General features: G+C 40.3%; 1 protein-coding gene across 1 annotated transcript; it reads left to right on the top strand.

Annotated features, from left to right (window-relative positions):
* The first annotated feature begins 15,472 nt into the window (after positions 1-15,472).
* TBC1D15 (TBC1 domain family member 15) lies at positions 15,473-54,787 on the top strand. Its single transcript, XM_059816156.1, has 17 exons — positions 15,473-15,515; positions 24,071-24,169; positions 24,420-24,494; positions 25,232-25,370; positions 26,973-27,183; positions 37,596-37,698; positions 38,685-38,882; positions 40,442-40,570; positions 42,420-42,523; positions 42,821-42,915; positions 44,333-44,449; positions 47,235-47,335; positions 48,056-48,155; positions 48,516-48,613; positions 53,010-53,126; positions 53,694-53,780; positions 54,429-54,787. The coding sequence occupies exons 1-17, from the start codon at positions 15,492-15,494 to the stop codon at positions 54,630-54,632; spliced, it is 2,001 nt and encodes a 666-aa protein (XP_059672139.1). The 5' UTR covers positions 15,473-15,491; the 3' UTR covers positions 54,633-54,787.
* The last annotated feature ends 5,968 nt before the right edge of the window (positions 54,788-60,755 follow it).

Consider the following 60,755-nt stretch of genomic DNA (forward strand, 5'->3'; position numbering starts at 1 on the left):
TGTGTGACTTCTGTCAATTACAGAACTAACAAAGCTGTATTGATATTAACTTTAAGTCTCCTACAAACTATTACTACTACTACTAAAACTGTTACTACTGAAAACTTAAGTAGGGGTAAGGAAGCTTACAATTTTATATTATTAAAAAGGTTCTGGTTGCTATTAGCAAAATATTTTTTAAATAAATTCTCAGAAGTTACTTTTTTCACACTGTAGCTTAACAATACTCTGGAAACCTTCTTGTCTAAGCTGCAGTTTGGTTGGACTTTTGTTTATGGAACTTAAAATCTATGCTTAGCAGGGTATTATATTACCTTACAAAAGAAGTATAGCTTCATGAAGTCAGGGAAGTTGCTTTGCAAGACACAAGTAAAAACATCATGGATTGTCTAGACTGATTAACTAAGACTTCAGCTATTCGTTGTTAGCAGACAAAATACAACAGTTCCAGGAAAAAGCATCTTCAATAAAGGTATCTAGAGTGTTCTTTGCATTAAGTGTATAGGAAAGCCCAGATAGCTTAGCTTTCTATATTTGAGCAGGTTCTTAATCAAGTAACCTGGTATTACTACTGTGTGGCTTGGTTTTCAAGAGTCTTGCATTTGCTGGAGTCTATCTAGATTGCCTGGTTTGTATGTCTTAAGGAAAACTGGTTTTTGTTGCTAACTTCTGTTGCTGAAAACAAGTAAGCTATTTTTTCCTCTTCTGAGAAGAGTGCAAGAGAACAACTATGCCTTCAGAAAGTACTTCTATTGTGGGATAGATAGAACCAGCTAGACACCTGCTATGGTGCATAAGTCAACATTGAGCACACTTCCTCAGATAAAGATTCCTTATATACTATAATAAAAAAGGTCTAACTTAAAGTTGTTTTAGAAAGGTATTTGTAGCACTTCCTCACAGTCGCTGCTGCTATGAATACTTGAGCTACCTATGAAAATTTATCACTTGCTGAAATCAAATCTAATAAACCAAAGTCCAAATACTTCAATGCAGCAGTATGTATCTCTGTTAGGAGTTATGTATGGACACTATCTTACTGCACTTAGACTATAGTTCAGAAGTTATAAAAGACAAGATAGATTGATTCAGACAGGGACACTCTAAAAATTCAGATTTGTAGTACTTGGAGATGAGTGGAACTAGCTGTAAAGATTAGGGGTGATGATTTCATCTGGTTTGCAGTGAGCTCACGTATGATTCCAAGATGGGGACATCCAATGTCCAGATGAACTGCATTGGCTGGTCTCTTGAGGCTGTTAAGTAACTGAGGTTGACTTGATTACATACTTTTCTTCAATGTTCGTACATTGTGGACAGGCATTCCTGCTTAGTACCACATTAAAAAGTACCCCTTAGCCCTTTTTATCCTGCCACTGTTGCTGTCCCAGGTGTTTTACTTGTATCTCTGCCTACAGCTCTTGAAGAAACCTAGTAATTCAACTTCTACTTCAGATTCCAAGCCAGATTCAAAAAGGTTTGAGGTCATGGAAGGTGGCTGGAACTCAAATGAAGTTCTCTAAAAATGTTTGCTGCTGTCAGAAAAACAGTTTAAAGAAGGTGAGAGGAATGGGAGTCCTGCTTGAGGACAAATGGAGGTCAGGAATCTCAACAAGCTGTAAGCAGTTAAGTGGTTGTGAATGATAGAGTATGGGAATAAGAGAGTTGGAGCCAGCCACCTCTCTGTTATTTCCCTGCTTTTTATGGAAGGAAAAGGAGAAGTAGAAAGAAAAACGCAAGTAGGAAAAACTGAAGGTGCTGGTAGTGGACTGGTGAGTGAGGTGCTGAGTTAACCATTTCTTGGTGGAGTTGCTAGCATGTCTTCTCAGCAATGGTAGTTACCTAATTCAAGACTTTTCTAAGTTTACTTACAAAGTTTTTCCTTCTGTGAGTGAAATACTGGTTTTTTGCTTCACTAAAAAAAATACAACTAACTTTGAACAGGTTTTCAGACACGCTACTACCCTACTTAAAACTTGAGTAGAATATGCTAATTTATAAGCTATTTACACTTAACTGACTTTGTTAATCATAGAATCATTAAGGTTGGAAAAGACCTGTAAGATCATCAAGTCCAACCATCAACCCAACACCACCATGCCCATTAAACAATGTCCTGCAATGCCATGTCCACATGTTCCTTGAACACCTCCAGTGATGGTGACTCCACCACTTCCCTGGGCAGCTTATTCTAGTATCTCACCATTCTCTCAGTAAAGAAATTTTTCCTAATATTCAGCCTGAACCTCCCCTGGCGCAACTTGAGGCCATTTCCTCTTGTCCTGCCACTAGTCACTTGGGGGAAGAGGCCAACACCCACCTCTCTGCAACCCCCTTTCAGGTAATTGTAGAGAGCGATGAGGTCTCCCCTCAGCCTCCTCTTCTCCAGACTGAACAACCCCAGTTCCCTCAGCCGCTCCTCATAAGACTTGTGTTCCAGACCCCTCACCAGCTTCGTCGCCCTTCTCTGGATGCGCTCCAGCACCTCAATGTCCTTCTTGTAGTGAGGGGCCCAAAACTGAACACAGTATTCGAGGTGCAGCCTCACCAGCGCCGAGTACAGGGGCATGATCACCTCCCTACTCCTGCTGGCCACACCATTTCTGATACAGGCCAGGATGCCGTTGGCCTTCTTGGCCACCTGGGGACACTGCTGGCTCATATTCAGCCGGCTGTCAATCAACACCCCCAGGTCCTTTTCTGCCGGGCAGCTTCTTTCCAGCCACTTGTCCCCAAGCCTGTAGCGCTGCATGGGGTTGTTGTGACCGAAGTGCAGGACTTGGCATTTGCCTTGTTGAACCTCATACAATTGGCCTCGGCCCATCCATCCAGCCTGTCCAGATCCCTCTGCAGAGCCTTCCTACCCTCGAGCAGATCAACACTCCCGCCCAACTTGGTGTCATCTGCCAACTTGCTGAGGGAGCACTCAATCCCCTCATCCAGATCACCGATACAGATACTAAACAAGACCGGCCCCAAAACTGAGCCAGCCAGGTTTTTACGCAGCGAGGAGTGCACCTGTCTGACGCACGAGTCGCCAGTTTCTCCAGGAGAATACTGTGGGGAACAGTGTCAAAGGCTTTGCTGAAGTCCAGGTAGACAACATCGACAGCCTTTCCCTCACCCACTAGGCGGGTCACCTGGTCATAGAAGGAGATCAGGTTGGTCAAGCAGGACCTGCCCTTCATGAACCCGTGCTGGCTGGGCCTGATCCCTTGGTTGTCCTGCATGTGCCCTGTGACCGCCCTCAAGATGAACCTCTCCATAATCTCCCCAGCACCGAGGTCAGGCTGACAGGCCTGTAGTTCCCCGGATCCTCCTTCCGTCCCTTCTTGTAGATGGGTGTCACGTTGGCAAGCCAAATCTTAGTTTGAATCAAAGCTTAGGCTTTTTTTTCCTGACAAATCAGGAAATACATCTTGCAGTGATGCCAACTTTTACTACAGTTGTGTTAAGGGGTTGCAGATGAAGACTGAGATCCTTGGCACTAGTTGCTGCACAAGCTCAACAAAGACAGCCCCAAAACTAGCTCTCGCTTACCTGTGCTGGACACTGTTGCTCATGCTACTCTTTGTGGGATTCTGCTAAACACCAGGGTTTTTCCTCTATTTAGGACAAACCTGTGCATCTCAGTGATGTAGCTGTCTAGTGAATTTAGGCTTTTTCTATCAATAACAATATATACTCTTTCCTCTTGCATTTTTGGAGCTGTCATTGGCCGCTGTATTGAGCAGAATGAGACGGAGAAACAGTTTTGAGAGTTGTGGAGAATCTGGAATGTTTCTTGCCTGAAGATGGCTTGAAAAGTGATAATCTATGAAACTGTCACCATTATGACAAAGGTATTATTCTGTCCAAGATAACTGAAAATATTTTGGCTTGGAGAAAGTATTACTGTAATCTGATTAAAATGATAAATTGCTCTACTGCCAAAATGAAAATTTATTTCAAGCTGATCTCTTCTGGTTCTTAATTTTTTTCCAAGACTTAAGTTTACCAAACTTGGCTAAAACTTTCAATTGACTGGGATGTTCTACAGCCCTGAAGTAATGGGAGGGACTGTGTAGGGAGGAGCTGTGTACTCATTCATATTCCACTGGACAGTTTGGAGCTTTGATTGTATTTATTCAGTACTGGGATGTTGAAAGATAGATTGCAAAAGTAATTGTTTCCATCTATTTCCACTGCTTTGCACACTCAGGCAAGCAGCATGACCTGATGCAGCTGCAGAGTGAAGGTGAAAAGAAGGCTTCTGTGCCTCTCCTGCTTGTTGTCTGCACTGATCCTTCTTGATGAATTACTACTACAGGAAACTTTCTGTGCTGGAGATCCCCCTGTACAAGAAAGGAAACATACATGTTCTCTGCTTGCTTCTCTATCTCTATTCTAGATGGTGATAGGTACTACAGCAGTAATACCCAGTTCTTGACAAGTCATTTTTTTCAGTGTATCTAGCCTCACTGGTCTCTTGAAAGGGGTTTTAATACGTCCTTGTAGGTCACCCAGAAGCAATGCAATTTGAAAGTATGACAACAAAGGATAATGAGTAGCAGTATTGCAACAATCTTCCCCAGCAATTGGTCATATCCTGCCTCCAAACCAGTGAAGAGAGAGTATTGGAAGTTTAATGGCGAGTCCTTGCTACCTCTGATACCTGACTCCTGATTCTTGGATATTGGAAGTGACTTAGAAGAAATCCAAGTAGAGAAGATCAGAGAGAGCAAGGACTACTTTCTCATCTGTTGCCAGGTAGTTAATATCCTATGACAGATCCAAACTCATTTAACAGATTTCTTTTGAGCTGTTGAAACTGTTAAATTGCAGACCCTTCTTTAAGTTAACCATCACTCCATTCTGAAAAGTCAACAAATTTGGGACTCGCAGTGGAAGAGAACAAGTAGTTTCTGTTTTTCAGGACAGGAAACTTACACTGCCTAATCAGGCTTTTCTTAGTGGAAAGGGAAGAGGAAAGCGCTTGATGCCTGAAGATTTAAGTGCTCTCAGTGCTATTTGATTATACAGGCATTATAATGATTGTCTTACTGGATTTTTCTCATCAGATAAGCTCAATGAGCTTATCAGGCTCAGTCAAATAGAATACTTTTCTTTGAACCCAGAGAAAATCTTAGAAGGCCAAAAGCCAACACTGAAAAGGATACAGCATTTTTAATATCAGGTAACTTGACATTGTCAAATGTTGTAGGAATATTCTATTTGGCATTTGTGGGTAACAGAAACTGAAAAAAAAATATGAAAACATAGTATCTAGCAGAGACTTCACAAACTTATAACTTTCCCAGTGCCTTGCTGCAGCTGGAGTTCTTAAGTATGTCTTAGAGTATTTTATATACCAGTGTATTTACATGGAGGTAGTTCTGTGATAAATTAATTCCAAATGATCAATCAACTAAGGAAACAAGAACTTCTTTAGCACGGCTGCTATTCTATCAATGCCTAATATTAAAAGTGAAAATGCATGTAAGTGGAAATGGATCAATAGAAATGGGAAAAAATGTGTACTGAAAATCAATACAGGTAAACAGAGCTGGAAATTCTTGTTACTGTCATGTCTGAAAATTGTTCTCTCTTAACATTTTAGTAAGTCACAGAATTTGAAACTTGATGAACAGTCTGTAATAAAATGGCCCTGAAAATTACTGGAGGTTGGGGGCATTGGCCTGGCTTACAAAGAGATTTGGTAAAAACTCAGATCCCAAGTTTTTTATGTTACAAATACAATAACAAATTTCTGAACCCATCTGAGTACAATGTGATGAAAGATGGCTTTAAGATGCCAAACCAGGCTCAGTGAGGTTGCTCTACATCATGCCAGTATATACCCCAGAGACTGTAGTGTGAGCAGGGACCCATCAAAATGCAGCTTTGATTCTCAAAACTGGTCTTTGGCAGCCCAGAACAGGTCATGAGGAAGAAGCAGTTGCTGTTGAACCTCATTTGCCAGTTTAATGATAGCCCCAGGCACACTGCCTGCATGCTAAGGGAGCAGCAAAACCAAGTCAAATATGGAACCAAGGCTCAAGACTGGGAATCTTCCACCAATTATGTGTTTGTACCTTACTGATGTCCTACCTCCACAATGAATGTTTGTGCACATTCCCTAGTGAAAATTGCTGTTCAGCTGATGATGTGGATTTGAACTGGATGGACATTGTGAGTGAAAACAGCAAGCAGTGGGAAAAGCAGGGCAAGATAGGAGGAGTTTGCACAGTTCCTGCTTTTGCTATTCTTAGCCCTTTCACTTGCACTTTAAAAAAGTCAGTAGCTATATCCTACTATTTTTGTGTCAGAAAGTGTATTTTCTATTTGGTGAGAATTTTTTGGTGAAGAAACTGAGTCTTAAGAGCTTTTTTAGAGTAAATGTAGCTCCTTCACAGATTTAGTCTTTCTAAAGTCTGTCAGCATCTCGTTAAAGGGGCTATATTAAATGGTGAAGAGCAAGTGTGCTGCCTGTAGTTACACCCTGCAATTGGAGTCCTATGGTGAATGTTTCAAATAGCAAGAGGCAGCAGAGTATCCAACGCACCTCCGATTACCAGTCTACTCTCCCATTGTTTTGTGACATAAAGTAATTGCAAAACAATCCTCAACTGCAAGATGTGCCCATACTGGTTAGAGAAGTTGGTTTGAGGCTTAAAATGATACTAAATTGTATTTTGATTGGAGCCTTCAAGGAATCTTGACCATCCTTTCAGTATGTGAATACTGCAGTGCTTGGCACCATGGGACACCGATTCTATTTCAGGGACTTAGGGATTTCAGCTTGTGTGGGAAACGGAGTGATCTCTGAAGTGGATTATGATGGTAAGTGAAGAGAAGGAAGGAAGTACTGTGTTAGTAACACAGACTCATCCTTAGCATTGCTTTTTCAATGGCTGGGATGAAATACAGCATTGGCTACCCCCACCCGAAAACAATTGTTCCGTTAGTTTCCTGCTCTTCCCAAGAAATGTTGCCTGTTGGTGGTGTCGTAATGCATATGTAGAAGTGATGGGGTTACTACTATTTGTCTTCGCTTTCTGCATTCCTAGCTCTGGCAATACTAGTCTGTGCCAATGAGCAAACAACAGATCAGTTTCTGTTTAGTCATCACTCTTGGATAGCTTCCAACTAGCCTCTGTGGAGGCTGATGCAATCATGAATCTCTCCTTGCATGACAAACGCAGATCATTTCATGTTGGTATCTGCTCTGCTTCTTCTATATTTAAAAAAAAAGTTTCTTGTCCCACTGAGAGAATAAAGCTATTGTAAACTTGTGATCAGTTGTACCAACCGTAATGTTTTCTTACAACAAATCTTGTATGTTTTGGTTTGTTTCATATTCTGGAATTCTATTAATACTTGATATGCAAAGACAAAATATCAGGTTCACAAATAGGAACTCAGAGCTGTGGTTACGGATATACAAAATGTGACATAGTGCAAATACTTGAAGAAAGCTCATCCAGTGTACTGCCTTCATGTCTTGTTACATCTCCATGCCTTCATGCTCTAAATACAAATAAATGCTGCTGGGGAATGGGATTTCCTTCCTTTTGATTTCAGTCTGTGTGTACTTAATTTCTTTGTCCCTGTCCATGTCTAACCTTGCGGCAGAAGGCAGCCAAGCGTGGAACACTACTATACCTGCATGCTTTACTTGCACAGATTAGGTTTTTTATGTTTTCTTAGAGGAATAGGTTAGGCTATCATATCTTCATTTCTCAGTTTCTACATTGAGGAAGAGACAATTAGTGAGTAAAGAAGATCCTAATTGGTTCCCAGAGGCTATATTTTTACTGCCAAATAAATTAGGCTAGGGTGCATAAGGAGCTCTGGCCTTGAGAGCAAATGGCACAGTACAGCTTTCATCCAGCTGGCTAAGTTCTCTTCTTCCCTTTAGATCATATTTACGTGCTGCCGGCTTAGACTGGCTGTGCTGTTCCCTGTGCTGTGTCTAGGTATTAGTCTGAGAAACCTTAAATGCTGTGGGCCATAGTTATATGAAAGAGCATGCCAATGATTAAACAGCAAGACCGACTGTAAGTCAGTACCCCAGGCTTACTTGGTTGACTTGAATGGATGTAGCCAGAGCCTGATCTCCCTCCTGCTTTCCTACTTGTGGAGTAGGACAGGTGGATTCTCTTTTTACCTTTTGCTCTTGAATGTGGAAAACAAAGGCATGTGACAGCTAAATCCTGGGATGTCTCCTTTATTGTCTATAATATAATTCACGCTGAGGACTGGTACCTCTCAGAATATGAGGAACTCAAGAGAAGCCTGGTCTGCAGCTTCCTCCTGGGTGTCCTGCTGCACCCAGAGTCCAGGACAGCACACCATTTACTGTCTGCTCGTGATGTGTGACAAACTGGAGTAGCCTGGAAAAATTGTGGGTTGCATCTTGTAGGCTTGGAATCAAGGCTTGGAATATATCCATTTCCTGTGAGCAGAAAAAAGGTTGAAGGGAAAGATATTTTTGGCACTGTTTATCTTTGTTTCTCTGCTGTGGGGTTTTTGTTTGTACAAATTAAGCCTGTGATGGAAGGACTTGACAGAATCCGCACTTGTCTTGTGTGGGCCAGGCTTTCATGTGGTTGAGCGTGCGGGCAGCTGACACTTCTGAATACAGGAATGGATCTTGGACCTCTGCTGAAATAGCTACGTGAACAACAACAACAGCAGCTGCTGCAGCTCTTGGCATAGCAATAATAGCTACACTTGCAGCTGTGACAGCAACAGAAACCACAAGAAAGCCAGTAACACTTTCTGGCTGCGCACTCGGTGCTGGCTGGGGTGCTGTGAGTACTTTTATGCGGCAGAAGATTCCTTATTAGAGCAGATGGCTACTTAAAATCCAATGAAGAGTGAGCCACCAAGCTGGAGATACCCTCCTTCTTAGATTCCCATCTGTGTAGTGTGCAAAGGGTTGGACTTTAGCATAGAGCTACAGACTGGCGCATTGTTTTCTTAACGGGCTTATGGAGAAGGGAGAGGAACCTGCTAGCACTATGTCAGTCTATGGAACTTGGGGTTATGTATCATTCAGGTTTGTAAACTGAAATAATGTAATGCACCGTTACAGGCTGGGGACTGACTGGCTGGAAAGCAGCTTTGCATGGAAGGATCTAAGTGTCATGATGTGCAACAAGTTGGTGATAAGCCAGCAAAGAAGGCCAACGGCATCCTAAGCTGCATCAGGAAGAGCATTGCCAGCAGGCTGACGGAGGTGATCCTTCCCCTCAGCCCTCATGAGAGACTTCTAGAGTGCTGGATCTAGTGCTGAGCTCCCCAGTACAACAGAGACATTGACATGCTGGAGCAAGGCCTGTGAACCTGTGAAGGGCTATCAAGGACAATTAGGAGACTGGACCATCTGTCATATGAAGAGAGGCTGACAGAGCTGGGACTGTTCAGTCTCGAGAAGGCTCAGAGGATCTTGTCAACATTTAAAAATACATTATGAGAGGGACTAAAGAAGGTGGAGCTGGTCTCTTCAGTGGTGTCCAGTGAAAGGACAAGACGAAACGCACACAAACAAATACAAGAAATTCCATTTAAGCATAAGAAAAATCTCGTTCACTCTAAAGGTCGCCAAACACTGCAGCAGCTTGACTGAGGAGGTTGTGGTGTCTCTATCCTTGGAGATACTCAAAACTCAAACTGGACAAGGCCCTGAGCAACCTGATCTGCTCTACAATCTAATCTGCTCTGGGCTGGAGGGTCAAACTAGATGATCTCTAAAGGTTTCTGCCAACCTCAACCTTTCTGTGATCCTGTGATATTGCAGCCTGGTAGCAAAGAGACATTTTGCTCTCCATCTTGAATAACGATATACTCATTGTTATGCAATGATAGTTTGCAAAAAAACAAGGGAGAAGAGCCCAAGAGGGATGTGTAGCAGATTGGGCAACTAGCTAGAAGGTGATCATGTATCTCATGGAGTAAATTGGTCCCTGTGACTGAGAGCTCTCTGAAACACCCCTGCCTTCTTGACAGGGAGGCAAGTGACGGCTGGCACGCTGAGAGCAGCATGGTTGGACGGGAGACCCAGGAAGTCCTGTGGGACCTGTTGATCATTCACCAAAGAAACTTAAGAGCAGAAACTCCTTTCCTATGTCTGGCAGAAGGAGAATGGAGCTGCACTGAGCCCATCTTCCTCAAAGGAGAGTAAAGTCTCAATGCAAAGCCTGAGAAGTCTAAAGCTTGACATTAAGGCACCTCTGAGAGAAGACTTACCTGGGACACAAAAAGAAGCCTGGTTGTTGTGTGAGAACTATCACTTAGTGAGGATTGATTTCAAACTCAGGTGTGCAATTCAGTGGGACTGATACCTGTGTTTGGGAGTAATGGATGATTCCCAAGGATTGGGGTGGTCCTAAGGCCAGATAAGAAACAAATATATTATATTTTAATGCTTTAAATCGATGACAAGTTGAAGACTTTACACACATATTCTGGTTTTGCATATTCCGGTGACGTTTTCCAACAAAATTTTATTAACTTTGGAAATGCAAGCATGAACTGATGTCCAGCAGTAATACAAATGGGATTTATCTTTTAATTCTTTACTTAGTTGACAGCTCCTTTAGGTAATGCTGTGCTGTTCCCTGTTGTGGTTGCACAACAGGAGTGCAAGCTTTTCATCTCGGGCTTGTTTCACAGACTTTGAAGGCTATCTCTTCCTCTGTTATGGTGCTTCTTGGGAAATTCTTGGGAATCAAAGCTTTAAAATATCTTTAAATAAAGACATATATGTTTCTAACCATTCTTCCATTGGCATACAATGTTTCTCTGTAAAGCTGTTTTTCAGAATTACTTATATGTTGCTTTCGCAGTGTACCTGAATATTTGCAAAATTATGGGCCCATCTACATGTACATTTTAAAGTCTACGTTTGAAGACTGCAGGAGCTTCTCTTCCTCATTCTAATCTCTTCCTTTTGAACTGCATGTTGAGTAGGCCTGTGCACAACTCTAGATCCAAAGATCAGGAATGTTTTAAACATAGGGTTTTAGTCAGGTCATTGTTTTTCCATGTTTTTAGCTCAAGGCTTATGCAGAACTCCATGATGCTTCTATAAGCATTCAGGCTCCACTGAGCTTCAGGAATGTTCAAGTATTTGCTGGTCAATGATTTTTTTTAAATTGTACCATTCTTATACCTCTTGTTTCCTCCAAGTCTAGTCTCCAAAGCCCCAGCTGCTGCTTTTCTTAGGGAATAATGGAAGATAGTTTTGTCTTTTTGGTCAGGTTTTGAGCTGCAACTCCCTAGTACAGACACTGATTACGTTAGCACAGGTCTGGCAACAATAACCGGTCCTAACAAACTAAATAATCTTTATCTAGATTATAATGTTTAAGGAAATAAGTCTAGAAATAATTCCCGTTTCCTGGATATTTTCACAGCTCCATCTCTTTCAAAAATTTATTCTGAGTTTCTCTGTGTCAGCCTGTCCCCTGCTAAGTGATCCTTTTCTCCCATCCTTCTGAAGAACACTTTTGCCATTATTTTGAGTCGTAGTTCCATGTTTGGCAAAGCAACTCTTGATTTTGTGTATAGATACATAAACCCATTGTGTTAACCCCCTTCTCCCCTCATAAGGGCTGTACAGTAGCTGTTCCTCACTGCTTACATCTTATGTGGAGCCTACATCTTAGTATTCCCCAATTCCCACTCAGTGTTTCTATTCTCATTGAGTGACTGTACAAATGAATATGGGAATGCTGGAAGCTTAAGGGAAAATGCATAGAGGAGCACAGGTAGCATTCAGTGAGCCTACAGAGACACTGTAATGAACTGTTAATTAGCATGTTTTTAGTGATGAACACACTGAAAGAAGAAACTTGTAGTAGTAGTATTACCATAGTACCTTAAAAATCTCATAAAGGAATAAGATCCTGCTGTGCTAGATTCTTTACCTTGGCTTCTAACTCAGGTAAATAAGCAAATTTGAATGGCAGTCTCTTGAACTGGCTTTCCCTTAAATGACCAGATTTGTTGAAAAGCAGCCATTAACCCTTATTCGGGTCAGGAATAAACAAGATTTTTCAACCATACTCAGTGGAGAAAATGGAAAACAGTTGTTTTGCTCAGAGCAGGATCTTCTGCAAGCATGTCGCACTGAGCATGTCTCTAACCCCCACGCACTGGTTTTGGTCCCTCTTTCAGTCCTTCAGCTGAGAATCATGCTTCTCAGCTGATTGCAGGGTGCCTCTGCAGTTGTGTTCCTGAGTCTGCCAAGAGGTCATACGCTCTGTCCCAAAGCAAAAGTGACCCTGAGCAATCTGACCCAACTACTAAATTTGTCCTGTAGCGAGATGGACCAGATGACATACAAAAGTTCCTTCCAACCTAAATTATTTTATGATCATATGAAAAATAAGGACTCTATCCAGTCCCACTGACAATCAAAGAATAGGTAAGAAACAACACATGGATGCAGACAGACAGAATAGACAAGGAAACAATGAGACAATGTAGTGGTCAGCACCATCAGTGGTGGTTTTAGTTCATCAACCATCTACTTCATACCAATTTTTGGGGTACCTTCTCTAGCAAAAGGGAGGACAGATTTTAAAGAAGACTAATGAGACAGCTTGGTGCACTTCTAAGAGAGTTTTTGCCCTCCAGGAATGTCAGCTTGAGGAAAAAGCCTTTCACACAACTTCTTGCGTGAAAATTTTAATTATAATAGGCAGTCTAGCACTGAGTTGACTTGATGTGGAAGCTGGATCTTTGGCAGTGAGTGAGAGTGGGAGGTAATCATCCTCAAAATGAGGAAGGGCATTTTATGTTGGGTCCTAGAGAAGGGTGAGAGTTAGTAGATGGACAGGACGAGCTAGATGAGAGGATTAAAGTGATATGGGCTAGGTGAATGACCGTTGCAAAAGCATTCTGCAGGAGTCCAAAGAGATCAAAATCATGTTGGTCACTGTCAACAAACAGAATGTTACAAGAAAAAATGTTTAGCTGTGTGGATAGACAGGAAAAGCTGTGCTTTGGTGCTGTTGTACAAGAAAAAGTCTGCAAGGGAGCTAGCTGTAATGTGAAAGAGAGAATTCAGACTGAGGCATCAATCAAGCTGTAGGCTCTGGAGACAGATGGATATTGATATTGAAGAGAGAGAGATGGGTTCCAAGAGAGTCTGAAGGAAGATAAAACCATTTTGCCTGTTTGCTGCCTGCAGATGATAAAAAAAGATTTTAATTTGGATCAGGATTAATGGCTGTAGTAGAAATAAAGCAGTAAGTCATGAGATAAATATGTATTTATTGACACAATTACCTACAAAGAGAGGCAGGCTTTGATTGAATATGCTAATGATCAAGTCCAAGAGATAGAACTAGAAGACGGCAGTCATGCTAGTGAAGAGAGCAGACTTCAAGGAGTCCGTTGTAGATTGTGATATAGGCTAATGAAGCTGAGATGGGAGTCTTAATTCTGAGCTTCTCCTAGGAAAGGAAACCTTGACAAAGCAGTTTCAATGGAGGACCAGATGAGATTATGCAATGGAGCTAAGCAAAGGAAGTCCCCAGTGTTCACTGCAGACTTCAGGGAGCTGAGAGATGAAAAGGAAGTGGAGAGAGGAATGAGATTACAGGTGGCTAACTAATGTATGATTATATTGCAAGGAGAAAGAAATAAAGAAAAATTATAAGAAAGGGAAAGGATGAAAATGAACACATGGGAGACCAAACGAGATGAAACCAGTGTGGGTGTGGAAGATGGCAATGACAATTTCACCTCTCAAAGCAATTAATTTATGGTGATGCATTTTTAATGTGTAGCCTTATTCCTTGTATTCACCATGACGCTCAGTTGTGCTCTTACTAAATTCAAAGAAAGGGACCACCAAAGCTATGATGTCCATTTTTGCTGTGCCCATACAGCTTTCCAGACCTAGGTATTACTAGAAGGACTTGTGTTCTGACTCTGGTTTTATTTTATTTTCTCATCTTTACGCATGTTTATATACAGAGAGTCAAACAGGCTCTCACCACTTTGAAGCAAATCAGTATTTGTCTTGAGAATTGCAAACCTGGTTTTCCATGGTAAAAAGTACAGTATGGGTGTTAATCTAGCCAAATGGGTTTTTAATTTGAGAAGTCAGAAGCAAATTATAATGCCATTTTATGACAGAGAAAAAAAAACCCCAAAACCCAAAATTACCTTTGCTCCTTCAGAGTAGCAAATCAGGTGCTTGTGAGCATCTCATTATTCTGTTTCAAATAAACAACATTTGGAGATAGACTATTTGCTCAAAATACGTTATGATAAGGTGTTAGAATATAACAAATGTCTTAAACCCCATCTTTATTTATGGCTCTCAGCAGGATCAAATGTTGCACACATTAAGAGAAAGCTAAATTTTTTAAGTAATACCATGCATTATATGCTTTTCCAGGTAAAGACCAATCAAAACCTGTTGACATTCGCAGAAGAATTCTTTCAGACTTTATAAATCTCTACACATATGAATGCTGAATATTTGCTAACATAGATGAGATTGTAATTAAGATTTGGCTTTATCCATGATGAATACGAATGTGTTACGTGTTGAAAGCCATCATCTTGAAAGTGGTGTATTTTTCACTAACAGTAAAAATCTGGTCCATGAGTTTTAGGGCAGCTTAATGGCCCATATGGGCCTTGATACTTATATCGTGCAACAGCAGGAAGAGAAATAAAACAACTGGAGAAAATACGATGTGTTTTATATAAAATTTTCAACAGTCCTCAAATTGTAATTACAATCTCAGGCGGCTCAGAAAAAGCTTTAAGGGTGAGAAAAAAAAAAAAATCCCCTTTTTTTCCTTACTGCCATTCTTTCACGATCTAGCTGGGTCGCTACCGCTCTCCTGGCTGCGGAGGCCGGCCGGGTTTCCAACACGGGCAGGTGCGTCGGCTGTTCTGTGGCGCCCCTGCTGGGTAAACGCTTCACTGCGGCCTTGTCCTTCACCGCCTCCTTACCCCGCGACTCTCTTCGAAACCTGTGCGGGGGGTAACGGGCAGCGCGACGCCCAGCCAAGGGCGGGCCAGGGACGGGCCGCGGGGCGGCCCGGCCCACAGGCAAGCCGCTTCCCCGCGGCTAGGCACCGGCCAGTCTCGCAGGGAGCTGCCTGCGGAGGATTCAAAATGAGCGAAAAGAACAAGGAAACAGAGCACAGCCTTTGGAAAAAGAAATAAAACCGCCATTTTCTCCCCTGTCCCGGCGGCGCCCCGTCAGGTGGACAGGCCGCCGCCGCCGGCGGGAGCGGGGCGGAGCTCTCCCCTTCGCCCCGCCCCCCGTGGCCGGAGCCCCGCCCCCCAGCTGGGCCCGGCGGTTCCCAGCGTCGCCGTCGCGCCTTTCCCTGACCGGGCGGGCGGTGGGGGCGTCGCCCACCCGAGTGCGCCTGCGCCGCCTACCCGGCCGCGGAGGGGCTGACGGGGGTTGTTGTGGAGCGGCGGGGAAGCACGTGAAGAGCGCAACGTCATCATAAACACTCGTAGGCAACATGGCGGCGCCTCCGAGCGGCAAGGTAACGGGGGTGGGCTGGGCTGGGCTGGGCTGGGCTCGGGTCCCGCGCGGGCGAGATGGCTGCCGTTCTCTCCCCTCGGGGGCCCCGCTGTGTCCGGTGCTGGGGTCGCCCCGGTTGGCGGGAGCTGCGGGAAGGGGCGGCCGGGCCCCTGCGTGGCCGAGCAGGGGCCTTTCCTCCCTGCAGTGCGCGGGTGCGGGGCCTCCTCACGGGGCCCGGGCCCACCCTTGCGGTAACGGGCCGTCCCGCCCTCGGGCGGGCCTGGCGGTGGCAGGAGGCCGTGGGCCCTCTGCGCCGCCCTGCGCGGGGGGCGGGAGGGGGTCGCGGCCGGCGGGTGGGACTTGGGCCCTGCCCGGGGCGGGTGCGGCGGCACGTCGCAGCGCCTCCCGTCCGGCCCGGCCCGGCCCGCGTCCCACGCCGCCCCAGCTCGCCTCCGGGCTGCGCGGAGGGCCGGCCCCGGTGTAGGAAGAGGTCGTTCTCCGCCGGAGGCGGGCAGCCCTGGGGTCGGGGATTGGCCTCCGCAGAGCAGGCTTTGAGGCTGAGCTGGAGGAACGAGACTTGTCCCGTCTACGTGGCCGCGCGTCCCAGAGGTGCTCGCAGACGTTAGTGGCTTTTCTCCTGGCCTGCGCGCAAGTAGTGTGCGAGTTTCGTCCCTGGGCTGGATACAAAGCTTTGTCAGTCGGATAATTTGGTGATGTAAAGATTTTTACATGCCGTCGATCCTTGCCGAGTGTTCTTGAATGAAACAGTAGAGTTTGACAAGGATTCAAATGTCTGTCCTGGTTTGAGGTCACCGGAGGGAAGGTATTGGCAGCGTCTCTGCTTCCTTCCCTCCCTCCCCCACCAACAGATCCGAGTTGTGTCCCTGTGGTTTTATTGTAGAAATATTTTTATTCCATGACTCTGTCTTCTAAAAGTGTTACTTTGCAATTCCGGGCTCCTGAGCACATGGATCCTTTATCTAGGATTTAAAATCTCAGTGTAGTGTCTGACTGTATGTAGCCAGGGTTAGAGTGTGATAGTCTTCAGTTTCGCTTTTCCAGCATATGGTAGCAAGTTATTATTTCAGGTCATGCTGATCTCCACATAAGAGAACATACGTAATTAGCCATGTCTGTGCTTCCTGGAGGGTGCTGAGGAGTGCATTTAGCTAGCAGGAAAGTTAAGTAGAGGTCTTGCTTGTGCCAGTTTACCATATCTGTTTCAACCGGAACTGGTGGAGCAGGCAATTTGTTCAGCCGGAGTTGTTATAACTTTATTTTTAAGTTCTTTACTGCTGTTAGGTGCTGTAAATGTAAAGATAGTCATGCTGTCCTCCCAACTCTTTCTAGCTATGCACATCCAGTTTTCATGTATACAGAGGAAAGTTACTCTTCTGGCTTTGTCCATTTTAAGCTCAGTCCAGCAGTTTATTGGACGACGGTAAATACTTTCATTTTGCAGCTTTTTATTTTTTTTCTGCATAGGTTTTTGTCAGGATCTTCTTCAGGAAGTTTTTCCTGAAAGCAGGTATCTTATCATAGTTTATATGAGAGACTAAACTATGGTGGATTAGTTGTTTGTAAATTTGCTATGTATTTGTTGTTCCTTTAAAAAAAAAAAGTCTGTTTGCTTGAGACTATATCTCTAAGATGTTGCAGAACTCCATTTCAGTTATTCCACGTCCACAATACTAATGCAGCTTGTTAATGTAACTTGTAATTCAGTAACATTCTTTGCCATGTCTCTTTTGATACAGAGAAAAACACAACAGTTGCGTTTTCTCAAACTTCATGAAGTGGCTGGGCTGCTTTGAAGTTTTGTGACTCTCAGTAGGAGCAGTTCCATCCTTCTCTAGATCTCCCCACCTGTGGGTTGCACTTCTGCTTGCTTGGATACTGTACTCATTTGATCTCTCAGTGATTTGATTTAGCAAGCTGAAATAATACAAAGAACTGTGTGTGCTTATTTTTGGCTGGGTTAGTTTTCCATTGGTTTAGGGAGCACATTGGATCACAAATTGTTGCTTTGGATGGCAGCAGGATTTTAGAAGGGCTCACAAACTAGTGAAGCTTCATTCTAGGTGGAATAAACACAGTGTAAGTTGATACAGACCCAGCATTCTCACTTAGGGCATTTTGCACTTTGATGTGTTTCCAAGCTATGGGTGTCCTAAATTAATTATGCTTTTCCTTCTGGCTGTGCAGTGTTGTAATGAGGTGTTTCAGGTGGTAAATTTCTGAAAGAGTAGTAGGCATTAGTTTGTGGGGTGCTTTAGTCTCATTTGGCAGATTGTATCATATGAAAGTAATGTATTTTAATGTATATGTTCCTTTCTGCAAAATATTAGACAAAGTAATTCCCATGGAATGCACATGGCGATATATTAAGCAGCTGGGATAGGCTGCATTGTCTTAGCTTTCATGAAATCTTGTTTCAGCAAACCATATAAGGTTGTGGTTTCTATTACATTTTTACGCTGTTTGCCTTCCCCTTCTCTATCACTTTTTTTTATTTCCCAGTCATCATTAATATAGTGGATTCACAACTTGGCTATTTCATATTGTCTTTGGTTTCTGCTCCATACATTAGTGGGATATGAATTATAAATTTGATTACCTCATGTAACTGTATGTACTGCTTTACTTGGATTTTTGTCCTGTTTGGTTTTTCTTGCTGTTTCATATCTCAGAAGGTTCTTTTCAGTGTTTTTCTCTAAATGGTTAACTCTATTCTGGAAAACTTAAGTTAATGCTGTTGAGTTCTGAAGTTGTGACTCATTCTTTATTAATCACCACCTGCACTAGAACAGTATGAGCTTCAGTTTTTTGCCCTTTCTTAGAGTTACCAGTTTTTTCTGCATGTAACTTGGCAGTGAGGTCTTTAGTTTTCAGTGCTTTTGACGTTATGCATGAAAGCAGGTATATTTTCTCTCTTTTTGCTGCTTAGCAAATAGAAGTTGGTTTTCATTATTTCAGAGAACCGACTCTGGACTCACCCTTTTAACAGAAAACCATGTTAGAAAATGAGGTAAAAAGTTGTTTATGGGGAGAAGTACAAGCTTTAATTTTAGTCTGTTGGTGTATAGGCTAATATTACAGCTGGGCTAAAGACAGTAACGATTTTTGGTTTATGCTCTTGGAGTTCAGAGTATCTTCAGCACATGGTCTGTTAGATCTTTCTCAAATTACCAATTGGCACATGGGCTGTCAGAGAAGTTATTTTTCACTTGCCTGTGCCCTTGCTCTTGAAGTTAAAGCTTCAGAGTTTTAACTGGGCAAACATCTGAGCTTCAGGTCTAAGCTCAGATGTTTAACCAGTTCAGCAACTAGAAGTGTTCAAGTAGCACTGTAGCTTCTACTAAACAATGTTGTAAATGCTGTAGTGTTGGGGGGTGGGGTGTGTGTTTGCTGTTGAGGGCCTTTTTTTATAGCTAGGACAAGCAAAGAGATTTAAAATATGGTCTGTTAAAATTAGCTTTGCATCCTTCAGGTAGTTTGTTGGCATAGGTATAGCGGATTATTTTAGATGTGTATATATATTCTGTGGTGTAGGCAGTGTCTTGCTGCACCTTCTACTAGTTACATTTGGGGGCACAGAGACTCCTAGTCTATGCATTGTTGTGCCATTTTATTAAGCACTTCATGTAAAATCTTCATTATAACTTTTTCAGCCTTTATAATTTACTGTATACAGAGTCATAATCCTTTCTGAATATATTGTACTTCATAGGTTTTCTTTATGAACAGAAGCCTTTACCTGCCTTTGTCTCTCTTGAATTTAGTTAAGGTTTCATTATGCTTGAATGTAAAGCGGTTCACTGATAATTCTGAAATTTCTTTATATTCTTTCTGTTTTCTATTCATGAAGAATTTCTCGTGCCGAAGTGTTCACAGTAGGTATAGTGTTTTACCACCTCAAGCTCTTAGTCTTGGTACCCTGCATAGACTTGTATTTTCACTGATACCCACTATTGTTGCATAAGTAGCAGAAATACTTTGTGGTTCAAGAAATCTTCAGTGCACTTAAGGCAGAACTTGAAAAACTTACTGTTGTCAAACAGGAAACCTTTCTTATGGTATGTGGTTCCCGATGTTGCGAGCTTTCTCATATTTGTCACAACATGAACAGTATTTGTGGGATTTCTCCTCCCCGCCCCCCAGCTTAGAAACTTAGAGTTTGTAAGACTTTTTTAAGACTAGCAGGGCTTGAAATTTTACTGTCTTAAGAAAAAGGTTGAGCCATAGGCTCAGCAAACAAAAGACATATAAGGGTATGGCTTTATATTTTTATTAAAATTCAAATGCCAGAAGTTGTAGGGTATCTTCTGTGGAGAAGAAAATCATGTTGGTCAAGTAATGTTAGCTTGATGCTTTGCAGAGCACTCAAATGTGCTGGTATCTGGTCATTGAAAGCAGACTATTGATGTAGTAGGTACTTTGATGTGCCCAGTGACAGTTTAGCAGTGGATATGTTAATAAGCTCTGGGGAAACTTCAGCTATTCCAAAGAGAATGGAAATGAAAGCAGCATAATGCAGATTCATAAAATGAGTTATATTTCTTCCAAATTACAGCACAGGTCTAAACTAAGATACTTTCTTTTGTTGGTGTAAGGTCTCACAGGACAGCCATTGCCTAAATTGAATTTATTTTATGGGCCTGTAGCTGTTTCCTTACTGTGTTGCATCTTTTGTTCTGTTGACCTTCTGTCAGAATTTGAAAATAAGATGCTGCGCAGCTGCTGTATCTGTTAATATTTGCAGACAGACCCATTTTTCCGTAATTTGTAGTCTGTGGAGCATTCAGACTTTCTTACTCAGACGCTTTCTTACAAGCATGCCTGCTTGCTGCTTCAACTGTTGAATCCATGGTGAGGTCCTTTACCTGATTCTCTAATATGAGGCAAAAATGAAGTAACTGCTATTGAAAGGTTCTTAGAATCGGGATTTGCACAGTGCCATAATTACTTAATGACCCCAAAGCACTGACTGATTCACTGTGTAAGTGCTGCAAGCTGTGTCTGTCGTGAGAAGCTGGATGGCATCTTGGTAGAGCGATGCTGGCCCTGAGCTGTACTCTCTAGCAGGAAAGGAGAGTGTGTTGGATAAGAACGTGGGGAGAGAGTATGAAGTGTCTGAAAGATGTTAGTAGCTAACTAGCTGGGAGAGTTGCAGTGCTTCTCCATTCTCTCAAATGTCCTGTGTTTGGCAGTTTGTTGGTGTGTGGCAGAGGTAAGAGCAAGAGCATAAGGTGTGAATGATCAGTGCATGTGACATCAGCTAGTGCTTAGGTGCCCAGAACAGGCAGGGTGGGAAATAGACGGGTGAGAGGAGGGCAGGACCACCCTGTTCTGTGGTAGCCCCAGATCCTAGCTCTCCTTTTTTGTTGCCTGCACCTCATTGTCTTTGGGTGCTGTCGCCTTTCACTAGCTGGTTGCACAGGGCCATAAATGGCCATCAAATGGCAAGCATTTAATCAAAAAACTTTGCTTGTGTTCTGTAATTGTTGGCATGGTATGCTGAAGGCTTTCTGCTTATGTATGTCCCTGGCAATAAAAAGCTAGAAATGTTGCCTGTTGACTGCTCGTTGTAAGCAGCATAGTCAGCTGGAGATACAAATTGTCCATGCTGTGTCCTTACAGTATTAAGAATGATACCATTTATTTCTCAGAAAATGTTACTGGGACAACAGTGGGACTTCAGAAAGTTATTTGCTGCTGGACATGGAATATAAATACTTGGAACAGTTTTCCAGAACCTTAACTAGTATATGCCATGACATGTAAACTAAGCCTGCACCCTGCCGCTTCCCTTTGTTTTTCATAGTAGGTGGGTAGACAACTATTGCTTCCTGCAACTTTCCTGAATTTTGTGCTATGGTTCCCTGTTTTTACAGACCCTCTGTCAGTATACGAGATGGAATAGCTGTGGTCTCTGTGCGGCACAGTGCTTTTAGTGACTGATTAGAATGAATTGTGAATTTGCTTTTGACTTCTGTAGCACCTATGGAAAAAAAAGAACTCAGGTCAAGGTGGCTTAGCAGCATTTGGAAAGTCTTGCATCAATTCTTAGCTTTTGGTAGGATTCTGAATGAAATAGGCAATGGGTCTAGTTTTCATTCTATAGAATTGGAAAAATAAATGTGGTGTAAGTCATGCTTGCAGACTGCAAGCATGGACTTGCTTGACAAGCAGGAAAGACCTATGAACATAAGCTTCTCAGGTACATATTATTTCAAATTGAAACATTGAGGTTATTAAAAAGTAATACTTAAATCATACAAACTACTTTTTCTCCTACTTTCTCCATCATTTCTTTATAGAAAAAGGTTGCCAACTGAGTGCTTTTACAGTGATAAGTTTCCTTAGGTAATCATGCTTATGATTTGAAGCATTCGGGAAACTTAAGGATACCATAGATGGATAAATCTGGAAACTATTTTGCATAGAACTAGGTTTAATCTAGTAAGATCTACCTGGACTTGTGCAAAGCATTTGACACTGTCCCGCACAACATCCTTGTCTCTAAATTGGAGAGACATGGATTTGATGGATGGACCACTCGGTGGATAAGGAATTGGCTGGACGGTTGCACTCAGAGAGTTGCGGTCAACGGCTTGATGTCCAAGTGGAGACCAGTGGTGAGTGGCATTCCTCAGGAGTCGGTATTGGAACTGGCGCTGTTTAACATCTTTGTTGGTGAGATGGACAGTGGGATTGAGTGCACCCTTAGCGAGTTTGCCGACAATGCCAAGCTGTGTGGTGCGGTCGACACGCTGCAGGGAAGGGATGCTATCCAGAGGGACCTTGACAGGTGGGCCCGTGCGAACCTACTGAAGTTCAGCAGGGCCAAGTGCAAGATCCTGCACATGGGTCGGGGCAATCCCAAGCACAGATACAGGCTGGGCGGAGAATGGATTGTGAGCAGGCCTGAGGAGAAGGACTTGAGGCTGTTGGCTGATGAGAAGCTCAACATGAGCCAGCAGCGCGTGCGCTTGCAGCCCAGAAAGCCAACCGTATCCTGGGCTGCATCGAAAGAAGCGTGGCCAGAAGGTTGAGGGAGGTGATTCTCCCCCTCTACTCTGCTCTGGTGAGACCCACCTGGAGTATGGTGTTCAGCTCTGGGGCCCCCAACATAAAAAGGACATGGACCTGTTGGAGCAAGTCCAGAGGAGGGCCACAAAGATGATCAGAGGGCTGGAGCACCTCTCCTATGAGGACAGGCTGAGAGAGTTGGGGTTGTTCAGCCTGGAGAAGAGAAGGCTCCAGGGAGACCTTATAGCAGCCTTCCAGTACCTGAAAGGGAGCCTACAAGAAAGCTGGAGAGGGACTTTTTACAAGGGCACGTAGTGATAGGACAAGGGGTAATGGCTTTAAGCTGAAAGAGGGTAGATCTAGATTAGATATTAGGAAGAAATTCTTCAGCATGAGGGTGGTGAGGCACTGGAACAGGTGGCCCAGAGAAGCTGTGGATGCCCCAACCCTGGAAGTGTTCAAGGCCAGGTGGGATGGGGCTTTGAGCCACCTCGTCTAGTGGAAGGTGTCCCTGCCCAGGGCAGGGGTGTTGGAACTAGATGATCTTTAACGTCCCCTCCAACCTAAACCATTCTGTGATTCTATGATATCATTCATATAGAATTGTAAACAGGACTCAGTTATTGGTACTCTGGGATGAGTGAAGGTAGATGTTTGAAGAATATTTGGTTTGCATTTTTTTATCAGTTCACTATGACTGGATACTTCAATTTTGTGGCAGTGAAATACATCGAAGTATCTAAGTTTTGTATATTAGTGACTTTTCACTCTTCTTTTAGGGAGTTGTTTAAAACAGAACCTGTTTACATTGTTTATGGAGCTTTTAAAGAGTACGTATAGCATGTAGCTTTGAAGAGCCTAGTGAACTTTGACAGAGAAGAATTCTTTGATTTTCTGTTTATTAAGAGCATGATCAGAATACTGTGAAGAGTTTTGTAAATGCTTAAATGCAGAAGTTAAGTGGGCAGTGTATACTCCTACAAGCTTCTCTTATCTGACTGTCACATAGTCTATCTTTGAAATGGAACCTTTGCCATTCACCCTGAATGTAGGATTGGGCCATTATATAAGGCTGCAATTTTTTTATTTCTGTGGATTTTATCTTTTGTACACTAGACTGTCTATTTTTTATTTAAAGTAAGGTTATAATTTCAACATCCTTAAATGGCAAGCGGGGGAAAGGCAGACTATGTAAGAAAGCCTTTTAATGTTTTAAAAGCTGTGTAGTACTTCCATATGAACCTCTGCCTGCTGATTTAAAAAATACTAGGTATTGAATGCATTTTTTGTGATTTACTGGCAAAGTAATAATAGTATATTGCTTAGAGAGTAAATTTAGCAAGTTCCGTTTTCCATTGTTTCTTGATTTAAGTAAGTGAGAGACTCAGATCTTGGGGTGGGGAGGAAGGAAGGGTAACAAAACCCCTAACAACGTAGAGGTGTTCACTTCAACTTATGTAGGTGGGTCAAAATGATATGAGTACCACAGGAGAGAGAAACAATTTTAAAATCTTGGGTTTTATTTCATTACCCGCTTTGTTACAGGTTGTATATGAGCAAGAAGGAGTTTTCATTCATTCATCCTGCGGAAAAAATGATGACCAGGACAGCTTAATATCAGGAGTACTACGTGTCATAGAAAAGGTATTTGCATAATACAGTTATGGGAACTTTGTATATTTGTTGCCAAAGCACATAATGTGTTTGGCAAATCTTAAATGTCTTTTTTAAGTATAGAATTTCGTAAATGAAGAAACATGTAATATTTGACATCGTCTGCATCATTTTTTTATATATGTGTGTGTAAGTTGTACCATAATCATACCATGAGTAAATAGGGATATGTACTTTGTTGTGTAGTATTGAATTTTTTTTATGATTGTTTGTATTGTAGGAAAATGAAGTAATAGTAGACTGGAGACCACTGGATGATACTTTGGATACTTCTAATATCCTCTGTGCTGGAAAGGTATGTTTGTTAGTTATCAGTGTTCTTCATTCTGTTTTTTCAGAGATTATTTTGTGTTAACTTATGTGTAGATGATCTCATAACTGCAAGCAAAATCTATTTATGTGATTATCATTGGTATTAATAGCTACATGTAGGAATCATATTTGTAGACTGCAGCCCAGTTCAGGTTATTGGGATACATGTGTAGGTGACTGTACTTAGTTTTTACTTGGTTCATATATAAAATAGAAGGGGGCTATCTGTACAAATAATAAAGACCAAATGAGTGTTTCAGGGTCACCAGTCCCCCTGCATTTACTGTGTTGTAGTCTGGTGATTTACTCTTCGTAATTAGACTCAAAACAGAGAGGTACTGTTCTAATGGAAAATAAAAATAGAAGCCTATGGAGGTTCCAAGATCCAGTGATACATGGTATTTAAGCAGTATTAAGAGGATGTGACTAAAGAAGAAAGATGTAAGTTTTACATTTAAATAAAAAGTTTGTTATGTTGGTAGAGTCTGCAAGAGAGGCTAGGGTATTTTAGTACCATGTTGAATTTATTAAATAAAACTTCTTTTTTTAGTCATAATTACAAATTTCTTGTGTTTGAACTGTGTCATGTTTCTTAGGATTTTAATACTACAGATTCTTTTAATCTGGAAAATGAAGATGCGTATTCTTCTTGTTGAATCTGAGAAACTAGCTCAATTTTCATGCCTTGTGTTCTTTGATAGTCACTTTTTTTTTCCTCAGGATTCCAGTTCTGTTGTGGAGTGGACTCAAACTCCTAAAGAAAAATGTTCCCGAGGAGCAGACCGTCCAAGTAGTTATGAAGCAGAATGGGACATGGTCACCACAGTATCTTTTAAAAAGAAACCCCATTCAAATGGAGGTACTTAAAAACAAGACAAAAACCCCACACTTATTTTTTATGGTAACTTGTAACTGAAGAATTGCCTTTTACATACAGTAAAATGGATTTAGTTAGGAATTGAAAAGCTGGGAGTCATTTGTGGTAAGAGGTGAATCTCTGGATGTAGAAAAAAATTCATAATGGAATAGCTGCCATGTGCCTCCAATCTATTTTTTTTTCTTTAAATTGCTAGAGAATTATATTGAAAAGAAATGTTAAATGTAACTTCTTGCTGTGATGATCATTAGATGATGTAGCAGTTTTATCTGCATTGGCCTCTTGCATTCTTTCAAACAAATAGAATTTGAACTAGATGTCATGTTAGAAAGGAAAATGAAAAAATAAGTGGTTTACTACTCAAACGCCTTTCCATACTGCAACAGCAGGGGGAGATAGAATATACAGTTATGTGGTACATGGGTCTTTTTTATATGGTCTTTTTTACTTTGGCAAAATAATTTTATAGCTACATCATTTTTGTTACAGTGTCTCAATAGAGATGTAAAAAAAAAAAAAGAAAGAATGGGAGAGAAAGGACAGTGATTCTCAAGTAATCTTCTTTTCTCTGATTCTCCCTTAGTATTTTTCTTTATAATACTTGTTTTTCCTGTATTATTTCTCAGCCTGTAACTGGGGACCATTGTGCTTGTTTCACCATATCTGTGATGGTTTTAAATGTCATCTGTGTCATGTATGAGTGCAGGGTTTGGACTTACGATTATGAATGTTTTTGGGTAAAGCACAGTCATTGCTCCTAGAATGCTGTGTATGAGAGGAGCTTTTAGTGCTAGCACGATATAAAGCTAAAACCAGCATCTCTGTCAGGTATAGGATGGCTTATTATGTCACTGATTTGTATTGATTTTTCATCTTCAGGCATCAGAGTACATCTTCATACAAAGTGAGTGTCAGTGAGCGCTACTGACTTGGAGTATGCCACTACTTGCTTATTTCCTGTTGCTGTAATTTAATGGGGGCAGGCCAGGGGGTGTGCCAGATTCCCTCCAGGCATGCTGGCAATTTTGTGTCCTCTAGTAAAGTAAAATTTAATTGCTTCTGTATGAATGTATATAGTCTTGTGCAGAGTGTATACCTGCTTCCACAGTATGGGAGGGGTGGGTGGGGAGATTTTTAGTTCCTTCTCCCTTACTTCGGTAGCAGTCTTACAACATGTGGCTAATACTGTGTGCAATATATAGCATACAGTATTGTAATGTATATCATGTTTAGTTTGAGTACATAGTACTACCTGGTGGAGATGCTGGTGGGATTCAGCTTGCTGCTGGAATTAGATACAGCAGTTGTAAATTTAACTGCTGGATCACTTTTACAAGCTGTAGGCACAGATTTAGGGGAGCAGTCTGATGGACTTGTTCATTATTTTAGAAGTCTGTAGAAGACGAGGCACAAAGAAATCCAGACATAGCAGTTAGAGTAGTTAGGGTACACATTTTGTTATCAGAACCAATGTTGGGTTTTGTGTTTTGGGTTTGTTTTTTAGGAACAGTGAGAGATAAGATGCATTTGTAAATACTAACACTGGAAATCAAACTAAAATCATGTGGTAATTTTGTTTTTCAGATACTACAACCCATGCAAATGGGGAAAGCAAGTGGTCGTTCCTGTTCAGTTTGACAGATCTGAAATCAATCAAACAGAACAAACAAGGCATGGGGTGGTCTTATTTGGTGTTCTGTCTGAAGGATGATGTGAAGCTTCCAGCTCTTCACTTTCATCATGGAGACAGCAAACTATTGATTAAATGCCTTGAAAAGCACGTTGTGCTGAATGAGTAAGTATCAGACAACTCTTACTTCTGATTTAAAATATGGATTATTGGTTTACTTTTTTAAATTCTGTAATTAATTTCAGATTAACTCTTCCTGATGTATTTTCTCTTCCCTTTTTTATTAGTAGAATCAATTTTCAACGTGACTGAAACCAATTTCACGTAGGCATTCAGAATGTCGGCTGAAATTTAAAATTGCTGGATCAATTTATGAACTGGTTTAGAATCTGTTGAAGTGTTACTAGCTCTATAATACCTCAGTAGCTCCCTCTAGTGGGCACAGAAGCTTCTCACGAACACTCAGTGTAAAGTTAAATCCTTCTTCATGAACCACTTCTGTTAAATGGGATAATTTGTGTTAAAATTTGAGATCTTCTACTTTATATGAAATATCTGAGTATTGACATCAGTGTGTGAGGTAACTTACAGTACTGCCAACTAAGTCAATTTGTATCTGAAAGTTTTCCCCCAGAATTCTGTTCCCCTGTAACTTCTTGCTGTGGGGAGCGCTTCACACTTAATCTTTACTCTTCAAATCAACTTTCTGAATGTAAACATAGACCCTATCATGGTGTTAAATTGGGTTTTATTGTGTATTTATATTGTGTTACCTCCAAGTTTTTCACTTGGATAAAAGCCTTTTTGATCAGCATGGCATAAATGCAGAATAAAAGAAAAAGTTCTGCTCTCACTACGTAGGTGTAAGTATAATTTAAGAAGGCAACAGGGTAAATAAGAGTAGGTAGAGCGTGAAGAAACAATGAAGTGTAACAGGTACACCTGTAACAAGTGTAACATCAGTGTTACAGGTATTCTGTTTTCAAAAGTGTTTTCTTATCACTTGCAACGTAATATTCTGATGACAGATTTGAAGGTGGATAACGAAATGGCTGTGGGAATCCTTATAGAGGGCTCTTCTCACGTTGGTAGCATCAGTGAGGTCAGAGTTGCCTTCAACAAGTAGGGAAGACTGTCGCTGAGTAATACTGCTAGGCTGGAGAGCAAGCCAATAGGACATGAGGGTTGTATATTCATTGAACTGTTTTGTGAAAGGCTTTGACAGTGTCAAGATGTGGTGTTGGAGTCTATGATAATCAGAAGTTGTCAACTGCTTGGAGAAGGTAGCATGGTCAGTGCGACCAGCTGGTGAAATGGTACTGGCTGTAGCATTGTATGTGAGCTTTTTAAGGGGAAAGTTCAAGAAGACCAAAGGAGAGGCTATTAGGGGGACAAGGTAAAGGTATAAGTAAGAATATTCTCTGTACAACTGTAGATTAGGAAATCCTGGATCACAACTTCATTTTGAATCCTGAGTTTAGGTTCCCTTTGAGTTCTTCCTTAAACCTCCTTTCATTTCGTTTCCTAATTTCACTACTTGTGCAGGGGAATATTGGCATCCTGCCATCCCCTGCCTCCCTCCCCTTCCCCTCAAGGAAGTTGTTCCTTTTTGAGCATACTGCTCTGTGTTTACTTATTTGTGGATATCTTCCAACTAGTTGCTGGTAGGCTAGGGCAGGTTTTTGAGGCAACCTATGTAGCAAACACTGGAAAAACACCTGTGTTGAATGGTGAGTCACTGAAAGCTTTATACTCTGTGATCTGTTGCCTGTGTACTGTGGCAGTGTATTTCAGATTTTCTAATATCCATAATGTGTTTAATGAACAGGACCAAGTTTTAAGTAGGCCTAGTGGGTGCATTTGACAGTGTAGCAAACTGATTTGCATTGATTTAATCAAAACTTTGTTCTTGTGATCAACTATCAACTAGAAACTTTAAAATTTTACATGAAGATTTTCCTTTATGCCTTCTTTCCAGTTAGTCCATTTGAGGCTTTAACAAAAGCAATTTAAAACTAATAAGTTCATGCTGCGGGGTTTTTTAATTGCCACTATTTAAAGAGCTTATTATTTGAAAATATATGTATGTGTGTGTATATACATACACACATATATACACACATGCATAAAAAGCAATAAGCAACAGAAAAGTTGGCAATTAAAATACAGTACTGCAAGAACAGATCTGTAGTTATACTTGCTCTAATTTCAGTGGAATTCCATGTATTTAATGTTGAGACACCTGGACTAAGCTTATTTTATATTTAATGTTTTTTGCTCAAAGGCATAAAATATTTACAAGAAGATACTGCTTTGCTATGTAACAAGTTACTTTGTCTTTTCATATTCAGGAAGTTGTTTGAATCTTTTGACTTCATCGTTGAAAGTTTTTAAAAAACCAGGAATCTAAATTAACATACCAGAATACCTTAAACCATTTTCTGAGGTTGGACACCTAAGCTCCTATAAGTGAGACATCTAGGTTCTGTCCAGCATTTGGTTGTCAGTTTGTTACTGCACATAATGTTAGACAGTTTGTGTTACTAACAGGCATTGTTTCCAGGTTTATTGAGTCATGTGCTGCAAATAATTATACTTCACATTGCTATGTAAAATTAATGCTTATTGATGAGTCACTGAATGAAAATGGAACAGGTAGTGATTTTGGTTCCTGTTTCACTGTCTCTATCAGACAGTCTGCACTGAGTGAATGGACACTTACCATTCTTCCTTTACTTGACCCAGTGGATTCTTAGTTCTTGTCATTTGTCCACATCACCTGGCAAGAGGCTACATTCCTCTTGGGACAGTGCAAAACAATAGCTGTCAGGTGGGGAACAAACTGTATGAAGAGAGGCAGTCGTGTCCTCACGTGTCTGATTTTAAAAGAAGGCAGTGGCATAGGGTTTGTGCAGTCTGACCTAGCAGCTGTGCACTGGTGTGTCAAGGAATGCTTATCAGATGGAGTTGCCTGCTAAGGGAAGACAGGGAAACTTGAGGTGACGTTCAAGCATTCAGGACGTGCTGAGCTGCTTAGTATTGCCCCCTTGAACAGTTCTAAGTGTTGATGAATGCAACAGCAGATACTTTGAGAACTTTAAAGCAAAAAGCTGAGGCAGCTGTGGCAATTAAATTTAAATGAAGTTAAGCATTGAGCTGAGCAGGAACTTCCAGTTTTAGTTTTCTTACTTAGATTACTCTCCTCCAGTTAAGTTCTGATTCCGGCACCAAATTCTATTCTGTGGACTAGTCATGAATTACGATGATTATTTTTAAAGGAAAGTGAAAAGAACCAATATGCCCCGTAAGTTGTGGGAATGGCTGGCTTCAGTCTCTGTAGGTTTCTGTTGTTTCCTAATGGTTATTTATCATAGAATGGTTTAGGTTGGAGGGGACGTTAAAGATCATCTAGTTCCAACACCCCTGCCCTGGGCAGGGACACCTTCCACTAGACGAGGTGGCTCAAAGCCCCATCCCACCTGGCCTTGAACACTTCCAGGGTTGGGGCATCCACAGCTTCTCTGGGCCACCTGTTCCAGTGCCTCACCACCCTCATGCTGAAGAATTTCTTCCTAATATCTAATCTAGATCTACCCTCTTTCAGCTTAAAGCCATTACCCCTTGTCCTATCACTACGTGCCCTTGTAAAAAGTCCCTCTCCAGCTTTCTTGTAGGCTCCCTTTCAGGTACTGGAAGGCTGCTATAAGGTCTCCCTGGAGCCTTCTCTTCTCCAGGCTGAACAACCCCAACTCTCTCAGCCTGTCCTCATAGGAGAGGTGCTCCAGCCCTCTGATCATCTTTGTGGCCCTCCTCTGGACTTGCTCCAACAGGTCCATGTCCTTTTTATGTTGGGGGCCCCAGAGCTGAACACCATACTCCAGGTGGGTCTCACCAGAGCAGAGTAGAGGGGGAGAATCACCTCCCTCAACCTTCTGGCCACGCTTCTTTCGATGCAGCCCAGGATACGGTTGGCTTTCTGGGCTGCAAGCGCACGCGCTGCTGGCTCATGTTGAGCTTCTCATCAGCCAACAGCCTCAAGTCCTTCTCCTCAGGCCTGCTCACAATCCATTCTCCGCCCAGCCTGTATCTGTGCTTGGGATTGCCCCAACCCATGTGCAGGATCTTGCACTTGGCCCTGCTGAACTTCAGTAGGTTCGCACGGGCCCACCTGTCAAGGTCCCTCTGGATAGCATCCCTTCCCTGCAGCGTGTCGACCGCACCACACAGCTTGGCATTGTCGGCAAACTCGCTAAGGGTGCACTCAATCCCACTGTCCATCTCACCAACAAAGATGTTAAACAGCGCCAGTTCCAATACCGACTCCTGAGGAACGCCACTCACCACTGGTCTCCACTCGGACATCAAGCCGTTGACCGCAACTCTCTGAGTGCGACCGTCCGGCCAATTCCTTATCCACTGAGTGGTCCATCCGTCTCTCCAATTTAGAGGGGACAGTGTCAAATGCTTTGCATAGGTCCAGGTAGATGGTATCAGTTGCAGTTGCTCTTCCCATATCTACCAACAGTGTAACCCCCTTGTAGAAGGCCACCAAGTTTGTCAGGTTACAGTTTGCCCTTAGTGAAGCCATGTTGCCTGTCACCAATCACCTCCTTGTTTTCCATGTGCCTTAGCATAGTTTCCAGGACGATCTGCTCCCTGATCTTGCTGGGCACAGCAGTGAGACTGACTGGCCTGTAGTTCCCTGGGTCTTCCTTTTCTCCCTTTTTAAAAATGGGGGTTATGTTTCCCCTTTTCCAGTCAGTGGGAATTTCACCAGACTGCCACGACTTCTCAAATATTATGGATACTGGCTTCGCAACTTCATCTGCCAGTTCCCTCAGGACCTGTGGATGCATCTCATCAAGTCCCATGGACTTCTGCACCTTCAGATTTCTTAGATGGTCTTGAACCTGATCTTCTCCTACAGTGGGTGGTCCTTCATTCTCCCAGTCCCTGCCTTTGCCTTCCATGACTTGGGAGGTGTGGCTTGAGCACTTGCCGTTGAAGACTGAGGCAAAAAAGTCATTGCGTACCTCAGTCTTCTCCATATCCTGGATAACCAGGTCTCCCGTTTCCTTCCAGAGGGGGCCCACATTTTTCCTTAGTCTTCCTTTTATCACTGATGTACCTATAGAAGCTTTTCTTCTTGCCCTTGACGTCCCTGGCCAGATTCAATTCTGTCAGGGCTTAAGCTTTCCTTACCTGATCCCTGACTGCCCAGACAGTTTCTCTGTATTCCTCCCAGGCTACCTGTCCTTGCTTCCACCTCTGTAGGCTTCCTTTTTGTGTTTGAGTTTGTCCAGGAGCTCCTTGTTCATCCATGCAGGCCTCCTCATGTTTTTGCCTGACTTGGGATGCATCTCTCCTGAGCTTGGAGCAGGTGATCCTTGAATTTTAACCAGCTTTCTTGGGCGCCTCTTCCCTCCAGGGCTTTATCCCATGGTATTCTACCAAGCAGATCCCTGAAGAGGCCAAAGTCTGCTCTCCTGAAGTCTAGGGTAGTGAGCTTGCTGTGCACCCTCCTTGCTGCCCTAAGGATCTCAAATTCCACCACTTCAAGGTCACTGCAACCAAGGCTGCCCTGAGCTTCACATTCCCCACCAGCCCCTTCTTGTTGGTGAGAACATGGTCCAGCACAGCACCTCTCCTCGTTGGCAGCTCTATCACTTGGAGAAGGAAGTTATCATCAATGCATTCCAGGAACCTCCCGGATTGCTTATGCCCTGCTGTGTTGACCCTCTGACAGATATTGGGGTGGTTGAAGTCCCCCATGAGGACCAGGACTTGTAATCGTGAGGCTGCTCCTGTCTGTCTGTAGAGGGCCTCATCTGCTCGGTCTTCCTGGTTGGGTGGCCTGTAGCAGACACCTGCTATAAAGTCACCTGTCCCTGCCCTCCCTTTGATCCTGACCGATAGCCCCTCAGCTGGCTCCTCATTCATCCCCAGGCAGAGCTCCATGCACTCCAGCTGGCCATTGACATAGAGGGTGACACACCCTCCTTGTTTCCCCTGCCTGTCCTTCCTAAAGAGCCTGTATCCTTCCATTCCAACACTCCAGTCATAGAAGCCATCCCACCAAGCCTCCATGATGCCAATAAGATCATAGCCCTGCAGGCGTGTGCATGTCTCTGACTCCTCTTGTTTATTCCCCATGCTATGTGTGTTTGCATAGAGGCATTTAAGTTGGGCCCCTGAGGAAGCTGGCTTACCAGCTGGAGTGGCTAGAGTTCCTTTGTGCTGTTCTTCAAGTGCTCTCCTGTTGACCTGTGATCCTTCTCCAGGCTCTGGGCATCTATTGTTGGGACTGGCATCAAACTGGTAGGAGTGGGATGGATTGAGGTTCCCTTCCCCTGGCAACTTTAGTTTAAAGCCCTCTTCACCAGCTTGGCAAGCCTATGACTGAAGATGATCATCCCCTTCTCTGGCAGATGGACCCCATCAGCCCCTAGCAGACGATGCTTCTCAAAGAGTCCCGTGGTCTAGGCAGCTGAACCCCTGGCTGTGGCACCAGTCCTGTAACCATTTGCTGATTGGCCCTTTCAACCTCCTTCCCTTTGACCAGGAACTGATGAAAAATGAATGAAAAAACTACCTGCGCTCCAGAGTGCCTTACTGCCGCTCCCAGGGCTCTGTAATCCTTCTTGATACTCCTCAGACTGCTTCTGGCTGTGTCACTGGTGCCCATGTGAAACAGCAGCAGTGGATGACAGTCAATGGACTGTACAAGGCTTGGTAGTCTCCCGGTGACATCCCTGATACAAGCCCCCAGTAAGCAGCATGCGTCTCTAGAGAGTGGGTGTCGTGGTTTAAGCCCAGCCGGACTAATCGCCACACAGCTGCTCACTCACTCCCCTTCCTCAACTGGACAGGAGAGAGAAAATATGAAGAAAAGGCTCATAGGTCGAGATAAGGACATAGGGAGATCACTCACCAACTACCATCATGGGCAAAATAGACTTGATGTGGGGAAATTAGTTTAATTTATTACCAATCAAAATCAGAGTAGGATAATGAGAAGTAAAACCAAATCTTAAAAAAAACAACACCTTCCCCCCACCCCTCCCTTCTTCCCGGGCTCAACTTCACTCCCGAACCTCTTCCCCCCGCCCGAGCGGCGCAGGGCGACGGGGAATGGGGGTTGCGGTCAGTTCATCACACGTTGTTTCTGCCGCTTCTTCCTCCTCACACTCTTCCCCTGCTCCAACGTGGGGTCCCTCCCATGGGAGACAGTTCTCCACGAACTTCTCCAACGTGGGTTCTTCCCACGGGCTGCAGTTCTTCACGAACTGCTCCAGCATGGGTCCGTTCCACGGGGTGCAGTCTTTCAGGAACAGACTGCTCCACTGTGGGTCCCCCATGGGCTCACAAGTCCTGCCAGCAAACCTGCTCCAGCGTGGGCTCCTCTCTCCACGGGTCCACAGGTCCTGCCAGGAGCCTGCTCCAGCATGGGCTTCCCACAGGATCACAGCCTCCTTCAGGCATCCACCTGCTCCGGCGTGGGGTCCTCCATGGGCTGCAGGTGGATATCTGCTCCACCGTGGACCTCCATGGGCTGCAGGGGGACAACCTGCTTCACCATGGTCTTCATCACGGGCTGCAGGGGAATCTCTGCTCAGGCGCCTGGAGCACCTCCTCCCCCTCCTTCTTAACCGACCTTGGTGTCTGCAGAGTTGTTTCTCTCACATATTCTCACTCCTCTCTTCTCCGGCTGCCGCTTCCCGGTTTTTCCCCCCTTCTTAAATATGTTATCCCAGAGGCGCTACCACTGTTGCTGATTAGCTCAGCCTTAGCCAGTGGCAGTTCCGTCTTGAAGTCTGCTGGCATTGGCTCTATCAAACATAGGAGAAGCTTCTAGCAGCTTCTCACAGAAGCCACCCCTGTAGCCCCCCCTGCTACCAAAGCGCTGCCACGCAAACCCAATACAGCGGGTCAGGTTGGCAAATGGGTGCTTCCATACCTCTCGGAAGGGAGTTGCCTATTACTATCACTCTTTGCCTTTTCTTAGTTGCACTGGTTGTTATACAGGGATGCTTTACTCTGCTCCAGCATCTCTCCTGGTGTGATGAGTCTTTCCTTTTCAGTCTGCAGAGCAGTGAAGTGGTTCTGCAAGGGCACCTCAGGCTTTGGGGGAAGTCTCTTCCTCCTGTTGGTCCTTGCCATTGCAACCGTCCATTCTTCTGCATTATTGGCCGCCCTGCCTTCTGTGTGAGCCGGAGGAGTTTGTGGCTCTTTAGCCATGGGCTGTGGGTGCACTGCAGACTGCACTTGGAACCAGCTATCTTAACTCCTCAGCCTTGCTGATGTTATGCAGCCTTCTCACTGCCTCCTGCAGCTCAGCCACCTGCTGCAGGAGGTCTTCCACCTGGGCACATCTTCTGCAGGCAGCTCTGCCACCCGTCCCTGCCCCAGGAGAACGGTCTAGGCACTTCTGCAGTCAGAGGTCTCCACTGCAGCCTCTCCTTGCAGCAGTTCCATCCGGGTGGAGGCATTGGTCACCACTGGCATTCCTTTAGTACATGATGTATCTAAGCCCACAAACTCTTTTAGGAAAAGATGTTTACTCAGCTCTCTGGATGCCATAAGCAAATACTTGGCAGTATAATTACTTGTTATCCGAACCTCTAGTTTGTAATACATGGGATATTGATGTCAAGGCAGAAAATTTAGCTTTTCTCTAAAATACCTTTCTGTCATAGGTATTTTCTTCCTCTGCTCCTATTACCTCAAAAGTTTTTGCCCTTCTCTAACACCATTCCTTATAAAATGTCACGTCATTGCTGAAATCAGTGTGTGTGAAGTGACTAAACTTGAACAAAATACTTGTATTTGTGTTAAAGATTATGTGCTTCCTAGTTTGGCGGCGCCAGACTAATATTGAGAAAACACTGCATGTACAGATGACACTTTCTAACTTGCGGTATTATCAGTAAGTGTTTAATAAAGTGTCTAGCTTAGAAATTTGTTTTGAACATTACCCAAGTAGCTGTTGATACCCAACGGGCTGTCCAGAGACACTGTTTAATTAAAATGGAGATATGGTACAAAGTTTTTGGTTTTTTAGTTCAGGAAAACATAATACATGACTCAGCCTTTGCCCCTGTGCTGCTTTTTAGCAAAAGCCGGTTGAGCTTCATTAACTGTTGCTGCCTCAGAACTATGACTGTAGTGTCTGAATGTCTCAAAATGAGATCTCTTGTTGCATTTCATATCCGTCAGTGTTAACAGTGTCCTGTCCTGTTGGAATGGGAGAGAGATAAGGCTTATTAAAGTTCTTATCTTTGTCTTCAATAACATGGTAGATGATGCAGGTACTAATAAAAGTAAAAGTACTAATAAAAGTAAAAGTCATTTTTCTTTCAGAGACTAAAATAGTGTATTTAAACTTTGGGAGAAAGCAATAGAGAGGTATTTTATAAATTTAAGTCTGCGTGATGGATTAGAGTCATATGGCAAAGTGCTTGGCTTTCCTCTGCCTGGCTGCCAACTCCGAGGCTTGAATGTCGGCCTGGCTTCTGAGCTGTTCTCTCTTCTGTCACATAATGAGCTGTAAATTGGTGATTCAGGAGCTGTTTAATGAATTGATGGGGTGTCTGTGCTGGAGGAGGGGAGAAGATGAGATGTTGGGGGCGGGGGTGGGGAAGGTGAGAGCAAAAGAACAGATTAAATACTAGGAGCAGCAGGGTTCCACTGTCTTTGTTGTTATCGTTTTCATCTGCCTGTGCAAGCCTGTCAGAGAAGCAAATGTTACATTGAAGAACAAGAGTGTACAAATACAGTGAGTTAGGCCAAATCAGGTTTGTGTTCATTTAGCTTTTGGAGTCTACACAGAAACACATTTGCAGGGCAGTACTGAGATGATTCTGTTTCACAATACAATGGCTGTGGTGTTTTTTAAGCTCCTAATAGTATGAATCTTAGAATTATTCTGACAGTAGCTGTTGTAATACCGTTGGTTAGAAATTTGTTGATGTGTTTTCATACATTGAAAAGCAGTTTGTATTCCTGTATGTAATGTTTTACAGGGTGCCTTAATGTAAGATTTAGTAATTGCTAGAAAGAGTTCCTTAACTGTATATGGTGACATGGGCTCTTTTCACATCCTCTGTTATGTTAAAGGAGTTTCAGCATGTATGTGTTGAGGCTGACTGTGTCTCACTAAATTTCCTTTTCCTGTGTCACCTCTTTTTTTGTCCGTTGTCAAATATAGAAAACGATAGTTGAAGAAAACTTTGTTACATGTGCATGACAAAAGTTGTCTTCCAGAGTAATTTCTGAAAAATTTCTCAAAAGCATCATGATTTTTCAAAGAATGGAAGAGTGCAATTGAGAATGAATATGAGCATGATGAAAAGTGATGAATATGAGCATGATGAAACATTTTTCCTGTGAAAAGTGAAAGTCCTGTTTTGTAGTGTGTTAGCTTGTGAACTTGTGCTAAGAACTAAGAATGATCTGGCATCAAACCGGCTTTCTTTGCACAAAACCTGAAATGTGACTTCAAAAAACAGTAAATGTTCTAAACATTTTCAGGAAAAACTGGTGGTACTTATAGAAACCCTTTTTTAATTTTATTGCAGATCTCCACAGGATAAACGAATTCTTCTTGTGAATTCTCAGAACAAATCTCTGTCCCAGTCTTTTGAAAATCTCTTTGATGAACCCTCATATGGCTTATTACAAGTATGTATTATCTTTTGAATTTTTTATTCTGAAGACACTTAGTAAAAAACCCCCACCCTACTATGTCACACAAATATTCCCTGAATCATTGCCATTGTAGAAGCATTGATTGTATCCTAAAACAAATGTTTCCTATAGAAAGTACGCTTACTTATAAGTTGTTTTGCGTATTCTAATAATTTTTTAACTGCCCTGTGGTACTATTTCAAACCTATTCGAGTTAGTGTTGTCTGTGATTCTATACATTTGAGTACAGAAAGTTCTAGAAAGGGGAAGAAGGAAAAAATCTTAGGAATTACCCAAACATATTAATTATAGTTTTTTCTAAATTTTCCTTGACTCAATATTATTTTCCTTGGTATTTTCTGACAGTTTTGAAGGCATGCTGGAAATATAGCAGCAAAGAGCACAATATTGCCTAAAAGAGGTTTTTTATGTTAAAACTGCTTAGCATTTGGTGGGGTTTGTGAACTCGTGAAAGTCAGCAGCAAAATTTCAGTGACTTGACTGAGGCCAGAGTTTTGACCCACTGATTTGTTTAATTAAAGAAAATCTTCATGAGCAAATTATATTAGTTTGTGGACTCAGTTGTCAGCTCGAGGTTTGCGTGAGATTCCTAGCAGAGTACACGATGATTCAAGATGTGTTTTATCTATGAAGGCAGAGAAGCTAGGCATAAGGAAGATGTTTTGTGGCATTAATCACTGGAAACTAAACAGTAGAACTGATCCACATTCATATGTAGGTCAGGCTTACTGAGCACACTGCTATCAACTCTTTCAAATCAATCAGTAGTATTACCTTAATACTTAAGATATCTTTTTTAGTCATGTAATGCATGTACTGTATGAAACTACTGATATATGAAACTTCAATAACTTTGAGACCTACTATACTCTTCCTGTTGTTTTGCTTTCTTTGAGTACAAGAATTCCAAATAATCTGACGCTTTTTGTATTTTACTTGTTTTCCTTGTTATAACACAGAAATTGAAGAAAGACCCATACACAGTAACAATGGGAAGATTTTCCAAAGTCACAAACTATATTTTTGACAGTTTCCGTTTAAGTGACCCTTCAAGTCAAAGGCGACCACCATCAGAAATGGCAGACTTCCTCAATGATGCTATTCCAGGGCTAAAGATAAATCAGCAGGAAGAACCAGGATTTGAAGTCATTACACGAGTGAGTGTGTAAATGAATATGATACAGATGCATTGATTCTTTTTATGCACACTGTTAAAGGAATGGTAGGACTTGAAGCTTGGTGAGTTATACTGTTTATGCTTGGCGATTGTGATATATGCTGCTCTATCTTTTATTGACAAGAGTAAGATCATTATCAGCTACTTCTAGAATATGTCATTTTTATGCCTGCAAATATGAGTTTTGCTTTGAAAGAAAGTTTGTCATTACTGAAATGAGGATAATAGTTATGTTAGAGTCACTACCCTGAAAAGTGACCCATTTCATGTTTAGTGTTTCCTCTGTGGTCAGATAGAGCTATGTTAAGTAAAATTGGGGTATACAGGTTAATAACTAACTTGGCTAATCACTTTAACATTTCAGTTTGTTTTAAGAGGGCTAAGAAGATTAAAACCAAGTGTTTAATTGGATGATTCATGTCTAGGGTGTTATAAATGTACAGATTTATGTATGACTTGAACCAAAGCTAGAATGAACTTGTAATTGGATCATGAATCACTTCGTGTGGGCTCCTGCTCATGTCTCTTACAGATAGGTGGAAAAGGTTTATTTTTAAGTGCTTGTGATTACTATGTAAGCAGCTCGCATGTTTTTAGTGTTAAACTATATTGAATGTTGTTTTTTCTTTCTGGAGTTCAAAATAGTGTTAATAACTTAGCAGTAGCTGTATGAACTATGTAATTCGAAGAACTTGCTACCTAGCACTTAATCAGTTAATTTATCAATGAGAAAAAGTATAATGAATGCTACATATTAAAAATAATGCTGACCTACCTATATGTGTGATCTGGCAAATGCCTTAGACTTCCAAAGAGTTGAAACACAAATTGACTTGGTGGTTGCCATCATCAAAATATTTTTAGAAAATAAGGAATGAGTGTCTGCTGAATTCTGCTGTGCTTAAACATGCAGTTTGGGAACTGAGAGAGACTAACCACAAACTGTGAAACTTTGATGGGTGTTAGGAGTTCTGAAAGCACATGTAGTCTTGGTTGTTTTTTTTTAAGGGGCGATGTACTTAAATTGATCTTTCAGTCACACTGCGCAGTCTGTGTGGGCATAACATCTCTGAACCCGAGTAGTTTTTTAGTTCTCTCTTAAGATGTGCTATTGTGTGTCAGGAATGTGCTTTTGAAGTGAAGCTCCCTATTGTCCTTGTTTGCTGTGTTGCACATACCTAATACATTTGCAGTTGTATAGAGACTTTTAGTCCATGGAAGCTTGTTCCAGAGGTGTTTGGTGGGCTAGAAGGTTATTTAAAACACACATGTACAACTTCCTCCAAAATCTGAAACATTAACATGTATACTTGGGTCCTCAGCACAGAGTGTCTTGCTCTAAAGATCTGTTTGTGTTGGTCCGCACTACTTGCTAATGTGGACACAGCCTTAGATCCTTAGAGGTGCTGAGGCATGCAGATGTGAAAATGTACTTGCGCTGAATATAACAAACTGACAAGCTTAGTACTATTTGTGCAGTTGTTCAAAACTACTGAAGCACTTCAGTGAGAGTCGTAAACATATTTGCATGTGTTTCAGATCGATCTAGGAAAACAGCCTGAAGTTAGTAGAAGAGAGCCTGTGTCAGCTGAAGAATGGGCTAAGAATATGGATTCTGAAGGAAGAATTCTAAATGTCGACTACATAAAGCGATTGATATTCAAAGGGGTAACTTGTTTTTCTAAAGTCACCAAGACTTATGGCTTGCTTCTGGCTCCCTTTTCTTTCCTTCCCTTCCCAAACCATGGTTATGCTGTTTTCATTATACTTGTAATGGTTTGTGCAGGACTTTGAGCATGAGCCAGTCAGTACTGTGGGAGAGACCTCATAAAGCATGATTTCATGCTAATCAAATACCTCAGCAGTCTTGCAACCATACAAAGTGCTCTAGAGGGAGAGAGAGAGATCTTGTGGTGGTGGTTGAATTGAATGAGTTGAAAACACAAAGGCTTAAGTGATAAAGAAGAAAAGTCAAAGTGCCTTTCAGGAAAAAATCGGTGCTTCAGCGTTAGGATATTGAGTTTATTCTTTTCTTTTTGAGGGTGTTTTCTTTTCATTCTCCAACAAAAGCTTCTCTTTGCCCAGCAGTTTGCCTGGATTTGGCCCTCATCATATGAACAGTCCTAAACGTTTTTGCCAATATTTATTATTGAACTGAGGATTTTTGCACTATGAATGTGAATTCAGTCTCAGTGGCAATTTTGAAAACTTTAGTTATGTCCCATAGCTGTTCTAACTAACGTACTTAATACTTTAGTATTTCTCTTTTTTGGTGGGACTCCAGCTGCCTTAATGCATTCTTTGTTCACCTGTTGATGCACGTTTGCAAGCATGCAGTCTTGCATTCTTTAAGTTTGAGCAGAAGTAGAGAATGATAACACTGCTATTACAGTTTTTTAAAGACCTGTACATATTAAGTAATATGTTGTGAAGGAGTTAGAGTGAAACTGAGGCCCTTTTCAGTTTCTGTGACTGTTTTTTAACATACCTGTGCCTGAGGTGCCCAATTAAGGACACTTCTCCAATCATGAGAATTACTACAAACCTTTTCTTCCAGTAGCCCATTTCCCTGTCATCTCTGTTGTCCATTGCCAGAGGAGTAAGTGCTTGATTTTATTTATGACTCAAGATCCCAATAACTTCCAGTACATCAAGTGCAGATCCTCCTTAAAGAAAAAAAAGAAAAAAGTTAAAATGCCTCTCAAACTGTTGCCTGTTACTGGAAAAGGTCCAGTTGCTACTTGTTTTTGCTGCAGCATCTTCCTTGCCTTAATCTAGTGATAAATGAAGAAATACAGTGAGGAATCAAGCTGGCCTTGGACTAATAAACTGGGGTGTCTGATAGCAAATGTGCCTCATTCTCACAACTATATTGCAGGAATTGAAAGAAACTCTTTTGATGAGAGTAGGGTATGATTCAGCTAGTACACTTTTGTAATCTACAAATGATGAGTGTTACTTGGAAGGATTTCTGACCAGTAGTGTCCTTGAGTGGGCACTAGTGTTTTTGTTTGCTTGGAAGATTCAGCTGCATGTTGGTCATGTCTTGTTAGATGAAAATACTTGTTTAAAAAAATAAATAAATGGAAGTCTAGTCCTCAAGATCAGTTTGTGGGGAAACCAGAAGTTTGGCAGTTAAGCAGCATGTTGTTTAAATACGTAAATTTTAAAGGTACTTTTTTCCTTCTTAAAGTCTGTGATGCCCGTAAGGTTTTTATTTCCAGCAGTGAAGCAAAAATATAGGAAGAAATATATTTTGTAAAGTTTCTTTTTATCTTCTAAGGGTGAATCCAGTGCTTCTACAGTTTTCTGCTTAATCATATTCTCTTCCTTCTGTTTCTTCCAAGTGTGATACCTGGTTAGCAGCTAAGATTTGGCTACAATGTAAAAGGAAGCTTACTTATAAAAATTCTCTTTTTAAGTTGTTACTTTAAGAAGTGTTGTATTGTTGTAGGAATGTTTCCTCACAAAATCAAAGTAGTATTTTTGTTAATGTTTCATATCCGTTTTTCCCTAGGGTCTCTGCCATACGTTAAGAAAAGAGGCATGGAAATTTCTTTTGGGGTATTTTCCTTGGAATAGCACTAAAGAAGAGAGAGCAAATCTGCAAAAAAGGAAAACGTAAGTACAGTTGGTTTTTTGTTACAAAATAAATTAAATAGCTGCTTTTTTTCTTATAGCATATAGTGATGTAGAAAGCTTCTTGGAAACTTGGAAGACAGCTGCTAAAGATTGTTGAATGCGAAGAAGTGTGCGAGACTTTCTTAAAAAATGTTGTTAAACTAAATTAAAAATATATAAACGGGGTGTTGTTACCCCTTTTATGCCAAAGAAGAAATGGAATGAATGAATGCTTAAAGAAAAAAGAAATGTAATAATTGAGCATGTTTTGGTTTCAAAATTATCTTTCTTCTTCAGGGATGAATATTTCAGGATGAAACTGCAGTGGAAATCTGTTAGTGAGGAACAGGAAAAACGAAATTCAAGATTAAGAGATTACCGGAGTCTTATAGGTAAATTTAGATTTAGAAACATACCTACCTGTACAAATTCACACACTTTTTACAATTCAATATGAAGTTGAAAAAATGTAACCCTTTAGTGCCTCTTCATACAGGTTACTCAAAAACTATGATGTTGCTGTTTTCAGAGCTGTCTAAACTTTGCTATATACTTAATACTAAAACTTTCTTAACCAGAGTAATTCAGAGCTTTACACATTAGTGTTACAGAATGGCTGGATGTTTTGACAAAAGGCTCTTTACTTCATGGTATTTCATGACGTAATTTTACTAGGAATGTCATTAAAATAATGACATACAATAAGAATGAAAATGTACCTGTATTCTAAAATTTCTTACAGGGATTTGTACACGTGCATTCTGACTTGTGGGGTTTTACACATACTTTTTAAAATTTCATCAAGTTCTGCTGATTATTACCGGATTGCAACCTCAGTTCTCTTTGGTAGTGAGATTTGGGCACCAACGTTAAGGATTACTAAATAGTTATTTCAGGAGACAGGATAAGATTTTTATGTTATTCTGAGGTAATGGACTAAACTTGTTTCAGCCAGTTATTCAACAGGCAAGCTGAAGGGGTTGAGAAAGTCCAATCTTAGTAGATTAGTAAACTACCTTTTTAGAGACTGTGTGTGTTAACAGAAAAGAAAAAATGACATTCGGAGTTTAAAAAAGGCTGAAGTTTCATTTTCGTTGAAGCAGTTCTGTCCTTTTTAAGTGTTTGAAATGTAAATGACAATATTAGGCTTATGTTGTAAAATAGATCCAAAACTACAAAATAGTTCTTTTACTAAAGTGCACTCAGCATTTTGCTTATTTCAATACATCAGTCTTAAATTTCACATTGTTAGAGAGTATGCTGTGTGCTTGGTATGTTTGAGGCTTGAAAACTGTCTGATGAAACAGGCAGTTTCAGCTCACTATGAGTTATAGGAACTTGTTAAATAGAATTTATAAACATGCTGTCATAAACTACTGCAGCGTCTTTGAGCTGATCATGTGGTAACTTTCCTACTATGGCTGATGCTGCATCGCATAAGTATTCATAAATGGCATTGCATAGCTAACTCACATAAAATTGTGCTTAATTTCTGTAAGTGTAGAACATTTTCACTGAATTAAAATCAGGACTTTTTCTATTAAAACTATTTAAAAAAAAAAAGGCAAAAAGCTTTAAAATCTGTTTATAAGCAAATCCTTTTATTCCAGACAGGAAGGATTTTCTTCCTTTTGAAATATTATTTATTTTGAAATGACATTCAGTTATGCAGTTGTCTTAAACACTTCAAAGGTTTTGCAACAGCATTTGAGGAAAAAATCAGCAGCTTAAAAACATTCTGAACTCATTTGATGCTGGCTTTGTAGAACTTGTTTTGAAAATGTTTTTAAATCTGGACTGTTTTCTTAGAAAAAGATGTAAACAGGACAGATCGAACGAATAAATTCTACGAAGGTGAAGATAATCCAGGATTGATTTTACTTCATGATATTTTGATGACCTATTGCATGTACGACTTTGATTTAGGTAAGTTGTGTTCCTCTGAATGTAAATGCCTTTTTAGTTTCTGATACACAGCTTGCTTATGTTAATGCCTGTTAATACAATTGAACTTGAGTTGATTACAATGCTTTTTGTAAATGTCAAGATTCATGTTTTAATAAGGTAGATAACTGTTCAGTTTCTCATCCTGTTTCTTCCTCTCTTCTCTCTGATGCTTATCACAGGCATCTGAATTCATCAGCTGAGGTGGGATTGGGAATTAAGTGGCAGTTTGTCTTCACCGTAGCTGTACTGTTGGGGTTTTTTTTAGAATTGAAGCAAGTTTGCTTTTCAGAGTTTTAAATGGGTTTGAGTGTTACATCCATTTTTAAGACTGATATATCAATAAAAATGATAAACCAGCTGCCACTACTGTAGTTAAAGCTCAGCATGCTGAACCAGCTGTTTGTCAACATGGGTGTTCTTATGAATACTTTAAAAGCTGGTTCTTGATGAGTACACTTAAGTCTGTCAAAAATTACACTTCAGTGTATGCATCTGTTGCAGAAGGAAGAGCACATAACGTCTTGCTTTAATCGCAGCATATACGAGATGTCTAAGTCTTGGTTTCTGTTAATTGTCTTGGAAGGGAGGGAGGGAAAAGATACTTCTGGCTGGTTTCCCCCTCCACCCCGGCATGACATTTGGCTGTTGTGTAGTTGGGTGGCTTTTTTTTGGTATTCTGTCTCAGAAAAGTGTAGGGATTCTGAAGGCCCACTTTGTGCCAGGTTTTGAAGGCAAAAAGTAGGAACAAATCTTTAATAGCTAGTAAACTTGCTGCCGAGTGGTAGTACTTGTCAGCTTTTGTCCTTTCTGTAAGTCTGTAGAGAAACTTGATCTTTGGCTTGAAAAAGAAGGGGAAAACTAAAACTGATTGAGACCGTTTAGACATGTAGCTCTGTTCCATGTGTCTTTCCACATTTCAACCTGCATTAACACGCAGTGGCACATAAGTGAGACTAAAGCACATTCACCACCCACTCTATTAAAAACATTGTTTACATGGCTTAAATGTATGCAGTGGATAAGTCTTCTGTTTTATAAAGAAGCAAGAATAATGGAAATACAGTACATTTGACATTGTATCTGTCCAAGGCTTCTAAGCTACTCAAGCATTGATACAGTGCTGCTTTTAATCCTTCGACAGCAGCTGTAGAGAGGTCTGAATAATGCCCCAAAATGCCAGATAGGGGAGGGGACAGAACAGCTGTTAAGACAACATTTTTCTGAATGAGTTCCTCAAGTCTGCATTAATAAAACTGGTTTTAATCTTTAAGATACTTTTAAACTGTCTCTAACAGAATTTTGTCCGCCTTTATTTTTAGTTTGCTATAGTATTAAATGTATAGGGAATATACTATTTTTTTTGCATCTGGCCTTTTAATTATTTATCTGTTTTCTGTTCCTTGTTCTATTTTTTCTTCTCACACCTGCTCCATATTTTCAGTCATTCACTCCAATCCTCTCTTTAGTTATTCAGTTATAATTACATCACTAGGAAAGGGAATCAGCCAAGCTTGAGTCTGAGAAATCTCATGTCATGTTGAACCAACCACTGGTGATAGATATACACATAAATCATGTTCTCCTTTACTTAGGGAGGTCAGTAGCAATAGGGCAGTAGATAAGCTGACTTGAGCCTTAGTGGTAAGGTAGTTCGAAGACTCAGGAAGAAGGGGGGAAATGGGGTCTAAAAATCCTTGTCCTCTTCTTAATTGGGCTGTTAATTACAAACATGGAAGCTGGAAGAAGCATTAAAAAGCTATAAAATTTTGAAAGTGTTTTGTATACAACTAAAATTTTCTTGATATTTGTAAAAATGATATGCTCTAAAAATAAGCATTTTATTCTCCAGTTAAATGTAAGCTTTCCTTATAAAGCATGTGAGTGCTTTTCAGGGCATATGAACTTGATTCAGTGTTGCTGGGCACAGAAACATAAAGGCACTACCTTGAATCAGGTCTGGATATGCATTTCTTTCATGTTTCTCACAAGCATTTTGTTAATAAACCCCTTCCTCAGTTTGATAGGTAGTAGTCTTTTTTGTTGTTGGCTGCTTGGTTACATAGATGGTCTTAGGCTTTAGTGTATTTAAAATACCATCCAAGCAGAACAGTTCCTACTTCCCTAAGTATAGGAATCCTTAAAGCATATTCAGTGCCAGAAAAAAGAAATGTTAAGTGCAAAATTTTCTTCATAAAAGCTATTGCACCATATGTTTTCCCGTGATTGAAACTCAACATCTCTTCTTCAAATCTGTTTGAAAAGAAAATCTTCAGTTGGAGGGGAAAAAAGGGGGAAGATATAAAAAGATTTTAAAGTATGAAAGAAAGCAACTGATTATGGATGGAGATGAGAATAAATATGAGTCTGTATTTGTGATGGTGCAAGATATATATTTAATCTTAAAAATATCAATATATGCTTCAGAGCTCTAAATGGGAACTTTTTTTACTAAAAATCTATTCTGGTGTCAGCTCAGCTTGCACGTATTTTAACAACTACAAGAACAATGTGTTTCTCTTATGTTCTCTTTAGATTGGTAGGAGCAGCTGCTAAATCTTGTTAGATCTGCTGGATGTTCGTTATTATTAATACAAAAATGTCTTTACTGGTGGTTGAGTTAGAAAATTCTGTAACAACTTGGAATGTAAACATTCATTTCACTCAGTCATTTAACATACTTGAAAAATTACTGTTTAACTGCCAAATTTAACTAAATTCCTGTTGTTTGGGGTTTTTTGTTTTTTTTCCCTTTTCCTCCATCAAGGTTATGTCCAGGGGATGAGCGACTTGCTTTCGCCTGTCTTGTATGTTATGGAGAATGAAGTAGATGCCTTTTGGTGCTTTGTATCATACATGGATCAAATGGTAAAATAAGGCTTTTTTAGCCCACATCAACAGATAAGCTATGGATGACATTTGGGGTTAATTTTTTATTTTATAAATTTCAATGGGTTTTTTAATGCTTTTAAAGCAACCATCTTATGTTTGAAGTCAATTTTTTATTCTGATTGACACAGGTTATGGTGGGTTTGTGATACTATTACTGTGCAATACAAATTCAGCTCCTTGGAAATTCCAAAGTAACTCAGAGCCATCACAGCCAAATTTATATTAATCAGGAATCCTCTAGCAAGATTTTGTTCAGGATAATGGTTCCCTGTCATACTTACTGCTTACGTTTTGGCATTTGTTAAATGCAGTTTAGACTTCCCACAAACTGAAGCTTTTATGAATTGTGCATGTGGTGAAACAATATGTGACTGGTCTGAGAATAACAAAATAAAAGTTGTCTTTTTGGTTTGAGTACAGTGGTGCTGCTTGGAGGTACAGAGCATAGGCTGATTTAAAATATCATTTATTACATACGAAAGTGTTATCAAAGAAACAGTTCACTGCTTTAGTTAAACATTTCAGTAAAAGACATTTCATTAGCTAGAAGTACAGTTAAATATCCATATGTTAAATACGTAAAGGATGAGAACCACTCTTGCAATAACAAAACTTTTTTTAAATTAAAAAAAGCTGTAAATCTCAATTATCATTGAGTTAATAAAAATGACAGTGCTAATATTTTATTCCATCCAGCATCAGAATTTTGAAGAACAGATGCAGGGTATGAAGACACAACTAATTCAGCTGAGTACTTTGCTTCGTTTACTAGACAGTGGATTTTGCAGTTATTTAGGTAGGTGTATTATTCATGCACAATAACTAAAACAACTTACTGCATTCTATGTGCATTGATAACCTTACCAGTCTTTAAACATAATTCAATAGTAATACTATATGAATACAGGACTTGTAAATTAATAATGCCTAAAAACTTTCAATAATTGTTCCATGCCTATTGAAAAACTGGGTCATCTTGTTACTGATTTTAAAAATATGCCATCCTCCAGCAAATATCTTTTTATTCTGAAAAGGGGCTATCATCTTGAAAATCAGTGGTATGATTGTGTATCTGTAAAGTGTGTTGTTCCACACATGCCCCCCTCCCATCTTAACCATATTTGGTGTTTATGAAATGTAACACTCTTATTCCTAGAATCTCAAGACTCAGGCTACCTTTATTTTTGCTTCCGATGGCTTCTTATCAGATTTAAAAGGGAATTTAGCTTTCAAGATATTCTTCGACTCTGGGAGGTAAGAAGATATTTCATCACACAAACTCCAGCAGTCTTTGGATTTTAGAACAAAAAGTATGGATCATTCTGCAAAGTGATTAATACTCTTAACAGATTATTTTTTAACTGATTCAGTGCAATGAGGTGAGGACATACTAGCATGTTATGTCTTTTTAACCAAAATAACAACTTGGGAAGTTAATGAAAAAATACTTACAAGAATGGGTGGGGGTAAATTGGGTTTTTCAAAAAGGTTTGGACAGGATCCTTCAGATGAGGCTCCTAACTGATACTCTCCACTTGCTACTTTCACTTAACTTTTAATAGAAAACAGCTCATGCTAGAAGAAATAGCATTTGTGTGTGTGTCTGGTTAGTTCCTTGATATTGGTAGTACTTTATAGATGAAGTGGAATGAAGCACTGGCAGGGTAGTTTTTGTGTTAGCTAAAACCATAAAGAGGTTGATGTCAGAAGATCCAGTTAATCTTGATGATAAGGCCTCATGATGCCAGATAATGTAATGTAAAACATCAAAATGTGGAAGTTCTGGTAATTCCAGTTTAATGAGATCTTTTTTTTTATTTAGGTGATCTTGAGATCAGATGGAATAAGTAAGATGAACGAACATTTCTGTTGAACATTCTTTAATTTTTTGTTCCCAGAAAATTGAGAAGTGTGTCAACAGTACAGGTTTATTGTGCCCTTGTTAAATGCATCTTAGACAGCATCCACTGAAAACTCCCAAACAAGAGCATAAATGTTCAGATGAACGGAAGGAGTATTTTCTAGGATATAACATCACATAGAGTTGTGCTGGGGAACAGAAGGGTAATGAAAAGAAGAGGACTGAGATGCATAAAATTTGTACTATAATGAAAAATAATGTTGATGCTTTTATTTACTTTTTCTACTAATGAAAAAGGAGTCACATAAAGAGGAGAACCAATATTTAAAACTGTCTACAGTAAACCTTTTTTAGCTTTTTATCATCAGTTGGTAGAATTTACTATCATAGAGTATTGAGGTGATATTTTAACTGAAGAGGACTAAAGTTTATGAATAACATTCATAAATAAGGGAACCAAAATGTACAAAACTAAAAGAATTCTCTTATTCCAAGGGATGAAATTATAATGATTTGGGGGGAAAAAATTCACCCATCATCTCATTTTCCCCCCTCAGTGTTATGCTGTCTTCTCAGTATTTTTTATAGCCTAGTTTTTTTCTTTTTAAATTGTTGACAACAGTATTTTTATTTATAGCTTATAGTCCCAGGCTAGCATGTTTTTATTACCTCTGCCTTAATGCGTGTATACGTGTGCATACAGAAAAGAAACACTATATTTCTAACTCTTAAATATATTTTTTTCTGTCTTAGGAGGATGATGGAAACCTACTGATATATGGTAGTCTTGTGGGTTCCTTCTAGCACGTGACAATGTATTTTTGCTAAAAGTACTCAATTTCTTTGCTAGGAGATATGGAATGGGAAAGGGGGTATATTGTTTTCCTTTTTAAAACAAGCTAATTAAGGCATTACATTGATGTTTTTATATGAAAGCTAGTGTCACCTTTGTCACAGTTGAAGTCCAGCTTACAACAGGTTTTTTCCTGTTTATGGCTATGCAGCTTCATTGATATCAGTGGAGTGTAGATGTGGGATTTACAAAGGCAAGCTATAGGTACAGGAGACCATTTTCCCCTTTGTAATCAGTGGAGAGAAATTAACTACATTTAGGGTGTTTCAGTCTGAGCAGAATTTATGTGCTATTTTGTAATAGCACATGAATTGAGGGAACCCATTTGATGGCAATGTTACCCTGTGACGTATTCACTTGCAGAGGGTAGAATGGGAAGAAGGGGAGGTACCATCTGAGATTCCAGTCCCAAGTTCCAGGACTTCTGGGGCTTTTTCTATCTAATTATAAATTTCAGGGTGTACTTTTGCACCTCCATTTCTGTCCTCTGAGTTGCCTGAACCACTAAGGTAGCATTGGATACTTTTTCCCTGTTCCCACTGGCTTCATGACTTCCAGTGTTTTATCTCAAAAGAGGAACGAGGCAGATTGTTTACTAGACTGGTTGTTAGACATTCACCTTAGAGATGGGAGATACTAGCCCCCATCAGCCAAAGTAGAAGCTAAAACCAAGCCCTCCCGCTTAGTGAGCAAAAGCTTTAATAGTCAGATTGTGGTAGAAAATGTGGGTGGTTATATCATGGTGCAGCAGGGTGTGCGAGGCAATGCACGTGCTAGAGAGGTCCCATTCCACCTTGTGTGGATAAGTTGAGACACATTGTGTGATTGCAGTTACTTGCAATGCTATATGCAACACATTTTTACAGAAATATGAATGCAGGTTAATCTGCTCTGTCTGTGGGTGGGATTATTTGCAGTACATTTTAGCAGTGTCTCTCAAACTCAGCCCAGATAGACAGCATACTGAGACACTACTTAGATGTCCAAAAATTTAGAGCAGCTCAGTCCCTCCTTCACACGGGAGGGACAGACAATATTACCTGGTAATTCCAGCCAGCTCTTAATCTTTTCTTTGGACAGTAAGCTGCTCCATTCTCTAGATGGGGCAGGAAGACTGGGTAGAAAAAGAAGAATCCCAAAAGAAAAATTCTGTAATAGAATTACACAGCTAGCTCATACTTACTTCCAGTGTTATGCGAGTATATCTCACATTGTATAAAACCAGGATAACCTAGTGATAAATTACTTTACATACATAGAATCATAGAATGGTTTGGGTTGGAAGGGACCTTAAAGATCATTTAGTTCCAACCCCCTACTATGGGCAGGGACACCTTCCACTAGACCACGTTGCTCAAAGCCCTGTCCAACACTTCCAGGGTTGGGGCGTCCACAGCTTCTCTGGGCCACCTGTTCCAGTGCCTCACCACCCTCATGCTGAAGAATTTCTTCCTAATATCTAATCTAAATCTACCCTTTTTCAGCTTAAAGCCATTACCCCATGTCCTATCACTATGTGCCCTTGTAAAAAGTCCCTCTCCAGCTTTCTTGTAAGCCCCCTTCAGGTACTGGAAGGCTGCTATAAGGTCTCCCCAGAGCCTTCTCTTATATGCTAGTATTTGTTACAAATATTCATGGCTGCTGAGGTAGCACTAGAGCAAATAAGTCCTTACTTGCATAGCTTTTTCAGAAAGAAATAGGAGGAAAAGAGTTATTGCACTTAAGTGGTATATTTTTATATTCTTAATTTAAATGCTGTTTTTCTTTCATCCTTTTCCAAGCACTTTGTGATGCTGCTGTTACACATTTACATACATAAGCTTAAGTGTATACTCTGCTCCAGACTTTGAAAGGTGTATCAAAAATGGTAGCAAAAAGTATGGAATTTTTTGCATCTGGTATATTAGCAGCTGGTGAAAACTGCTACTTTTCCTCAGAGAGGAGAGAATGTTTGTAAACATCCTTGTTAGTATTTTTGGGTTTTTTCCATTCTTGAAGCCAGATCCAGCTTCCACTGAAGTTACAGCTTGAAGCAAATACTTCTTAAAGTAGATATTCCAGTAGTATTTCATTAAATTGTAGATATGAAAGTTAAATATTTTGTTAATGTCTATAAAAAGGTAACTGTTACACAGATCTATATTTTGGTTTGATTTTCCCCCCATATCCTGCATTGTCATGTTTCCCTCATCTATGTTCTGGTTTAGATTTAACACCAAGAGGCAGCCTATTGTCTGATGCTTCGTTAGTTATTGTTGTAGATGATTCATGGCATGCATACCATGAGAATTTCAGTTTACTGGAAATGTGTAGGCAGTAGCTTGCTCTTTTTATGTGCAAACTTGATGTTGAATCAAATCCATGTACAGCTGTCAATACTTCCTTCTTATGAAGTAAGAGTAAAGAAAACCAACAACAGTGTGTAGAAAGACTCTATTTGGTAGACTATAGGCATTTTCATATGATTGTTATTGTTTATCAGCCTGTTTACGTTCCAGCCCTTTTCCTGGAGTGAGAGAGCGCTTTAACAGAATATTGGTTACCTGAAAAAGATAAGAAATTTATTTCTGGACTGAGTGAATTGATTCTTAATTGAAAAGATGAATTGTACTTTATCTTGGGTGAACTTGGTTTGGATAGCTTTCAGATTTATGCAGTTCTGTTTACAGGCTATAGGTACTAGTGATAAAAGTTCAAGTATAAGTAAGCTCTTGTTGAGCTTTAAGGCTGTGTCCTGTCAATAATTAAGGAAGAAAATTTTTACTAGTGGCCAAAAGAAAAATTTCAAATAATTGTACAAATACATAGTTGCCTTCAAAAATAGCTTATTGTTAGTGAAGTCACTCGGCTTGAGGGCTTACTTACTTTCCAAGAACTGCTTTTCTTTTCAGAGGAAAAGCATAAGCATTTCAAAAGTGGTTTTCATATTTTAACAGGTCATGTGGACAGAATTGCCTTGCCAGAATTTTCATCTTCTGCTTTGTTGTGCTATCTTGGAATCGGAAAAACAGCAAATAATGGACAAACACTATGGCTTTAACGAAATATTAAAGGTACTGAATTCTTATGCATTATTTAAATATTAATTAACTTTTTGGAGTTAATGCAATATGTTCGTATTTAATGTTGGGGGGAGGAAGAGGTGTGTACTATCTTCTGAAGGGTTAAATGTGAACTGAATGTTTATCCTCCATGCTTTCAAAAGGATTTATGCGATGTCTGTGTTTAGTGATTAGACCATTAACAGATGCACAATGGTTCTCGCCCTTAGACTACTGCTTAGTATGTTTAATCTTAATTTTGCTTTTTATTCTATAATCTTATTTGTTATCGCTTTGAAAGTGTGAGCTGGGGGCTACCTAGGAGGGCTAGATAGTTTGTCACATTTAGAAGTACCATGGATTCCTCTTGCAGATCTTGGATACTGGTGAAAGCCAGCTGTTATGTACTACGTCTTTCAGTATCCATTGTCAAAGCAAATAGAGTATGTTTAGCATTTCATAGCTTAAGGGGCAAGCTTATAAGGTGATACTTATTAGCAGTGCAGTACACTAATAGTGTATTTTACAATAAAGCATATCTACAATTTATCACACTATTCTTTGTGAATATATTTTTAGCATATCAATGAACTGTCTATGAAAATTGACGTGGAATATATACTCTGCAAAGCAGAAGCAATTTCTATGCAGATGATGAATTGCAAGGTAAAGATATTTTGAATATATATCTACTGTGAGCATTTATAGACAGTAAAAGTATGTAGTTGGCTATGTATGACTTGTGAAATAACTAAATGCCTGGGTATGATAAAGGATGTGCTGTATCTATACAGCACGTCTGTAAGCAAGAGTGATCAATTTTATAGAGTAATGTTGTTCACTGGGGGAAAGCTGGATTGTGCCTTTTCGTTGTGATTTCTTAACTCTTACTAGATAACTTCTGTACAAGTAATTTGATGTTCGGTGTGCTCGAGAAAAATGAGGTGAAAGGTGCATTGCACTGAAAGCATACCAGACTTACTAGGCAGAAACTGATGGTTCACTCAATAAAACTAATTTCCATAACATGAAGTGTAATTATAATAGTTGTTTAGACTTCTATCTTTGTAATGAAGATTATACTGTTAATCGGGAATTGATTCCTGAGCCTGTCCCTCTTGCTGTCTTTTCGAAAAGCAGATACAGAAAATGGTAACTGTAATAGAACTGTAACAGAGAGATGCTTTCAGTACAGCTAAATTGAGATGAATGATTACTTACTGGGGGTGGGGGACGGACCGGGGAGGACCTTGTTCACTTTTTTCATTTAATTACAGTGATATTTAATATTCTTTTCTCCCTCCTCCTTTCTAGGAATTGCCTCAAGCAGTTAGTGAGATCCTGGGGATAGAAAGCAGTTCTGTAACACCAGATTCAGATACTGGAGAGGATGAAAGTGGAGCTGTGTTGAGTTGTCCATCATTATATCAGAGTATCTCAACACCTGTAATTGCTGCCAATGGAACAAGAGACAGCAGTCAACAGATGTCTGAGGCGCAGAGCCTGACACCTGCGTAATTACAGTTGGTTAAATTGAAGAAAGACTTTTACCGAGCACATTTTTTTTTTCAAGCACTTGAGAGATGGATATTTAAATTTGGTGTTGATTAAGCTTTAAGGTTGGAAAGAAAATCTGTACTGTAATGCTCTTGCATTAAAGCTTTACAACATGACTCAACTTAACTATTTTTGTAGTTTCTTCTACCAAAATAGCCTTTTGTTTTCAATAACATTCCTTAATATTTTTTGTAGCCAAGTGCATTTTCTTTTTGCTGGTGAACTGGAAATGGATGGTGATTAAGAATGAATTTGAAAATTCTGCATTTGCTGAGCTTTCACACATATTGATCTAAGACAGTGTGAGCTCCTTGATTTGAGCAGATTCACAATAGGCCAGCTGAAGCTGCTGTACAAAATTTTCAAGCTGAAGAGATGCTGATGTGTTAAAGAAGGATCGTTTCGTACACGAATGGGTTTTCCCTGTCTCAAATGTTTACAAAAATACTTCTAAGTATTTGTTGCTGGTTGAATGTAGATTTGAAATGGACATTTATACTTACACAGTTTAATGTCCAAATACTGAATTTTGTGTAACTGGGAGTGGATGAACAGTATATTTTTACATTAACATATCTTCACTTTATATATGCATATATATATTTACACACATGCACACGCTATATATACAAATGTTTGTGAATACTAAAAAGGATAGTCATATTTTCAATATCTGAATAAACTTGACTGTTCATTCATATGAATCAGTTTGACTAAATTAATGCACAGCTCCAACTTGGGCTCTTTTTCAAAACTTTTCTAACTGAAGGTAACTTTCATGTGAATACATTCAGTCCTACACTTGAGGTAATTTTGCAATTGATTTCTTGCAAACTTTACTAATGTTTATCTTTGCTAATATATTAACTGATCAATTAACTACTTACACGTTTTTATGGCAAGACTATTTGGAGAATTAATAAACAGGTTATTAAAAACAAACCACAAACCAAAATAGTAATCACAATTAACATTAATGCATTTTTTGTATATGCAAAAGGCAGTGTGAGTTTATTCCATGCCATGCTGATGTCCTTTGACGTTATGTGAAATTTAACATAACTGATTCAGTGTATTCATTATTTGGTAACTATTGTACATATATAAAATAAAAATCAAAGCTGATTTAGTGTTTTTAATTAAATCATATTTAGAGAAAAAATCTAGTTGTCTGGTTGTTGATACAAAAACATAGATAGAGGGGATAGCTAACGGTTAGTCCATCGATACTATGTATTTTGTGAGTAATGAAGAGCAGTGGGAATATCTGTTTATTACAGAGTGCAACATGCCTTTCATCTCTAGGTGGTTGATGTGTGGGATATGGCGGAGCTTTCTTTTCTTCTGGAGCAGTTTACTTTTACAAATGTTATTTGTGCCATCTAAAGCAAATACAAGTAATACAAAAAGGCTTTAATAGATAAATCGAATTGTTACAATAATTTGAGACCCGATTAACTTCTCTCACCAGTTGTGAACAAACACTGGAGAGCTGAATCAGTATAGATTTTGTTTTTAATATTGTCAATGTGCTATCTCTCATCAGTTAATAAGAAGAGTCTTGCGCAGTGAAAGTCAAGGATTCACAGCTCAACGTATCTATAGCCTTTCATTTCCTGTCCAGGAAATTACTGTGAAGCATCATGTCTTTGTTCCCTGTTGAGCATTGTGCTTCTTGGCAGTTCATTTAACATGGCATAGAATGCATAAAGGCATTAAAACTTATATAATCAACACTTTGGTTCAAATACACTAAGCAAGTTAGTTTCAGTATTTTTGGAGCACCTAGTTCACTTTGAAGTGTACTTGCAAACTGGTTTTGTTAAAAATTATGTTAAAATGAAACTATGGAAGGGGGAGGGAAACGTCTAAATCGGAGAAATGCAATGGGCAAGTCTGTCAACTATGCATGGTTCTTGGACGTTCAGGATATGCAGCCACAGAAAATGATATGCAGTGTATTAAGATCTTGAAGAAAATAATAATTGACTGAACATGAATATTCAAATGTTTATGAAAAGCATATTTAAGTGGAATTATGTCATTTCTTAGAATTACAGCTATGGCTGCTAAGAAATACTACCAGCCCTTAAAGGAAAGTTTGCCTTTCCTTTTTGGGTATAATTGTTGATCTTTTCTCTTTGTATTAAGCTCTTATATGTCAAGGATGAGAAGATGGCTCCTGAATTAACCAGTGAGCAGCTGCTGTGGAAGGCTTGGAGTAGGTAGGCTTGCTCTGCTTCCCGACAGTAAGATCAAATGCCCCTTGCAGTGTTCATTATCTGTAGTTTCCTTCCTGCTGACAGGCAGCTTTGCAAAGAGTTGCAATCAAGAGGAACCTCATCCTCCACCAAACTATTCCTGGTTGTTAGGGATGGATTTAGTCTAAGCTGAGACTACACACACTGTGAGAGACCTTAATCAGGATCATGATGGCTGAAAAAATGCCATGGGTTGGAGGTTCTGGATGTGTAAATTTCTTCTAGATGTGAATGATTTAGATTGCTTAGAATTAACAAGTATGAACTAACTCTGAATACTTTTTTTGGTTACAGTTGTCAGGCTATAAAAGAGGCAACTTGTTTAGTTCCTCCAAACCTGTTTTGTTTTTTTAATGCTTGACTTGAAGATAGTTACCTTTTGGGGGTGAGTATTTAAAATGTCATACTTTTCAATTGTAGCACTATTCCAGTGTTATCTGTTCCAAGGTAAAAATTACATTTCTCTTTAAGAGAGATTTTTTTGTATTTTGCCTGGTCGGGCAATTTTATTTGTTTTGAAAGTATGTTCTTGAGGTCTTTTTCTTCTGTTTGAGGGCCAGAGGATAGCTTCAAAAAAAGAGAAATTAGCTGAAGCTTCTTGGAAGTTTGGACCAATGTGAATGTTTATAGAATGGTTTCAATACTGGGAGGCTAAAAAACGATAAAAGGATGATTCTAAGTTGCCCATAATAATCACTTAACACCTCAGTTATATTGAATACATTTAGCAAATGTGTGCCTGTCCTGTTCATCTATAACGCCTGCGTTTGCACCCGGTGAATGTTGTAGCCAGTGGCCTTCAAACCCATGTGAGGTGTGGAGGTTTTGTATTCATTGTTGTGGGTAATCTTCCTAAAGAATATAAAGGCCACATGTATGTTATAACAGGTCCTGATTGCTTTAAGAACCAGATGTGGAAATACTGTGATGTTGGTTGTATTAGCAGTGTTTTTGTTTGGATCTGTCATTTAATTAAAATTAAGGTGTTGATGTTCCAACAAGCCCAGTTTTGTTGCTAACAAGTTTTTTCTTAAAACCTTTGCATTTTTCTAGTGGACAAACTTAAGATGCTGATGGTGCTTCTTCAATTATTCTCTAGTTTTTCCTCACATAGTACTCTACAAAATTCTTTGGCCCCAGTCAGCCAAAGCAGTGAGGAATCAGATTCCTCACTACTTTCAGATATATTCTTGAGCACCGAATCAAAGCTCCATTGCTGATACTTTTCAGAAAGCTGTAAAAAGTATTCTTCTAGCTTCCACTTTTTGAGATAATGTTTTATTTCAAAATAAGTGAGGCACTTTTTCCTCACTTTTCTAAATAATTTTCTGCTACAAGACCCTTGTCTAACTTGAAAGAATATTTTATTGTGAATGATTTGGCATTCAGAATTTGGACCATGGACAAGTTTTGGTAGCACAATTCATGCATCCTAGTGTGATGCAAATGAAGCCTTACCAAGTTTGGGATTGAATTTCTGTAGGTAAAGCCTATGTTCTCCTCAAACTGTTCCTTGTTAGATAACAGAAATGACAATGCTGAAGAGGTTAGTGAAATTTTAAAACTGCATCTGAGAATTGATTCATGTTACAAATGTGATTGGAAAAAGGTAGTTAAGTGGGTTGTGTTCAGGACTAATCATTTGTTTAGGAAATGCGTTAACTGTTCCTCAGCCTTGTTTAGGAAATGTGTTAAGTACTCCTCAGGCTCAGTTTTAGTCCATGTTCTTGTATAGATGCAACTTCAGTCTTAAGTTTGGTCCGTGGCCTGTAGAAAAGCGGCTGGTAACACGATTCTGTCTGTGGCTGGCTAAATATATTAATATATATTTTTCAAATGTGTTGACTGTTTTCTGAACAATTCTAGCCAGTGGCTGGTGCTGTCTCTGTGTGAAAGGATCATGGCAGAGAGGTCAGTGCTTGTTCTTATGGGAGAAATTCCATGAGCTGCTCTACAGTGGCTGGGATTAAAGCAGGAAATCCTAACCCTTGGTTTTCAACGTTCATTTATGTACCTATGTCTAGCTCAATAGTTGACGTGACTGTGTATGAGCATTGATAAGGTGATAAGACACACAGATACATAATTGAGCACTTACCAGACAGATTTCATATGTGTGCTATTATATTTGATTTGAAGATGCTTTCAAATGCTTTTTTTTATGGTGTGAAAAGACAAATTGTTCTTCATGTTTAATGGGACTTGATAATGTCTCCTATTCAGTTAAGTGATGTTATTGCAGTGCAGGCCTCATATAAATTAAGGTTGAATTTAATTTTTCATTTAAGTGGGGATTTTGATGTTAAACATTTTTTAAAGAATGTGTGCTATTTTTTCGTGTTGAATCACTCCTCTATCTTTGGCACAAATTGAATTTTCTGATGAATTGCAAACAAAAAATATGTTGTAGGATGTCACTTTTTGCTTCATCCAAAATGGGTTTCATAATTGAATCAAATATATATTTCAAACTGTCCATGTAATTCAAATAAATGAAGTTGTCTAGATGGGTTATGTTTTGAAGGAATTTGATTTTAGTATGTATTTTGATTATACAGGCTACGTGTACCCTCCCTGAATACTAGTTCTTAGACTGCTTCTACATATGTATTTTGTTATTAACCAACTAACAGCAGAGCCCCATTTTGTAGAGATTAATTTTTTGCCCAGGCTAGCAGTTCAGCAAATGGTGGTCACTTGTTTCCTCTCTGTGTGTGGTGTGGTTGACGCTGGCCAGCAGCCAAGTACCCACCCAGCCTCTGGCCTACTCCCCTCTCCCATGCGATAGGGAGAAAATAGAAGGAAAGCAAGAAGGCTTATGGGTTGAGACAATGGCAATTTAACAGGCAAAGCAAATGCTGCTCCCGCAAGCAAAGCACAAAGAGGATTTCATTCACTAATGCCCACTGGCAGGCAGATGTCCAGGCACTTCCTGGAGAGCAAGGACTCCACCCAGGTTCCTTGGAAGGATAAACGCCATGACCACGAATGCGCCTGCTTCCTCCTCCTTTCCCTGAGCTTTTATTGCTGAGCACAATGGCATGTGGTATGGAATATCCCTCTGGTCAGTTTGGGTCCGCTGTCCTGGCTGTGTCTGCTCTCAACCTCTTGCCCACCACCAGGGGAAGAAATGAGGCGGCTTCAGTGCTGTGCAGGCAGGGTTCAGCAACAGCCGAAACCCAGGTGTGTTACCAACACTGTTCTAGGCACAAACCCAAAGCACAGCACCATACGGGTTGCCATGAGGAAAGCTAACTCCATCCCAGCCTGACCCAGTTTGGTGTGGTGACAGCCATTCTTGATGGTGTCTGAGATCATGCTAGAAATAAATTAATCCTTCATATTGAAGATGACACTTTTTAAGTCCATTTAAGCCCATTTTAAGTCCATTTTAAGCCCATTTAGACCTGACATAAAAGATGTTTGTATTACATGTAAGCAACTTGTATTCAGCCATTCTGTTGCTTGTCATAATTCAAAGAGATACAACACCAGAAACTTTTCCAAAACCCTTCTGATGTATGAACTGGTCCAGATGTCTATTAGGTTACATGGGTGCATGCCACCTTTGGGCACTGGTCTTGGAGAGCTTCCACACACACTTCTGGTTTTACTGTAAAGTAACTGATGCAGGAGACCAAGAAAGTCTTTACAGTACAGATATTTGGGTTCAGGGACTTAATTCCTCAAGCAACGAAACAGTACAACTACTGCTACCAGGTTGAGCGGGAGTGTTGATCTGCTGGAGGGTAGGAAGGCTCTGCAGAGGGATCTGGACAGGCTGGATCGATGGGCCCAGGCCAATTGTATGAGGTTCAACAAG

This window comes from Gavia stellata, chromosome 4 (genome assembly GCF_030936135.1).
Source record: "Gavia stellata isolate bGavSte3 chromosome 4, bGavSte3.hap2, whole genome shotgun sequence".
In the NCBI taxonomy this organism is placed as follows: Eukaryota; Metazoa; Chordata; class Aves; order Gaviiformes; family Gaviidae; genus Gavia; species Gavia stellata.

Bases quoted from the DNA above. Each gene is read 5' to 3' on its own strand.
- TBC1D15 (XM_059816156.1), top strand. From the start codon at position 15,492: ATGGCGGCGCCTCCGAGCGGCAAG. The intron at 40,571-42,419 runs GTAACTTGTTTT...GTTTTTCCCTAG, and splicing joins AGCGATTGATATTCAAAGGG to GGTCTCTGCCATACGTTAAG. The intron at 44,450-47,234 runs GTAAGTTGTGTT...TCCTCCATCAAG, and splicing joins CATGTACGACTTTGATTTAG to GTTATGTCCAGGGGATGAGC.